The 66,849-nt window shown below is 51.7% G+C and overlaps 28 protein-coding genes across 28 annotated transcripts in view; 12 read left to right on the forward strand and 16 right to left on the reverse strand. All coding sequences in view use genetic code 12, as the record gives it.

The window, feature by feature from the left end:
* Window positions 1-1,678: 1,678 nt before the first annotated feature.
* On the reverse strand, window positions 1,679-2,062 carry DIURU_002573 (uncharacterized protein; the record flags this gene model as incomplete). The annotated part of the gene is made up of 1 exon (XM_034155239.1): window positions 1,679-2,062. One exon carries the CDS (start codon window positions 2,060-2,062, stop codon window positions 1,679-1,681), a length of 384 nt encoding a protein of 127 aa, XP_034012588.1.
* Window positions 2,063-4,273: 2,211 nt separating this feature from the next.
* Window positions 4,274-5,722, reverse strand: DIURU_002574 (metallodipeptidase; the record flags this gene model as incomplete). The annotated part of the gene is made up of 1 exon (XM_034155240.1): window positions 4,274-5,722. The coding sequence occupies one exon, from the start codon at window positions 5,720-5,722 to the stop codon at window positions 4,274-4,276; it is 1,449 nt and encodes a 482-aa protein (XP_034012589.1).
* A 186-nt stretch (window positions 5,723-5,908) lies between these two features.
* DIURU_002575 (uncharacterized protein) lies at window positions 5,909-6,904 on the reverse strand (the record flags this gene model as incomplete). The annotated part of the gene is made up of 1 exon (XM_034155241.1): window positions 5,909-6,904. The coding sequence occupies one exon, from the start codon at window positions 6,902-6,904 to the stop codon at window positions 5,909-5,911; it is 996 nt and encodes a 331-aa protein (XP_034012590.1).
* A 387-nt stretch (window positions 6,905-7,291) lies between these two features.
* DIURU_002576 (uncharacterized protein) lies at window positions 7,292-8,299 on the reverse strand (the record flags this gene model as incomplete). The annotated part of the gene is made up of 1 exon (XM_034155242.1): window positions 7,292-8,299. One exon carries the CDS (start codon window positions 8,297-8,299, stop codon window positions 7,292-7,294), a length of 1,008 nt encoding a protein of 335 aa, XP_034012591.1.
* Window positions 8,300-9,533: 1,234 nt separating this feature from the next.
* Window positions 9,534-11,849, reverse strand: FAR1 (cyclin-dependent protein serine/threonine kinase inhibiting protein; the record flags this gene model as incomplete). The annotated part of the gene is made up of 1 exon (XM_034155243.1): window positions 9,534-11,849. One exon carries the CDS (start codon window positions 11,847-11,849, stop codon window positions 9,534-9,536), a length of 2,316 nt encoding a protein of 771 aa, XP_034012592.1.
* Window positions 11,850-15,122: 3,273 nt separating this feature from the next.
* On the forward strand, window positions 15,123-15,752 carry DIURU_002578 (uncharacterized protein; the record flags this gene model as incomplete). The annotated part of the gene is made up of 1 exon (XM_034155244.1): window positions 15,123-15,752. The coding sequence occupies one exon, from the start codon at window positions 15,123-15,125 to the stop codon at window positions 15,750-15,752; it is 630 nt and encodes a 209-aa protein (XP_034012593.1).
* A 172-nt stretch (window positions 15,753-15,924) lies between these two features.
* Window positions 15,925-16,551, forward strand: DIURU_002579 (uncharacterized protein; the record flags this gene model as incomplete). The annotated part of the gene is made up of 1 exon (XM_034155245.1): window positions 15,925-16,551. The coding sequence occupies one exon, from the start codon at window positions 15,925-15,927 to the stop codon at window positions 16,549-16,551; it is 627 nt and encodes a 208-aa protein (XP_034012594.1).
* A 169-nt stretch (window positions 16,552-16,720) lies between these two features.
* SUP35 (translation termination factor GTPase eRF3) lies at window positions 16,721-18,736 on the reverse strand (the record flags this gene model as incomplete). The annotated part of the gene is made up of 1 exon (XM_034155247.1): window positions 16,721-18,736. One exon carries the CDS (start codon window positions 18,734-18,736, stop codon window positions 16,721-16,723), a length of 2,016 nt encoding a protein of 671 aa, XP_034012595.1.
* A 362-nt stretch (window positions 18,737-19,098) lies between these two features.
* DIURU_002581 (alpha/beta fold hydrolase) lies at window positions 19,099-20,229 on the reverse strand (the record flags this gene model as incomplete). The annotated part of the gene is made up of 1 exon (XM_034155248.1): window positions 19,099-20,229. The coding sequence occupies one exon, from the start codon at window positions 20,227-20,229 to the stop codon at window positions 19,099-19,101; it is 1,131 nt and encodes a 376-aa protein (XP_034012596.1).
* Window positions 20,230-21,118: 889 nt separating this feature from the next.
* Window positions 21,119-22,009, forward strand: SSO2 (syntaxin; the record flags this gene model as incomplete). The annotated part of the gene is made up of 1 exon (XM_034155249.1): window positions 21,119-22,009. The coding sequence occupies one exon, from the start codon at window positions 21,119-21,121 to the stop codon at window positions 22,007-22,009; it is 891 nt and encodes a 296-aa protein (XP_034012597.1).
* A 1,082-nt stretch (window positions 22,010-23,091) lies between these two features.
* LEU42 (Leu42p) lies at window positions 23,092-24,789 on the forward strand (the record flags this gene model as incomplete). The annotated part of the gene is made up of 1 exon (XM_034155250.1): window positions 23,092-24,789. The coding sequence occupies one exon, from the start codon at window positions 23,092-23,094 to the stop codon at window positions 24,787-24,789; it is 1,698 nt and encodes a 565-aa protein (XP_034012598.1).
* Window positions 24,790-24,975: 186 nt separating this feature from the next.
* DIURU_002584 (uncharacterized protein) lies at window positions 24,976-26,106 on the reverse strand (the record flags this gene model as incomplete). Its single annotated transcript, XM_034155251.1, has 1 exon — window positions 24,976-26,106. One exon carries the CDS (start codon window positions 26,104-26,106, stop codon window positions 24,976-24,978), a length of 1,131 nt encoding a protein of 376 aa, XP_034012599.1.
* A 1,530-nt stretch (window positions 26,107-27,636) lies between these two features.
* Window positions 27,637-27,882, reverse strand: DIURU_002585 (uncharacterized protein; the record flags this gene model as incomplete). Its single annotated transcript, XM_034155252.1, has 1 exon — window positions 27,637-27,882. One exon carries the CDS (start codon window positions 27,880-27,882, stop codon window positions 27,637-27,639), a length of 246 nt encoding a protein of 81 aa, XP_034012600.1.
* Window positions 27,883-32,112: 4,230 nt separating this feature from the next.
* Window positions 32,113-33,153, forward strand: DIURU_002586 (uncharacterized protein; the record flags this gene model as incomplete). The annotated part of the gene is made up of 1 exon (XM_034155253.1): window positions 32,113-33,153. One exon carries the CDS (start codon window positions 32,113-32,115, stop codon window positions 33,151-33,153), a length of 1,041 nt encoding a protein of 346 aa, XP_034012601.1.
* A 754-nt stretch (window positions 33,154-33,907) lies between these two features.
* DIURU_002587 (uncharacterized protein) lies at window positions 33,908-34,150 on the forward strand (the record flags this gene model as incomplete). Its single annotated transcript, XM_034155254.1, has 1 exon — window positions 33,908-34,150. The coding sequence occupies one exon, from the start codon at window positions 33,908-33,910 to the stop codon at window positions 34,148-34,150; it is 243 nt and encodes an 80-aa protein (XP_034012602.1).
* Window positions 34,151-35,077: 927 nt separating this feature from the next.
* MSK1 (lysine--tRNA ligase) lies at window positions 35,078-36,646 on the reverse strand (the record flags this gene model as incomplete). Its single annotated transcript, XM_034155255.1, has 1 exon — window positions 35,078-36,646. The coding sequence occupies one exon, from the start codon at window positions 36,644-36,646 to the stop codon at window positions 35,078-35,080; it is 1,569 nt and encodes a 522-aa protein (XP_034012603.1).
* Window positions 36,647-37,253: 607 nt separating this feature from the next.
* DIURU_002589 (membrane insertase) lies at window positions 37,254-38,411 on the forward strand (the record flags this gene model as incomplete). The annotated part of the gene is made up of 1 exon (XM_034155256.1): window positions 37,254-38,411. One exon carries the CDS (start codon window positions 37,254-37,256, stop codon window positions 38,409-38,411), a length of 1,158 nt encoding a protein of 385 aa, XP_034012604.1.
* Window positions 38,412-38,919: 508 nt separating this feature from the next.
* IPK2 (inositol polyphosphate multikinase) lies at window positions 38,920-39,963 on the reverse strand (the record flags this gene model as incomplete). Its single annotated transcript, XM_034155258.1, has 1 exon — window positions 38,920-39,963. The coding sequence occupies one exon, from the start codon at window positions 39,961-39,963 to the stop codon at window positions 38,920-38,922; it is 1,044 nt and encodes a 347-aa protein (XP_034012605.1).
* A 981-nt stretch (window positions 39,964-40,944) lies between these two features.
* Window positions 40,945-42,231, forward strand: DIURU_002591 (uncharacterized protein; the record flags this gene model as incomplete). Its single annotated transcript, XM_034155259.1, has 1 exon — window positions 40,945-42,231. One exon carries the CDS (start codon window positions 40,945-40,947, stop codon window positions 42,229-42,231), a length of 1,287 nt encoding a protein of 428 aa, XP_034012606.1.
* Window positions 42,232-42,726: 495 nt separating this feature from the next.
* DIURU_002592 (uncharacterized protein) lies at window positions 42,727-44,631 on the forward strand (the record flags this gene model as incomplete). Its single annotated transcript, XM_034155260.1, has 1 exon — window positions 42,727-44,631. One exon carries the CDS (start codon window positions 42,727-42,729, stop codon window positions 44,629-44,631), a length of 1,905 nt encoding a protein of 634 aa, XP_034012607.1.
* Window positions 44,632-44,792: 161 nt separating this feature from the next.
* DIURU_002593 (uncharacterized protein) lies at window positions 44,793-45,227 on the reverse strand (the record flags this gene model as incomplete). Its single annotated transcript, XM_034155261.1, has 1 exon — window positions 44,793-45,227. One exon carries the CDS (start codon window positions 45,225-45,227, stop codon window positions 44,793-44,795), a length of 435 nt encoding a protein of 144 aa, XP_034012608.1.
* Window positions 45,228-46,108: 881 nt separating this feature from the next.
* DIURU_002594 (uncharacterized protein) lies at window positions 46,109-48,070 on the forward strand (the record flags this gene model as incomplete). Its single annotated transcript, XM_034155262.1, has 1 exon — window positions 46,109-48,070. One exon carries the CDS (start codon window positions 46,109-46,111, stop codon window positions 48,068-48,070), a length of 1,962 nt encoding a protein of 653 aa, XP_034012609.1.
* Window positions 48,071-48,620: 550 nt separating this feature from the next.
* On the reverse strand, window positions 48,621-53,144 carry DIURU_002595 (uncharacterized protein; the record flags this gene model as incomplete). The annotated part of the gene is made up of 1 exon (XM_034155263.1): window positions 48,621-53,144. The coding sequence occupies one exon, from the start codon at window positions 53,142-53,144 to the stop codon at window positions 48,621-48,623; it is 4,524 nt and encodes a 1,507-aa protein (XP_034012610.1).
* Window positions 53,145-53,586: 442 nt separating this feature from the next.
* Window positions 53,587-54,114, forward strand: DIURU_002596 (uncharacterized protein; the record flags this gene model as incomplete). The annotated part of the gene is made up of 1 exon (XM_034155264.1): window positions 53,587-54,114. The coding sequence occupies one exon, from the start codon at window positions 53,587-53,589 to the stop codon at window positions 54,112-54,114; it is 528 nt and encodes a 175-aa protein (XP_034012611.1).
* Window positions 54,115-55,784: 1,670 nt separating this feature from the next.
* Window positions 55,785-60,311, forward strand: DIURU_002597 (uncharacterized protein; the record flags this gene model as incomplete). The annotated part of the gene is made up of 1 exon (XM_034155265.1): window positions 55,785-60,311. One exon carries the CDS (start codon window positions 55,785-55,787, stop codon window positions 60,309-60,311), a length of 4,527 nt encoding a protein of 1,508 aa, XP_034012612.1.
* An 834-nt stretch (window positions 60,312-61,145) lies between these two features.
* On the reverse strand, window positions 61,146-63,086 carry DIURU_002598 (uncharacterized protein; the record flags this gene model as incomplete). Its single annotated transcript, XM_034155266.1, has 1 exon — window positions 61,146-63,086. The coding sequence occupies one exon, from the start codon at window positions 63,084-63,086 to the stop codon at window positions 61,146-61,148; it is 1,941 nt and encodes a 646-aa protein (XP_034012613.1).
* A 534-nt stretch (window positions 63,087-63,620) lies between these two features.
* On the reverse strand, window positions 63,621-63,935 carry DIURU_002599 (uncharacterized protein; the record flags this gene model as incomplete). The annotated part of the gene is made up of 1 exon (XM_034155267.1): window positions 63,621-63,935. One exon carries the CDS (start codon window positions 63,933-63,935, stop codon window positions 63,621-63,623), a length of 315 nt encoding a protein of 104 aa, XP_034012614.1.
* A 2,546-nt stretch (window positions 63,936-66,481) lies between these two features.
* Window positions 66,482-66,849, reverse strand: part of DIURU_002600 (cleavage polyadenylation factor subunit) — a gene marked incomplete at both ends in the record, with an annotated part of 2,745 nt that continues 2,377 nt past the window's right edge. The window contains one exon of the mRNA XM_034155270.1: window positions 66,482-66,849. This exon is cut by the window's right edge and continues 2,377 nt beyond it. Coding sequence (XP_034012615.1) covers window positions 66,482-66,849 — 368 coding nt within the window.

Below are 66,849 nucleotides of genomic sequence, written 5' to 3' on the forward strand. Positions count from 1 at the left end.
GGGGGTTTGTTTGCGGGGGTGTTTTGCGGCACGAGTGCTTGTTTCGGACGGCGCCGGTGAGGGGGAAGGGTGGCGCTGCTTTTTACTAATGAGAAAAACAGTTGCTGGCGGCGGGGCGCTCGCCTCCTATATACTCTATGCGCGCGCGGCGTCATTTCCTCCCTTAATGATCGTAGTGAGCGAGCGCCGCCGCCGCCGCCGCCAGCGCCCCCCCGTGCGCTGCCTCCGCGCGCTCCTCATTTCGGGGTTTCCTTATCAGTGACCGGATCACGGAGATCACACCACTGATTGGCTTTTTTTCGCCCCGCGATTTTTTTTTTTTTCCCTCGCACTTAAGCACGCACTTAGAATTCGGGACAATTCTAGGAGAGATTAACTACCATCGGCCCGGCCCTGCAGCGCTACCATGCACACACCCCAGTACATATACCTGTACAAGACTCTACCAAGAAAACTATAGATGACCCGTACAGTGCACCGCACCAAACAGTATCACATAAGCGCCCATTCCCAAATGGCAGCCTTCGCTTAGTAATCGAACCCCCAGCTGACTCATATCAGACGATAACTCACACTAACTTAAATTTCAGTCCTTTGGGGACGTAGTTGGTTACCCCTTTATCCGAAGTGAAACTCAATCATATCTCAGTCTGGAGATATCGGTAGTGTACCCCCGTGGCCTCCCCTCCCCTACTGTTCCCATTACCAATTCCGCTGTTTTTTTTTTGGGGAGCGTGCGGCGCCGCAACCCTGAGTAAAGATCAACAGAAATTTTAAAGACCAAAAAATGTAACCGCTACCTGCATATAGTCATGGGCCATAAGGCACTATCGATCGGGGACCGGTAACCACCGCCGAGCCCCTATCTTTTGACATATAAATGCCCTAGCGCCCGCAGCTGTCTCCACCTCAAATAACAAGATTCAAGGACTACTCTCCGCTCCATCTGGACCCCCTATGGTCGCACCATGACTGACTCTAGTGACCCCGCCTTCCACGCCCCGCAACGACTGCCCGTGTACCAGCAGGCGATTGGCAACGTCATCGACTTGATCTTTACGCTGGAGTACGACCGCATCGAGATGGTGAGCTGCCAGGAGGTGCAGCTGAACCACAAGAAGCGGCGGGACAAGCTCCGCCAGCTTGCGCAACGCCGTTCGTGTCTCTCTAATCGGTGATCGCGGTAAAAGGGAATTGGTAGAGACACGACCCTTACCACGACCACCTACCAGTCGACCTCCCCCCCCAGCCCATTACAATGGCAGGATTAGCATCGCTTACGTGTAAGCCACCCCCCTCGCATAGTGTATTATATCTCTCAATACAAGTCTAATTAGCCTACTCGTAAAGCCGATAACCCCGCGACCGCCAGGCACTCGTAGAACCGCTTAATGATCACCACACTTACCGGAATTGCCACAATCATGTGATGCTACTGTGGCTAACGGTTTACTTGATATCACAGGCAATTCCCCGGCTTGTTTACTCCACTGATAAGCCCCACCGCGACCCCATAAACAAGAAGATAACCACTAACTCTAATCCATAACCACCACAACTACTATCACCTGATACCTAACACTAAACAATAACCACGTCTATCTAATATCTACCACCACTTGTATGCTTTGTTTGATTATGGTGTATATAATAAGTTAGTATGGGATTTAAAATGATGTTACAGCTTTCTCATTTGTTTGTTGAGCTTCTTCCGCTGGAGCGACTCAAACTGCTTATGCTTAAAGTGCTGGTTGCGTTGCCAGTAGTCCTCTTTGGTCAGGAAGTCGCCGTCGTCGCCGCCGGGGTCGCCGCCAGCCACACGGGCCCGCCGGCGCAGTGGCGTCCGCTTCGCCACCAGCATCGGCGGCGGCTGCTTGTGGGCCCCAAGCTGGGCCGCCTCCGCGTACAGCAACTGCCGGTAGGTGATGTCGACGACGTCGTCCTCCGTCGTCGCCATGTCGAACTGGATCAACCGGTCGGCGTCCTCCTGGATGAACTGGGAGGGCACGGGGCCCGCGTCCTGGGGCACAGCTTGCTTTCTCCGTCTTAAAAACCACAACATGGCTTACACCAGCGAATCCACGCTCGGCGAGGGCCCCCCGGTTTATATACGTGGGTCTCTATCTCGCCTGCCACTTATGGCTGAGTCATGCGTGGTTATCACTCATAACACCCGCGCCCAAACCAAAGGCCAAATGACACCGGTGACCGCCGTCACCGCAAACCCGAAATAGCAACAATGTGACACCCACGGACCCATTGCTCAATTGGATAGGGCTTGTAGCAGTCGCCAATGGCATTGTGTTGATATTAATGTCTAGTTCTGGCCCCCTCGAGTCGTGTTTACTGGGTATATGTGCTTCCACGTTGTTGTTCCCCACACCTTTTTTTTTCTCTGGCGTGCCACGAGGTACCGCTATCGCACGGTTGCCTAGGCAAAACCAATCGGGTGCCCGGGACAACGGAGAGGTTCTCGCGGCGGGGGCACAACGCTGCCTAACCGGCGACCGTGGGTGCCCACACCGCCCTCGAGCCAGTGTCGCCCGGCGTGATTTTAGCCGAAGGAACCCGCGGGACCCCTCGTGGGCCCCGTTGTTTTGATTTTTATATCGCTAAAAAACGTGGGGGTGGGGGTGGTCATAGCACACCCCCCAGTGGCAGGTGACTGCCCTCGCAGGGCGCGGGTGACAGCCCTCGCAGAGCGCGCCTGTGATAGCTACCACCCCGGAGAACCACCGCCCATTCCGACTAAATTATGGTGTAATCCAATTAACCAATCACATCAATGGCTGACGAAAACCAGTTACACAATAATTATGGCGTTTATGGGACGATGGCACCATTCTTGACCCCTGTTTGGGCCGAGTGTAACGCCTCGGGATGGCTGCGTCTGATCTGGGTGGGGTAGCAGCAGTTGCGTGGGTGGCTCTCGGCATAGCACTGTCTCGGCTGGAGTTAGTAAACGGGCAACGATTGCTCACGTCACGATTTGTGGGCCTCGTCTTACCAGAAGGCACCATTATTGCTATAAAATTGTAGCGAGGTTTTGTACGTGATTCCCCGAGATATCCTGATCAGGCAATTGCTCTGGCTTAGTGCAAAAGTTTCTAGAATGCCCTTGTTCTGTCAATTGCCGAAGGTAATCGGGTGTTCGTAAACCTCGGAGGTACCCTACGTCATCGTGCGGAACTCCTCGGGAATATCAGACTTTCGAGGTATGGAACTGTCTCCACACTACCACGAGTAGCATTCCTCTGTCCGCTCATTGTAGGAGTAAATATAGCCAATTGACGATTACTAGTACAGATAATCAGAGGTAGCAATTGCAACTGATTCCATCTTATTAAAAGGTTATGACAGATAACCCCTCCATTTAACGCTTCGTTTTAGTATTTTATCCTTCTCTCTTAGTTTGCTAATGATCGGCGACGGGCGGGTATCTGAGTACCTGCAGAAGTGACGTAGACTCTACTTTAACTGCCATCCACCAAATTGACAGAAATTGAAACAAATCCAAATTAAATGAATTTTATTTCTCTAACCACTATTCTACCACTCAATCACTGATTTCAGCCGCCTGGTTGTCACCACTTGTAGCGTAAACAGTGGTTTGGTGGCACTTGAGGCTGCCAAAGGGGGTAGTAGGCACTAGACGGTGTGTGGTGGTGGGGGCCGTTGCTGCTAGAACTGATGACCATTTGGGGCAGAAGGAACGCAAAGTATAAACTAATCACTGCCGCCAAACCAGGGCGTTCTGTCCTGCAACCTCAGATGGGGGTTAGTGACGACACTATTCAGTCATGGAAGGCAGTTGTGCTTGACACTGAGAAGAGACGGAAAGATTAAGTGGCGGTTATGACTGAAAAGCCAGGACACCCCGCGAGTATGATATTTTGGGTAAGAGCTATTAAGAGTTAGTTAGGAATATGTCTGAGAGACAATATGATATGATTTTGTGCCAAATAAGTAGACGACTTCACTACTCCCTTGGTTGGTAAGTCTCTTCTCGGAGCGAGTGAGTTGGCAAGTCAAGGGATCGATAGCAGCAATTATATCTGGCTTCATCGTGCCGTCGCCAAACACCAATGAACATTGATCAGCCGATACCCTACTGAACATTGAGGTGATAAACTAGATAAACAATGCTGGTTACTAACTGGGCGTAGCTCTGGACGATTCTGAGCTGACACCAGTCAGATGAGGGGCACTAGTTGCCGTAGTGGTGCTCCATGTCTACATGTTTTGCCGAAAAGATTGATATCGTTGATTAAAGCTATTCGCCACGGCCGTAGTAGTGCAAGAAGCCACCGAGAGTCTTGCACCCGTTGATGTAGTTGGGCACGTCCAACTTCTCGTTGATGGAGTGGGCACCGTCGTCACCCCGGCCCATGGGCAACAACAACACGTCGACGCCCAAGGCCTTTTCGAAGGTCAAGGTGATGGGGATGGACCCGCCCTCTCTGGTCATGTCGGGGACGACGTTCCACACGTCCTGGGTGGCGTGGGAGGCGGCGGTGAACGCCTTGTTGAACGGGTTCAGCACCCAGTAGTTGCCGTCGTGGATCAACTCGACCTTGAACTTGTTCTTCAGCCCCAACTCCTGCCACTTCTTGGTGACGTGTTCAAACACCAACTGGTCCAACTTGCCCAGGTCGATGTCGGGGACGGTACGGATGGAGAACTTGCCCACCACCTTGGCGGGGATGACCGTCTTGGCCCCGGCGCCGGAGAAGGCGCCCTCGATCCCGTGGAGCGACAACGACGGGTATCTCCACCGGTGCTTGAGGATGTCCTTCTTGTTTTCGTGCAACGCCGTTTCCAGCCCCAGCGCCGCGTTCAACTCGTCGACGCTGAAGTCGATGTTGTCGTACAACGCGTCCTCCTTGTCGGTCAACGGCGCCACCATGTCGTAAACGCCAGGGATGAGGATCTTGCCCTTGTTGTCGACCAATTCGCCCATCAAGTGGACCAAGTCGGTCATCGGCTCGGCGATGATGCCGCCGAAAATGCCCGAGTGCAAGTCGGCGCCGGGACCCTCGACGATGATCTGGTAGTAGTTGCACCCGCGCAACCCGTAGGTGAGCACTGGCTTCTTCGTCCCCAACCAGTAGTTGTCGGAGATCGTGACCTGGTCGACGCCCTTGAAGTACTGGTTGGCCTCGTCCTCGACCAACTTGTCGAGCCCAAGCGAGCCCAGTTCTTCCATACCTTCAAAGCACACCACGAGGTTCACGGGAAGCTCCCACCCGAGCTTGTTGTGGGCCTCGATCACGTTGAGCCAGCCGATGACGGGACCCTTGTCGTCAGTGGTACCACGGCCGTACATGATGTCTTGCGCCTCGTTCAACGTCATCTCAAACGGCTCGGTGGCCCAGCCGTCGTCTTTGAGCGCGGGCTGGACGTCGTAGTGGCCGTAGACCAACACCGTCTTCTTGTCGGGGTTGCTCCCGAAACGGGCGAGGACAATCGGGGGCAATTGCAACTTGGGGTCGGCGACGGGGGGAGGCTGGGTGCCCAAGTCCTTGAGCTGGATGTCGTGGAAGCCCAACAGCTTCAATTCGTCGACCAAGAAGTGGGCCATCTTCACCACCTGGGGGCGCAAGGTTTCGTCGGCCGACACCGAGGGGATGGCGATCGCCTTGCGCAACCGCTCGATGAATTGGGGCTTGAGCTCGTCGACGGTGTCGAAGAACGGCTGTAAGTCCAATTTCTCGTACGACATCTTGTCTTTGTTTGATTACGGTGGTGGGCGCATTAAGGGGATCATATAAAGGGAGGGGAGACTATATGCAGTACTTAAGGTTCCACAATTTTTTTTTTCAGTAAGAGCCGCACGGGGAGGTGGCTACTATTTTCGATGTAGGTATTGCCGTATACAGCCGCCGATAGCCGCGGGTAGTACTCACAACTAATGGAAGCCATCGATCACCCGCAGGGCGTATTCGGCAAAGTTTTCCTTCAGGTTCACCGGCTCGTTCAAGTTGGGCTGGCAGAACACCGCCAACGTGTTTCTCGCCACCCCCGGGACGGCGGCCCCGCGCACCTTATGGTACACCGCCTGGAACTGGCCGTGCGACACTTCCTGGAGAGTCAGCCCCGTCTGGAACGCGAGACTGTGGGGCGGGATCGACACTTTGACGGGGTTACCGTGGCGGTCGCGGATGTAGAGCCCGGCGTCAGGATCGGGACACTTGGCGAGCTCGGCGTCGTTGTCGTTTTCGTCGATAAACATCGCCAGCGTCAACCCCGTGAGGCACGAGTGGTCCAAGTGCTCGGTGCACCAGTCGTCCGGGTTGGCGTTAGCCTCCATCGGGAAGTAGTGGAGCAACCGGGCTTTGGAGCAGCTCAGTTCCCGCACCACTCGCTCCAAGTACCCTTGGGGATAGTCGGTTAATTCCTGTTGACAGTAGCGGTCGCAGTTGCGCGCGACTAACTCCGCGGTGTCGATGATGATGTTGACGAGCGCTTTCAAGTCGGGCTCGAACGAGGCCATCCCGGGGAGGCCCGGGTGGGGCCACACGTTGGCGGTGGTGTAGGTGGGGTACTTATCATCGAACTCGGGCCCCAAGTTGGGCGCTTCCTGGCTAGGGTCGTGGTGGAAGGCGGTGTTCACGTACCACAGCCCCTTGTGTGTGTCGGGCTTCCCCGGCGCCAACATCTCTTTGCCACACAGCCAGCCCACAAGCCAGGTGCTCTTTTCCACTTCGAGCTTGGCCAATTCATCCTGAGGCAAGTGGGCAAGCGCCAGCGCCAGCCGGAGCACCCGCTGGCGGAGGCGCACGAACTCGGGGGGCAAGTCGTTGATGATGATGATCCCGAGCGAGTCCGGGCCAAACGCGTCGGCGAGTGTTTGTTGGGGTACTCCCTGTTGTAGGTCGTGGTAGGATACAGTGACAGCCGTCATTGGTGGTTGGTAAAAGGGAATAAGATGGTGGTGGTGGGGGGAGGTTGGCTGGAGCTTATAAGCTGGGGTAATCGATGTTCTTCGGAATTCATTCTCCGGTGCGAACCGCGGGGAGCGCCATCGGACCCCGACGGTGGCCCCGGCGACAACGGTAAACGACTACCATATATCGATGTCAATTGTTTTTTTTTGCATACTCAAGTCTACTCTTTTCTGATTATAGTTACCCAACTGGGTATTGCGGGAGTAGACCCCTTCAAAAATTTCATTTACCCATGACTTCAATCTGGAGATCATTCTCCGTCCACACAAACCCGTCACCATCACCCCAGACAATCACATTCTTTTATACTCTTGTATCCATTACTATATCCAATTAAGCCAATTTCACAATGCCATGACTGCCACCACCGCCGATGCCGCCGCCACTGCCCAAGTCCAGCTTAAGGCCCGCAACATCTCTACCGGCGCCGTGAGCGCGGCCGCCCCGTTCGCGGTGACGCTCGCGGCGCTATACGTGAACGGCGCCGGGCTCGAATAGTAGGTGGTATCGATCCACACCAGCTGGTCCCACTTGGTGCCCCAGTTATTCAGCGGCGTCACCGTGGTTTTCTTGGTAACGACAATGACATTGCCGCCCAGGGTCATCGTTATCGGGAGCAAAGTTTCGTAAGGGTGCGCCGTGACCACGCCCGTGCGCGTCGAGTATCGAGTGCTGACGATATTTGAGGTGTGGCCGCTGACCACCGTCTGGTACAGCGTCACGACGCCGCCGCCGGTTTTGCCACCGGTTTTGCCAGCGGCGGCGGCCAGCGAGTCGACGGTGACGTCAATAAGAGTGATGGTGCGCCCGTTGATGGTGGTGACGGGGTACGTCGTCGGGATCGTGGTGACGATCGCGCTCACGGTGTCGTAAGTGCTTTCGATCGCGGCGCCGGGAGTGACGATGAGCGAGGGCGATTGCGTCGACGATGACGAGGAAGAAGTGGTGGACGACGAGGTGGTGGTGTCGGGGTTGGACGCGTACACCGTCACCACCAGGGGCGCTGGCGCCAGCAGCAGCGGGTATAACGTGGTGGTGCGGGGCCCCATCGGAGACGTGTCGGAAGTTGTGTCGGAAGTTGTGTCGGAAGTTGTGTCGGCGCCGGAAGGAGTGTCGGCAGCACTGTCGGCAGCATTTCCGACACTGGTGGTAGACGTCGTCAGCGTCGGTTTCTCGGTCAGTTTGGTTGTGGTCGGCGTCAGCGTTGGCTCAGTGGTAGGCGGCGCCGCCGTCTCCGTCTCCATCACCGTCAGCGTGGTATCGGGGAGCGTGGTGGTGTCGACAGTGACGACGCCATCCAAGCCGCCGTTGACGGCTAGCGCTAGGGCGGCGTAGAGGAGGACAAACTTCATGACGGCCAAGGTAGTTTTGGGGGAACCCTCGAAGAGGGAAAACGGTCAGGCCATATATTCATGGCTCGTGTCCAGGGCGGGCGTGGTAGCCATTACAACCTTGGTCAATCAACCAGCTCCGTGCCTTGGGTTGTGTGCAGGAATTTCATTTTTTTGACCCCCCAAAAAATTAAAAATTGTCCCCGCCACGAGGCAAACTAAGGTGTAGCCGCAAACAGGTTAAGCCGTAGTGTTAGCCGTACGGAGGCTCGAGTGAAATTTGGAGTTGGAAGAGATATATCCGTATCCCATTAAGTTTAGTAGATAATGTCGGGCTGGAATCTATGGCGTTTATGGTAATATACTACTGGGGGCTGCTGGTTACCATGACAGTTAGTGTCTGGCGGCATCATCGTCAAGACAATAGCTAGGCTTTTTAGACGATGCGGCCTCAGGTGACATGCCCGTCGAGGCAGTAGGTTGTCTTCGGAAGTTTTCGTCACTATAGCCAGCCACCTTTCCTCGGTGTAAAGTGGCGTGTCTATAGGCATGTGTTATGGCATGGGATTTTTTTTTGTGGGGCGAGTCAGCTAGGTTTTCGCACGGGACGCGTGTGGCCCTGTGCGAATTTTCGGGATACAACGCGACATGGCTGGCGCTCACTCCCAAATCAATATACAATGAATACACCGTAACCGCCAAATGCTGTGGCCACCGGATTCGGCAAAAGCAACCAATTGCCGATTGCCGAAAGCTGTACGCAGGGGTAAACACCACTGCTAATTTCCCCTGGCAACGGGTGACGCCATCGGGCGGGTATACGAGTTCTCCCCCGCGTGGAACTGCAATTGCTATGGGCGCCCCCTTACTACCAATTGCTCTCACCGGAAAGCAATGAGCGTAAAGAGAAGCTGAAGGTGATGACTAAAACTGAACTAAGAGATCCATAAAGTCAATTGACACACTACCCAAGTATATGACGACTGGAGTTGGCATTCAAACGTAAAATCAAAGCGTAGTCATTTATCATAAACCAAACAGACTGTTATCGAGATCATCATATTCACGGTGTCTCAATGCTATAGTTGGCTACAGGTGATTCAACACTTGTTGATTTTCTATCCCAAAACCTATTAATCCATACGTAAACGTCATTACAATTTTGTTTGACTCTTCATTTTTAGAGTCGGAAGCGAAAGGAAGCCTTTGAAAGGCGGAAATATTAGAAAACATTGAGACCCATCTCAGTTGTGGTTTACATCAACGAGTAGGCAATGTCACACCCTTTAGCGTCGGCACGGGCGTCGTCGCCGTGGCTATAGCTGGCAGCGACGAAATTGAGCTCGCGCAAGAGACCGGAAAAGTACTCGTCTAACGGCGTTGTCGCCAGCTGGGCCAGTTGGGTCAACGTCAGAAGCGACAGCCCCGCCAGAGGGATATAGTCGTCTCCTTCGAAACTGGCATCAGGGAAAGAAACCGCTGCTGCTTCCCATTGATCCATCAGCTGGATCGCCAGCTTCACCCCATCTAAACGTTGTCCCTGACGAAGCCATTCTGAAACTTGCATTTCCGCTACCCGTTTTACCACTGCCCGTGAGCTTAATTGAGTGTTGCGCGGGGTAAACATGTGGGTGGCGTGTTTGCGGTCCCATTCCACCGTGTAGGCAAATCTCGGCACCACAGAGCCACTGGTCAGTCCTACCGATAAGAGGACATTACGTTGACCGCCAGGGATCACGTCTTTAACCACAAGCACAAATTTTGTGGTACCTTCAGCGGCGGAGCGCATTTGACCAGCAACTTCCACCTGGCCGATTTCGGTGAGGGCGCTGGGCTCCACCGTGATCTTCACTACCGGCACCACTACCCGCTGGTAGTGGTCAATAAGCTGGCGCAATTCATAGTCAAGGGCGTCGTAGTCGTCGAAGCGAAGGAGGTGGGTGGCGTAGGTCACTTTTACGGTGTCCAAATACTCGATGGGCTGAGCAAACGCTTCGGCGAGGGAGGCGACGGCGGCGGTGTGGCCACCGACACGCACCACGGTGAGGGAAAGGCGCTCTAACGCGGCCAATTTGCGGCGCACGCCATCGGGAACCACAGCGTTGGCGTCATTTTCGTAGTGGTTACTCAGCACCACCAATACCTTATTGGTACGGTTGAGCTTATCGGGGATAAACGGGTATAACGAGTGGAGCTTTTCGAATACCATAGTGAACTCCTCCATCAGCAGCGAGAGCACGGGAGTCTCGGGGACTTCAATATCATCAATAATCTGGTCCCACCCGTCCCACAGCGGGGGCGCCAGGCCGATAAACGACCCTGAAGCACCAGGAGCGCCAACAAACACGAGCGCCAACGTATCGCAGTCGCGGAGCTTCAGCAACAGCTGGCGGATGAGGCGGGCGAGGGTGGCGCCGTATTGTTCCCTCAGCATGTCACTGTGGTTATCGACACAGACACAGAGGATCAAGTTCAACGGCACTGCCCCTGGCGCCGGCACCGCTTCCACTAAAACTTCAGGGTCCATCAGTTGCAGCAGCACTACTTGTTCAGCGAACTCCACGAGTTCCGGCAGCTCCCACTGGTCAAACACCTCTGGGTGGTAGTCCCAGGCGTTCGTCGTAAGCTGTTTAAGCGGTAACGGTTCCACTTCGACCACTTTGGCGTCGTGACCTTGAACTAAGCTAGCGTGGCTGTTAGCGGCTACCGAGTCGGCAAGGCGCTTAAGCAAAATCTCCCACTTAACGATGGCCACCGGGTGGCTTTCAAAGATCAACTCGGGCAAGTGGTCGGTGGTGAGCAGCACCACCAACTGGGAGCCGATGGCGGCGACCTTGGCGACGTCACTGATCTGCACCTGGCCAATCACCGAGTGGTGATGGACAAACACCATGCAGTTGGCGTACAAGTAGGCGACGATGGGGTCGAAAAGCGCCCCCAGTGTGGTGGAGATGTCGACGTAGTCATAGCAAAGAAGGGTATCGGGCGCGAGGGCGAGTTCGGCGTAGTGGTCGAACGCCGCCACTTGGCGCTCGACGAGCGCCGCTGGAGTGCGGGGCGCGCTGGGGGCGCCCGCAGCGGTGTTAGTGGCGGCGCTGTCGTCTTCGCGAATGCCCAACCCAAGTTCAATCAGCAGCGCCATCAGAAGACTATCAGTGGCGACGGCACCTTCAGTGTAATCATTCAGCGGCGTTCTCTGAGCAACATTTTGAAGTGACTGGGTAAACGCAAGCGTCAGCGACTGCGTCTGTTGCACTAACAGCTCGTACACCAACGGCGCCTCAACCGAGAGCACCACCTGGGTCGCGCCCTCAGTAGAGTGTTCTAGCGCCGCCACCCGGGGCTGGTACACCTGGCCAATGTGGCCTTCGAGCATCAGCTCGTCCACCGTGTCATCGACGTAGAGCAGCAGCTGGCGCTGGGGCAAGTCCAAGTACAGCGAGTGGCGGTTGAGCTGTTTGGCGGGCGGCGTCGTCGGCGCCAGCGGCGCCAGACTCACGCTCAGCGCCAGCAGCGCCACCAGCAGCGGCAGCGTTATCAGCAGGGGCAGAGCGAGGCTGTAGCCACACATACACTCGGGGTGGTCCGCCTGGAATAACTCCAAAAGGCACTCCTGGTGGTAGGCGCAGCCGCAGTCGACGTAGTGGCAAGAATCGCCCAAAAATTTGAGCAGGAAGGGGACCCGGCAGAGCTTACACTTTTCTGGTTTCAGGGTTGGTTTCAGAGTTGGTTGTTTCAGGGTTTGTCTCGGTTTGGGTGAGAACACTTGCAGGACCTGACTCTGCGGCAGCAGCAGCAGCAGCAGCAGCGGTGACGGGTGACCCCGGATTCGGGTGAGGGTAGTCTTGGGGGTCTTAGGCGACGCCAGCGACGCCACCATTGGCTTTACCGGGGGCGGGGTCGATATCAAACTGCGGGCGAGACGGAGGGAGCGGCTGCGGGTGGGCAGCTGGGGGGCTCCCGGCAGTTTCGGCGCCGGCAGTTTCACCAGTGGTTTCCGCTGCGGTTTCAGCGGCGGTTTCAGCGGCAGCTGCGACACGTCCCGGATTCCGAGTAATTGTTTCAAAATCATTTGATCACGGGGGTGCCGAGTCCGAAAGCAAGTTCTACGGAGGGGGGGCGGTCGGTAATCTTTTATAAAAGCTGACGCCCGCTGATCGATGCCTGCGGCACCCACACCTAGGCAGGTGGGAAAAAATAATTGCTGCCACCAACCCCCCGTCTGCGCTGGTTACGCAGCCCTGGGCGAATCTAACGAAGCAGGACAAGGTTTACACACACACACCCCGTTCGAAACTCCAAGGATGTGGTCACCCACCTCGGGCGCCAGTGGCCCCCTCCTATCCCGAGAGCCATCAACCGGCGCTACCTTCGGACATAAGCCCCAACCCAGCAATCGATCTAACCCCGAAGCAACCAACAAATCACGAATAACTAATAGGCCTTTAGTGAAGGCATTAGTCACTAGGCCATCGGTGGCAGTGGTCGCATGGGTTAAATTGGCTACAGCGGCCGCGGGTAAGGGCCGATATGCGACTTTTGGTGTTGTCTACGCGCTATGGGATGGGGTCCAGACCCATCACGTGATATAGATCGGTCACGTGACCTTGATGAGGTTACATCGCCACCAAGGATTTAGGGAAGGGAGATGCTTGGCCGAGGCGGAGCTTACGTACTAGTGTGGTTACAGGTCTAAACCAGGCAATTCAATATTCGAGATTCGATATTCCTTGCTTGTTTTATTGCTCAGATTGCTTGTGCTTGTTCGCCTTAGCAATGGTGAATGTGTGGTAGATGCACGACCTTTACCTCATCTCTGCTCGGTGGCAAGCAGCAGCAGGCCCCCGACATTCGGAATGCCTCTTATTGTACCGGTAGATTATCGCGCACGACACTTAAATTGAGAGCGTCACGCAAAAGAAATTCGAAGAGAGAGAAATTAAAAAAAAAAAAAAAAAAANCAATGCGGCGACTCCCTATTGTTAGGCAAGAAAAAAAAAAAGGTAGAGTGGTGTGAGGATGAAACGATGTAAATGTACGTGTTGAGTAGACGACTATGGCATAGTATAAAGCTATACGACGAAGGGGTTATTCTCGGCAGTGACTATCTAGCCGACCTCAGGGGCTATCGCTGGAGGAGACTGCTTGCATCCCCCCAGCCGCAGTCGCTCGCCCTTGAACCTAGACACCAAAGGGCCAAGCTGCACCAGGGCTCGTAGTCCTTGGAGGCGGTGAATAGTAGATTAGCTCTAGAGAGCCGCTCGTAAAACTTGCTTGCTTCGTCCCAGCGCTAGTTTGCAACTAGTTGCGGTTGCCATGGGCAATAATCTCGACCCCTTACGCGAAACCGTAATGGAACTGTGCCACCACGTTGGCGATTTAAACGTTGGCTTTTAGAGATAAATTCAAGACACAGCTCAAGATAAAGCTTATTAGGACATTGAGTCAGACATTAAGGATGGTTCATTTCCTTTGTCATAGGCTTAGCTGGCACAATATCTGGGCGATTGGCTAGGAGGGAAAATTATCGGCAACAGCGCTTGTGTGGGCCACAAAACCAACGCCGTACTTTAGAAAGCAATGGCCCCTAACTGAGTGGTGTTTCCCGAGAGAAAATATTCGCTTACCCCCGACAGCTGAGTGAGCCAATCACCCCTGCCATATAAGACCAAATAAGATTAAGGTTCGAATTATCAATACAAACAAACCCGTTTGTGAAAACCTCGTATCCACATCGTTCCACAAACCGCCGGTGTTTGTGATTGTGGGCAAAAGGGTAAATGGAATGCGGCCGCTGCCCGACGGAAAATTAGGCACCCCCTCCCCCCGTGCGCTTGCTGCCTGAGCAGTTTACGGGGTACAGCTAGGGAATCGTCGGAGGTGAAACTACGCTCTAAATATAGCACAAACCGCTCGGGTTACGATGGCAGTGGATCACAATGGTGTGGCAATAGTGAAATTCTCGTCGCCGCCACTTATCGAGATAAGCCAAGAACGTGGGATTATTTGATTATGAAACATCGCAAATATATGGCCATGCCGGTGGCGACTACCCCGTGCTGTCGGTGTAATTAATTGCGTCGTTTCCATAAGGCTTGGGTGGGTTTAGCCCCATTAAGGACTAATGTACACGATGCAGGTGGTAAGCTCACGCGTACAGAAAGCATCAAGCATCATCAGCTGATCCCACTGCCACCACACCCACCTTTGATGAAAGAATCCCCACAGGTGAAGTCTCGGACACTTCTTGATCCACCTGATTCATGAAACTGCCAAGCACTCAACTTCATTTGCTCAAGCACCAAAGCCCATACCCGAATTGACGCTAATACTGGCTGTTTCCTGAAAGCAGATTAGGGCATTGTCAATACCCAGAGATCATTACAGGACCGATGAATATGGGCTTTTTCTCAATCAATCGCTTGCAGTGGCTGTCAAGGATTTTTAAATTGCCAGGCTATGTTCTGCTGATTTATCGGCGGTAAGATTTGACGCTAAACCATTGTGATACCTAATTAATTTGAGCTGATTGGTGTTGGACAATTGGCTGAAAAAATCTAGCTTAACTACTATTTGAAAACGTCACATTATTGAATCATCTCAGGCTCAGTCAGTGTTCACCATTTACATTACCCTACGAATCATTTGTCCCTAGTATTACCACCCACTTCGCTCCAAAACAGCAATCAGCTCGCCGATTTTATCGAGACTTTCTCGATTTATCATAAAGGTTGTTGAGATTTTCTGGTGGTAATAGTTGGTACCTGTTCTTCCCCCATTTGCTGTTTGTATAGGAAGTTATAAAGAGCATACGTGTAGGGGCTGGTAATTGCTACACTGATTTATGTCACAGGCCAACGCCGCTATCTATGTCTCAGTCACCCAATCGGCTCAATTCCAGGCTCTCTTGGAAAAGCTTACTACCGATGACGACCGCCAAGCCGTGGTCGAGTACATGGAACAAACCGAAGCACAAATGTTGGAAGTAATCGAGGGGTGGAAAACTAAAGTGGCTTCTCCCTTCAGCAACATCGTCAACTCCGAAGAAAACTGTCAGCTTCTCCACGTATTTAACGATGACGTCGTTGCCAAAGCGGACCACGACCTCACTTTATGGCGGCTCGAGTACGAGCGGTTGTCGACCATCCTGGCAATGGGTCCTTTCCCGAGAACCATTACCGAACCCCAAGAAGGAGATAATGACTTTGTCAGCCATCTTCAGAAGCTAAATGGTATTCTTTGGAACATTCCGGGGATGACCCACCAGGCTCATTCGGTGATTGAAGCTAAAATCGTTACTTCGATGAGGGAAGAGACCCCGCTTGATGAAGAAGTAGATCCAGTGTGGCTAGCGAACCTCGAAAGACTCCGAAATGTCACCGACCTCACGTCGTATACCATGAGTATCGCCGAGTTAACCCAAGATGCGAAAGCAGGGATATTGCTGTACTTGGCGGCGACAATGGATGATTGAGTCTAACAAATATTTGCATTCTTAGTTTAGCTAAGAAATATTGGTTTCAAATGGACTGATTTCGAGTGTCCGTTTAGGGAAGTCTCTACCACCAATATTAAGAAATAATAGTGCAAATCATTACAGACTCCAAAATGGGACAATAAACTGAGTTTGCTTTACCAACATAGTCATGTCTGAACCGTCCACCGCCACCGCTTACCCGTCGATCCTTGGTTCGCCTGACTTCCAAGCGCTTTCAGCAAGCCTTGCCAATGACGACGACCGCCAGTTTTTCACCAGCTTGATTGACGACTCGGAAAAATTATTATGGGTCTGGAAAGCGACCCTGTCCACTCCCATTGACTTGATTCTCAAATCTAGAGGAGTCACGGGACCGATTCGGGGCCTTACTACCGCCACCATTGCCCATTTAAACCAACAAGTCACGAAAATGGAGGGCGAACACGAACAGGAAACCGAAAGAATTAAAGCTAAACTTGACCCGGCCTTGGCTTTCTGTGACCCAGGTAGATTCGCTAGCAATTACATGGAAAATAAGCAAGAACTCGACGTCGAAAGGGCAGCTCACTTGTGTCGTGTGAACGCCCTTGTTGATGCCATCCCCGATATTAGTGCTGACACTCGTCAAGTGCTTCGGGAAGGCGTGGCTACATTGAAACGGATAATGGACCCGCTCTACGTTGAATGGGAGGCTCGGGCATCTCAGATTGTTGGCGACAGATTACAAGACCCGAGAATCCCTCGTCCCATTTTGGGCGCCGCCCTCCTGATGATTTACGAAAAGGTATTAGCTTGATTTTGTATGAAATTGAATAGTCAAGAGGTGTACCAATTTTGTATTATATCCTTGCATGTGAGTAAGCCCTAAAAGCATGAGATCTGAACGTCAACTATCACAAAACTGGCGTTTGCCCCTCAAAAGTCCTTAAATTCAGAGAATCTTCAGATTATGTTGTCATATTACATTACAAGAGCTTGGTGATCTTGCCGATGGCGATGGTCTGGCCCTGGTCTCTCAAGGTGAATCTCCCCAATTGCGGGTACTCCTTGTAGGTCTCGGCACACACTGCCTGAGTCGTTTCCAACACCGCGATCACCCGCATCCCCTTCTTGGCGAACGCCGGCGCCTTCTTCAGCTTTCGGTTGGTGCCCTTCTCAAGCTTGTGCTTCAATTCAACCAACTTCACTTCCTCGATGGCAGTGTGCAAATGCATCACACACGAGAACCCGTTGGAGATAATCGATTTAAGCTCGACAATGGCCACTTGCGCTTCGAAACGGGTGACGGTCTTCACCGGGTTCTTGGGCGACGTCAACACGTACCCGGGGGACAAGTCTTCTTCCTCGACCCCCTTCAATTTGAGTCTCACCTGTTCGCCGCAGTAGGCCGAGTCCGCTTCTTGTTCGGTTTCGTTGTAGATGGTGATCACTTCCACCGACGTCTTGTTGGGCATCATCACGAGCGTCTGGTTCTTCTTGATGTGGCCCAGCTCGATCTTACCTTCGACGACGGTCCCCATGTCCTTCATCTTCCCCGAGATCGGCATCATGAACGGGGCGTTGATCTGTCTGTGTTCGGTGGGCATGTTGTCCAAGAACTCGAGCAACAGGGGCCCGGTGTACCAAGGGCAGGCGCTGCCGACTCTGTCCTTAAGCCCGGCACCAGTGTACCCGGACACCGGCATGCACACAATGTCTTCGGCACGGTAGCCGATCCCCTTGAGGTACTGCACCAACTTGGTGGTGCACTCGTTGTACCGGTCCTGGGACCAGTTGACGGTGGGATCGTCCATCTTGTTGACCACCACCACGATCTTGTTGATCCCCTGGGTCTTGGCCAAAAGCGCGTGTTCTCTGGTTTGACCGCCCTTTTCGAACCCAGTTTCGTATTCCCCCTTTCTCGCCGAGATCACCAAGATCCCGACGTCGGCTTGCGACGCACCGCCAATCATCTCCGACACGTACATCTTGTGCCCCGGGGCGTCGAGGATGGTGTAACGACGCTTGTCGGTTTCAAAGTAAGCCTTACCCACTTCGATGGTCTTACCGTCGGATCTCTCTTCCTTGTTGGTGTCCATGATCCACGACAAGTACCACCCGGTTCTCCCCGCGTCCTTGGCCTCCTTCTCGTACTTCTCGACCGTTCTCTTGTCGACGGCGCCGCACAAGTTCAAAATGTTGCCCCCCATCGTCGACTTCCCGGCGTCGACGTGGCCCATGAACATGATCGACAAGTGGTCCTTCCCGCCGAACATTTCCTTGACAATTTCCTCGTCAACGACGTCTTCAGGCTCAGCAGCCTTGGGCTTAGCCGCAGGAGCAGGGGTCAGCTCCTTGGGCGTGGCAGCAGCGGAAGTAGCCGCCGCCTTAGGAGTGGCCGCGGGAGTCAGCTCCTTCTTCGCCTCTTCCTTCACTTCAGGTTCAGCCTTAACGGGTTCAGCCTTGGTTTCAGCCTTGGTTTCAGCCTTAGCTTCGTCCTTAGCTTCAGCCTTAGCCTCTTCCTTCTTCGGCTCGGGCTTCTTAGCATTGGCCAATTTGATCCCCGACAGCGACGACAACGTCAACTTCTTTTTGGGAGCCGCGGGCTTGTTCAAGCTCTTGGCACTGTCGGCTTGTTGCTTTTGGAAATCGGCAAGCGACATCCCCTGGGGCTGTTGCTGCTGGGCGTAGTAGTCCTGGTAGCCGCCGTAGCCGCCCTGCTGGTATTGGTTGTAGCCACCCTGGTAGCCACCTTGGTAACCGCCTTGCTGGTAGCCGCCCTGGTAGCCGCCTTGCTGGTAGCCGCCTTGCTGGTAGCCGCCCTGGTAGCCGCCCTGTTGGTACTGGTTGTAGTCGCCGTAGCCGCCTTGCTGGTAGCCGTCGTAGCCCTGGTAACCACCTTGGGGGACAAACAGCAGCGCCTGCGGGTTGTACCCCTGGCCGTACTCGTCGTTCAACGACGCCTTGTTGAAGTCCTGGGACAATTTATCTTGGTCAGACATGAGGCAAGCGAAACCGTGTCGTGAGAAATTTTCGGTGCGATGATGGTGGCAAGGCGGGACAGGAGAGTGGTGAGGAAGGAGATGAAATTTCGATTAATTGAGGCTCCAATTAGACTCAGCGGGGATAGGTTATACGTATGTAGTGTTTTTTTTAGTAGTTGAGTCGGTGGTGGTGGCGTGGTGGCACCTTATAAGCTCTCGCACGGCTAGCTAGCAGTAGCCACAAGATGATCCATCAAATTAGTATTTGATTGGTTTGATCTGATATGAAACGTGGAAGCTACAGTGATAAATTACTGTTTGTTACTATTTTAGACACGACATGTTATGAATATATTGATTCGATTGTGAGGTGAGTACAATTAAAGCTTACCGTTGATAAATCCCTCGGTACGGTACTCGTAGTACTTTTCCCGGTAGTGGTCACCAAATTGAGCCTGGGTAGCTTTATCAGTGATTGGCCGTTCCCCGGGATTAGCCAATATCTTACGAATATAGCCACTGACATACTCATAGGTGATACCCGGCTGTTCGCCGTGCATCAAGTGGAAACACCCCGGGACGTCAACATACTCCACTACGGGTACTCGGCGACGTAACAGCTCCACAAGCCCCCGGCGTACCGTATCTTGACGCCCACAAATGTGGTATATGGGAACGGTAATTGACCCGTACACCGTCATTGCTTCAAGCGCATTCAGCGGCGAGCTGGCGTAGCCTTCTTCCTGAGCTCTGGTGGTAGTTTTAAACTTGATTTCGCTATAGGAGCGGTCATCTTCGTATACTCCCAGCACTTCGTCGTGGACCAAATTGTTAAGCACTTGCGGGTCAAACCGGTGATAAAACAGCTTAGTTTTGAACCACTGGAGCACCTGGTCCACCCACGGACCCGGCGACGACGACGTATCGATGGTATCCTGGAGATAGCCCCGCTTTCTCAACATCGGCAAGTACCACTCCATCCGTTTCACCCACGCCTCGTCGGCGACCGCCACCGGATTGATGACAATGGCTCCCTGGAACAATCTCGGCTCGTACTCCACCACCATCAACAGTATACACCCGCCCATCAGGTGGCCGATAATCACATTAATGGCGTTAGGGTCGAGAAATGCTGGTTCTGCCACCGTGGCTTGGGCGATATCTTTTGCTCCGTCCCGCCAGCGGAACCCGGGGCCTAAACGAGTACGATTGGCTAAGGCCAGGTCGCCGTAGGGGGCGTGGTCGAACGCTAGTACCGTATTAAGCTGGGGGTAATTGCCGTATAACTGGTCGATAAGCACGTGCCAGATCCCCTTGTTCATGCCATTGCCATGGCAAAACACCAAGTTGAGCTTCTGGCCACTGATTGGGCGTTTGGTGGTGTATTTTCGGTAACAAATGTCAAGATGGTCGTGAGGGTTCGTGGTCGCCCCTGGAGCTCTCGGGGTGTGCCCCCGAGCGTATTTGAGGCAGTACGAGTAGTTTGGCGACGTCTCCGGCAGAAGTTTCATCAGTTAATCGCTAGAGAGGGGTGGCGGGGTGGAGATCTACGGGGGGCTGCCATGTGAGTGTGTCGATTTCTCTACACACCCCCCTCATTCGGCTCGGCGCGTACCACTAACGAAAAAACGGTTTTGCCGCTGACGTCACTAGCTCGCGGTTTTCCTCTCTCCGTGCGAACTTTCGTGCGGTGCCACTAGGTGCGAGGTGCGAGATAGTGCGAGTGCCAGGGGAAAAGAAACGAGCCCCGCGGGAATTGCTTTGTGCTGGGGAGCCGTGCTCGCGATGCCGCTGTCAAACGATAACGGTAGCCGAGTAAATTGAAATAATTGATGAAGTCTAGCAGTATGGTATATATGCCGTAGACTTAGTCAGTGGCACACGCTCTTCCTAGTTTGGCGAGGGGGGAGTTCCAGGCTGTGTAGCGTCCACCCTTAGTGTAAATGACCTCGTACCGATGAGGCAAAAATCCGGGGCAAAAAAAGCCCTCGTCACGCTACGCCGGCAGCCGCGGTTCGGGAGATCGTCGTCGGCCAGTGACTACGGCATGGGCAGATCGGCGCTAGCGACGCCTAACCCGGTCACCAGGCGCCATCGCGGGGTTAATCTGCTAGCCGATCGTCACCATCCCATATATCGCTCGTGTAGTGAGGGATATGCGACGACCATAAACAAACACCCTCATTGGGCCAACACCCACCACAGCACCACCAACTGAGTAGCATGAGGCGTAGCGACGATGCACGGCTATATTTAACACCAAACTACGAAACACCATCACTTGTCAGTATCGTCACGGTGGGGGGGCTAATGGCTCCGCCTATGTTTGAGTGTTCCTGCACCGAGGCGCGGTGACGAGTCCAAATTTAAATCTCGCCAAATTTCTCCACCGTGACAACAATGAGCTACCAGCAGCACAACAGCTACGAGATGGGCCAGTTCTCGCTGAATCCCTACGGGAACGGCGGGTACGCCCAGGCTCCGCAGCACGCCGCCCCTGGCGAGCTGGAGTTTGTCGCCTACATGGAGGAGATCCAGGACATCAACTCCCAGCTCGACCAGTACCTGAACCTCATCAATTTGATCGCCAACAAGCAGAGAAACTTCTTGCAGGACTTGGACTTGAACGAGGAGGACACCGAGTACAACCTGAAGCAGATTGACTCGTTGGTGGCCGAGGCGCAGTCGCTCCAGGCGAAATTGAAACAACGCATCCGCAACGCCCAGGAAACCGCCGTCCACCAGCGCGACCAGCAGAAGTTGGACCAGGCCGACACCTGCCGCAAGCGGTTCTTGGACTTGATCCAGGACTACCGACAAGTGGAGCTGAACAACCGCGAACAGACGAAGACTCAGGCGGAAAGACAGTACCTCATCGTCAAACCTGATGCTACCGACGAAGAGGTGCGCCAAGTGGTGGAGAACGGCGACAACCAATACTTTCAACAGGCGCTTTTGCAGCTGAACCGCCGGGGTGAGGCCCGCACAGTGTTGAACGAGGTGCAAGTGCGCCACCGCGAGTTGCTCAAGCTTGAGAAGACGATGGCGGAGTTGACTCAGTTGTTCAACGACATGGAGGAGTTGGTGATCGAGCAGGAGAAGCCCATCCAGCAGATCGAGGCCCAGGTGCAACAGGCGCAGCATGACATCGAGCAGGGGGCCGGCCACACCAACAAGGCGGTGAAGCTGGCGCGGGCGTGGAGAAAGAAGAAGATCTGGTGTTTGATCATTTTGCTCATCATCGCCATCATCTTGGCCGCGGTGTTGGGTGGCTACTTTGGTTCCAAGTAACAGCTTAATTATGATGTAATATAATAATGGATAGATTCCGGTATGAAAAAAAAAAATTCGAATCTGAGTACATTCTTGAGATTGAACAGCGAACAATCATCCATTACATCTTCAAATGGTTTCGTCATTGTGATCCCTTGTGATCCACGGTGATCTCATTAAGGAGCTGAGATGAAAAATTAAATACCTAAGACTCGACATATCTCTGAGCCGACGGAAATAACTTTGATGTACAAGTATGCATTGCCTATCCGAATTTTCCAAAAAATCATCAACAAACATTAATTTTCATTTTGTAAAAGTAGTCAAAAGAATAAGTATGAGGCAATTGAAACCATCAACGGAAATAACAGTTTATTGGTGATTTCACCATTCTCAAACAGGGTCAAGTTTCCATTTTATAGATTGTATTTCAAACGCATACCCCCAGATCAGTCACTACCGATCGTGGTAACCACTCTGACTAAACCAGCGATTTGCACCCCACAACCGCACCGAAAAATTAATCCAGTTAAGATCAGTTTACCAATTTACAACTGATTCAAAGGCACTACTCCTTAACCAGTATTGTCCCACTTTTCAACAGCGTTTATGACTCACGTTTCCCCACGTTTTCCATCGTCTTCCATGCTCTGACCCCCCCCCACCTCATTAATGCTCAGATGTCACCTGTATATGACTCACTTGAAAAAAGAAAAACCCACGCCCCTCTCAGCCGTGAGTGTGGGATGATTTCTTTCAAAGAACCCCCCCACTTCCCGCACCATTAGCCTCGGTGCAATAAATGTAAGCTGTCCGGTACCGGCATCGCCCAACACCGTCTGAGTCACTCTCCATAGCCCGCTATAAGCATTCTACGCACCCTGTGCCACCGATAGCCGCCGGCAACCGCAATTTTTCATCACGCCTGCCGCATGCACGCTAGCTCCGGTTCCGCACCTGTTAGTCATACTCCGTCACCGGGCGCTCGCCCCACACTATATAAGTTGCCGCAAACTCGTGTCCGTCGACCAGGAGAAAAAAAAAAAAGGAAATCCAAATTTCCGCCACCCCCTGAAGTCGACGACTGAGCCTATCCAAAGATGCCGATGCTCAAAGACCCTTCGACCAAGTACGCTCCGTTCCCCCCCGTGGACTTACCCAACCGCCAGTGGCCCAGTCGCCAGCTCACTAAGGCGCCGCGATGGCTCTCGACCGACTTGAGAGACGGCAACCAGTCGTTGCCCGATCCCATGTCTGTGGAAGAGAAAAAGGTTTATTTCAATAAGCTTGTCGAGGTCGGGTTTAAGGAGATCGAAGTGGCGTTCCCGCTGGCGTCGCAGCCCGATTTTGACTTCACTCGGTGGGCGGTGCAAAACGCCCCCGCCGACGTGTCCATCCAAGTTTTAACTGCCTGTCGTGAGGAATTGATCCGCCGGACGGTGGAGTCGTTAAAGGGAGCTAAAAGAGCCACCGTGCACTGCTACCTCGCCACTCTGGAGTTGTTTAGAGACGTCGTGTTTGGCATGCTGAAACAGGAATCGCTTAAATTGGCTGTCGAATGCACTAAGCTTGTGCGCTCTTTGACTAAAGACGACCCTACTCAGCAAGCGACCCATTGGGACTACGAGTTCTCCCCGGAAACGTTCTCCGATACCGACTTGGACTTCGCCGTCGAGATCTGTACCGCGGTGATGGAAGCCTGGGAACCTCTGCCTGACCACAAAATCATCTTCAACTTGCCTGCCACCGTGGAAATGGCCACTCCCAACGTCTACGCCGACCAGATCGAGTACTTCTGCACCCACATCCCCAACCGCGACTCGGTGTGCGTGTCGCTCCACGTGCACAACGACCGTGGCTGCGGTGTGGCTGCCTCGGAACTTGGCCAATTGGCCGGGGGTGACCGTGTCGAAGGCTGTGTCTTCGGTAACGGTGAGCGTACCGGTAACGTCGATATCGTCACTTTGGCGCTTAACCTTTATACTCAAGGGATCTCGCCCAACTTGGACTTCAGCGACATGAAGCTGGTGGTCGACGTGGTGGAAAAGTGTAACAAGATCCCCGTCCCCGCCCGCGCTCCCTATGGTGGTTCGCTTGTGGTGTGTGCGTTCTCGGGTTCGCACCAGGACGCCATCAAGAAGGGGTTCAACGCCATCACCAAGCGCACCGACGGGTTGTGGAAGATCCCCTACTTGCCCTTGGACCCCGAAGACATTGGCCGTACCTACGAAGCGATTATCCGTATCAATTCGCAACTGGGTAAAGGTGGTTCCGCCTGGGTCATCCTCAGAAACTTGGAACTCGACTTGCCCCGCGGTTTGCAGGTGGCGTTCTCGAAGGTGGTGCAAAAGGCCGCCGAGGCCAAGGGCCAGGAGCTCACCAACAACGAGTTGATCGAGTTGTTCAAGCAGGAATACTTTGTCGAGGACAACGGCGACAACGAGTACTTCAAGCTTGTCGACTACCTGATTTCCACCCCCGAAAAGGGTCTCAAGCAGATCGACGCCGAGCTCACCGTTGACGGCAAGATCGTCAAGGTCAGCGGTAAGGGTAACGGGCAATTGTCGGCGTTCAACGACGCGTTGGCCAAGCAGTTCGCCATCGACATCGACGTCAAGAACTACCACGAACACTCGCTCGGTAAGGACGCCAACGCCAAGGCCGCCACCTATATCGAGGTCGCCCTCAACCAGAAGGTGGCGCGCTGGGGTGTGGGGATCCACGAGGACGTGTCGCAGGCGTCGTTCCTCTCCCTCATCTCCATCCTCAACGGTTTGCATCGCCAGGGCGATATCTAAACCTATGCATATAGTGAATCCTATTTATCCGTGGTAATAAACTCCGAAAAGACATTAGTAGATTTGATACGAGTACACACTACCTTATGATAATGGAAAACAAAAAAAATATTACCTTTGGATAATGGTACAATTGCATTGAATTTTAGGCTACGATAGTCTCTCATTATTACTATTTAAGATCAATCAAATGGCGACGATATTTTCCTCGTCGGTATACTCAACGGCGGAGATCAACACCTGGTTGGTGTCGTGGTTGGTAGTAATGTAAGCACTGCGCAAAAACGTATCTCCAAACACATAAGGAGGACCAGCTTGAAGGCCATACACACACCTCCCAGTGAGCTTACCCAGGTCGTCAGTTTCAGGGAGCGCTAAGTCCTTATACGACACCTTAATTTCCGCGTCGTCAAACCAGTACGAGACGTATTTATCTTCCGGTTGATCACAAGCGATGTAATACAGGTGCTGGTCAACGTAGACGCCGGTGACGTTCAAACTGGTGATGACTTCCTCGGGGAGAAATGTCAATGTGGTCCCAGTATCCAAAAACCCTTCAAACCCTTTAACCGAGACGCCATCACTGGTGGTCAATTTCAGGACCGTAACTGAATCGTAGCCAATTTTAGGGTTGGAGTTGATTGTGGCCACGGGACCTTTCACTTTGGCAAGATCACGCCCGCCAAAGATGATATTACCAGTGGCAGCCCCAAGCTTATTGAGGTAGTACGAGTACGAATTGGACGTAGTCAAGCCGTTATCCTTCAATTTTTGCGGGAAGTTAGGGTAGTGGGATCTCGTGGCTTCATTAAGCACTCTGCCTACCCCAAGAATCCCCGGGTAAATGGTACCGTTTAACTGAACGTCAGAGGCCAATACCCACCGGAGGTCTTTGACTTCAAGGCCGTTCTCAAGCCACACTGACGAGGTTCCATAATCGCCCCGTACGCTCGACAGGTAGCCGTAGCCAATGGCAAATGGTATGCCGACTTTCGTAAACCCATTGGTATCATTTAATTTAGTAGCGTCAACCCACAAGTCGGCGGACCCGGTATCCAAAAGCACCAGCAACTGTTGGTCTTCATCAATGATCCCCAAATTGATGGTGTAGCCTTCCCCGTCTGAGAAGAGCCGTGCATTAGCATTAACACTCGCAACTTCGATCTGAACATCGGAAACAGAGCCACCACGAAGAGGTCGTACCACCAGCGTTTTCGGGTGCTTGTTCAAAGTGAATGAAAGCGGTTTTGGCGCTTGATCTGTGGCTATCAATGCGGCGGCCAAGGACACCAAAAACGGGACAATAAAGGACACCATGATTGAGAGAGAATTGCAGTAAGGAAATTTTGGGTTTTTATCAATTTATGAGCTCCGTGATCAGCCCGCAGTTTTACCGCTAAAGCGACATTGTGGCGGCCTGTGGCGGACGCTCTAAATTTCAGGCGCTATTGTTAAAGGACTCGTGGTCAACGTCCGCACACTCATGTGGCACCAATCGTGGACAACCGATTTGATCGAGTCGTAAATGGTGACGAATAAATCAACCAATAAACGATCTTTTGTGCTGCTGCTAACGAGAATGCTGGTGTCAGATTTGATTAGTGTCTGCGCCGGAGTAAGGGGCACAATGCCGTAAGCGATATCTTTTAGTTTGGTTTAGACCGGATTTTTCGCACCCTAGCATGGAATGCAAAGGCAGGGCTTCTCTGCAGAGAACCAAACAGACGTTTGGGAACTACCCCAATTGTTCTCAAACTGTGGATTCTTGTTGTGCCCCATGAATTCTGATGAAGTCGTAGACTCTGAGAGTGATTAATTACTTTTTGGTCATCATTTCTCGAATATATAACTGCTTCTTCTCCTTCGTCGCCCATAGCTTTCAAGTACCTCAAAATTAGGCAGACGAGAAGATCGGTTGAGGTTACTAGATGATAGTAGTGGGTAGATTCATTGGCAAAACATAAAGATAGATCGAAATAGTAATGTATACCCATTCGCTTGGCTTCATTTTCTACTTGGGACCGCTTGTGCTTATGGGTGCGAAAACTCGAAAATCTTGAATTTTAGACGTATATTGAAAAACAACTCAATTACCCATCGGTAGTAGTTGTGACCGCCACCTCTGGTGTTGAATTGAATGATTCGATATTTAAAGGACACTCATTCGTTAATACATGACCACAACAATGTCCCCACACCCACACTCTCCTTTGTGGAGTGATGGCGTTTGTCGGCGACATCACTAGTGTGAGCTGTATTGCACTAAGCGATCAATTCCACACCCATTTCAACGTTTCATCGGCATTCTGATTCCGGGAGACTTTAGGCAATCAGGGGAAGTAATAAATCAGGCAGATCAAGTGGCTCAAGCTGGTCCGCATACGCTGCTTACAGTTGCACTGGCACGAACCATCAGATACTACCACGAACTCATCGAATCGGTTCAACCTAGGCTTCTTATGGCCTAATGATGTACCCTGGGCTCTACCAGTTACGAGTACTGATGCTGATCAGTGGCGAAAGTGGTCGTCTGGGAGAGATGTTAGGCGAGCTTCGGTAGGTTTACGATTTGGGGGCAACGCCGACGTTTCCTCGGGGGTTGCTCATTCGAGAAATAGTGCGAATGGCCTCCTCTTTCTTTTTGCACCCGTTCTAGACGCGCCCCACACTTTCGGAACGGCTGACAAATGTTCGCGGCGCTCGGTGTTATTGTGCTCCGAGGCCCACAGGCTAGACTCTACCGATTATCCAGAAATTTTGCATGCAATTATATCTCCATATGGGAGAGCTTATGTACCAGTAGTGTTTGTCATTAATATCATCATCATCAGATTTATCATCCGCAATTCAGAGCGACCAGTTGTCGCAATCGTCGTCCTCGGAGAAGTCTGGCAATTCGTAGTCTTCGTCAGCGCACGGCAAGTCGGGGCTATTGGGAGGGCACGCCACCAGCTTGAATTCGGGGTAGGAAAACTCCGAGTCGCCATCAGAGTCGGAATACCCTCGAGATTCGTTGGTAGCAGTCTTAACGTTAATTGCCAGCGTCGAGCGGTAGAGGCAGGGCACGTAGGTTTTGATTGAGTACATCATCATATGGAATTGATGGATTTGTGGTTGGCAGCCGTGTGATATTTATAGTGGTCGCAGCCGATGGTCTAGATCGCCTCCCTCGAACTCCGACCCCGACCGAGGCCCATCGGATGCGAACAAATTCCGTATGTAGGGCTCGCCACTATTGATAATCAAGGGGTCACCGTCCGATGAGTAAAGCATGTGAATTAGAAAGAATAGTGGAGTCATGGCCGTGTCTTTCTTTTGGTGAATAATTAGTGTCTGTGGTAGCGTTGATCCATGGTGGCGATAGATCTTAACTTCGAGTGCTCTCGGAGAAATCCAATAGTCATAGACGTTTACGACTAAATATGAGGACAATCAATGCTAGGGTGGGTTTTTGAGTGTTAAACAACCAAAGGAGGCGGGTGTGCTCGCTGCCGCTAACCGAGACCGATGCCTCTGGTTTCGCCCCCATAAAAGCCAAAGCCCCACCAAGAGCGAAATCCATTGGCGGGAGTCATATAAATCAATACCGAAGTATACAGCTTATATTGACCTAAGGTAGATCAACGTGCAATCGATGGCATGATCAATTCTTGACCCATGACTTGACTCGTGTGTTACCATACCGCGGAGCGTAGACTGGCTTGTTTCCGATCACAGGTAATTGCATAGGAATGGGAATGGGTATCAGCCTAACAGTAACAGTAGAAGGGATACCGTAAAATACTCACCGGTAGTACAGATTTTGAGATGGTTCGTGATTTTAGCTCATGGCGGTATCGACGCATTTAGTAAATACGCGTACGGTGAGCACGCCCCTCAAATGAACTCGGTCGTTTCGAGGTGCGACGAAAATTTCCTCTAGCACTTGCTACTGCACACATTTAAACCATTCGTCGACTTTACTACGGTGACAAGTAGATAAAACAGTAGAAGAACAGCTGCGACAGTGCAAACATAACTTATAATCAATCGTCATTTCTCTCGTTGTATACGAGTAACGTAGGAACGTATAGATACTACGATGACGTCATTGATCGCTCTAGACTGTCTACGCTTAATCTTATGCAAGCCCCCCACACTTTGACACATCAGTGCATCAGGGGAGCTCTGGGCACCAACAGCAATGCAAGCACGCCTTGACGTCACACCTTCAATCCCAGGTCTCTGTTGGGCACAAACCGCTGGTTATTTGGACCAATTAATCGAGCACAGCTTCCGCCCTCGTCGCATTGACGACGCCGCCTCCCCACTATACGAAAATTACGTGAGCCGCACTTCCCCAAATAGGCTACAGCCAGCCATCTTCCGTACTCCTCGCAGTGAGCATCGATCAAGGCTCGCATTGTGGTCGATCCAAAATACGATACAACAACGATAAAAAACTCTGGGGAAAAGATGTGTCGTTAAACCAGGTCCGCTGATTATTTTGATACCCATAATAACTCAAAGTTCCGTTGACCCTCCTGTCACATGGTCATGTATTTACGGAAATTTCGTATAGCTCATAGGCGTATTGCAAAAAACGGTGACCACCGTCGTATAGCCGTCAGCGACTATAAATACTGCCATTGCCGCTCTCTACTCTTCATCCTTTTCCACCACTTGGCTTTCTACCAGCATTGTCTGAAGGGGGGTAATGGTCTACCGGGACGCCGGTGGATGCAGCACTTCCCCGGATGGCTCTGTTGGTAGCCCCAGTCAGCTGTATGTCTTTCCCGAGACAAAAGATCCCCCCACGAGCGGTAGGGAGATTCACAAAGCAGAGCTTGAGGCGCGGTGCTTCTCGTCATCCCGCAGTCTCCTGAGGCCACCCTTGGACCGGTTATTGCCATGTGGTTCTGGCCAACGACGGACACACTCAGGCGAAGTGGAGGTGGTCTGCTACGTCAGCTCACGCTATAAGCAGGGACATGGACTACCGAGGGTCAAAGACACCTGCTGGGCGATTCCTATTACTTAGTTGTTTGCTGACGCTACAAAATGATGGTTCTATTTCCAATCCCAGAGCCGCCATTGACTCCCTGGTTTCAGTGTGACGACGCCTTAACTGGTAATGAGGGTAATCGAGGATTACTGCCTGATGAACCGGCTATTTCGTTGGTCTCGGGGGTATGAGATGACCCGCTTGAGCCCGTGTCGGGTTATGGGTTCCGCGTCGCTACGCTGTGGTTCCGCTTCGCTTTGGGGGTGACGGCCCCCAGGTGTCGTGGCTGTGGTGTGGTGACGAGATATTCTCACAGGAGTCAGTGACTGATAACTCCTAAACGTGATCTCCTGGGACGACGCTCACGAAGTTCCCGTCATCATCCTCGTTGTTGATTTGGTTGATTTGGTTGCTGCTTTTCTTGTTGATTTCCTTGATGATTTCCTTGATGATTTCCTTGTTGGTTTCCTTGTTAATACTAGTGGGAGATTCAAATAATGTTGCCATCTGATCTGTTGCAGTTCAGTGGTGACTTCGCCGAGCGCTAAGATAGTTGCGAGCAACTGCTCTTTGGTGAAGCTATTTCCCCCACTATCAGGGTTGGCCACCCTGGGGATCTAGTAGTAGCCAGGACGTTGCTGGAGAGGGTGGTGCCGGCTTCCATTTGCAAATGTAGGGTTTGTGAGTGGAGGTGGGTGGGACGCTGGTCCGGGGCACCAGTATATCTTAGATTTTGACAATCGTCACATAGGCTCTTTATCTCTTGGTGTATACGCCATGGTTGGATTATACATCAAGTGATAAACAGCTCAAGACAAATAGTATTGCAATTAACATGAGTTCATCAGTAACCGACGATGAAGTCATACTCACATTCCATAAGTGGTGGTGGGTAATGGGGTCAGATTGCTTTACCTGGTGCTGCACTACCATCCATCCCATTGCCTCTTCGCTGACCCTGGGCTGTCTTTGTAAACCAACTGATGTTAAGATGAAACGGACCAGTCATCTGGCAAGAAAGCGCGAATGCTAGCATCAATTTTGTATCGCCTCTGGAATTCTCCAACGTGGCATTGATTTGCCGCTTGCTCAATGATATAATCAGCAATTTCGAAAATCAACAAACGCCAAGTTAATCTGGATCAGTACCAGCTCCAAACCAATTTAAGTCTCGTAATATCACTGGAGCCAACGGTGGTAGGAGAAGCCAAGCGTCGCCATGAAACTAACCATATTGCGTCTAAATGTCAACGACCCCATGGCGCATTAACTCGATAGTGAAGGAGATTTCCCCCCGCAAACCAATCGGCAAACAACGCAAAAATAAGGCACCCAGGCAAGTAGACGACGTTTAACATGTTCTCCTCGGACGGAAAGATATTTTTGATGATTGCTGACGAATAGATCGCGAACGTATATAATGGATAACTGTAAATCAGCCTCAAGATGGAGATTATACACGACCAATACCAGTAGAACTTGCCACCCAACCACACTAGGTAAATTTTGTAGTCCACATTATTCTTTCAAATCGACTTCAAAACGACTATTTTACAAACGGAGAAAGGAAAAGTCTTTGTCACGGGGACTCCATTACATGGTTGTGGAGTGATGAAATAATCCAGAAACAGCATATCAGCTAAAAGACCCAGCACCAACTTATATTCCACCGACTAACCATAGCTTTGGTGACACATCATCAACTCATTTCAAAGGCGATATATACTTAGTACACTTCCCCTCGCGTCTCAGCCTCGCGTTTCGCGGGGATCGCAGTTTTTCGGCGACGAATTCGCGCCACCCTTAACTAACAACCTCCTGCTACCACCACACAGATGGACATGGAGATCGACGGATACACAAGAGTAAGTCGCCTTTGGGGGGCGGCATTGGACGCCGGCGCCCCTTGCTGAAGTTGCTGGTGTATGCACCTAAAGCTGGAAGTCTTGGAACGGCGAGCAATGCCCCCCATACTATACAATTTGTTGAGATGCTAACAATATTAGGACCGCGAGCGGTCTCCGCAAAGAACACGTTCACCGCAACGAGACCGGTCGCCGCGGCGCGACCTGGGCCGCGGCGGTCGCGGTGGCTACCGGGGAGACCGTCGTGGCGGCTACAGGGGCGACCGTGGCGGGTATCGCGGCGACCGTGGTGACCGCGGCGACCGGGGCAGCGGGCGTTTCCAAACCCGTGACTACAACTCACGCCACCACTCGTCCGGGGCGTTCTCCACCGTCACCGACGACGACTCCCGCAACAAGAGTGTTCGCAATTACGACAACCTGATCTTCGTCGGCAACATCCCCTACACCCAGCTGGCGTTTGACGTCAAGCGGATGTTTGAGGAGGCCGAGGGGGGGCTGTTTGACGTGATTCGTGCCGACGTGGTGACGTCGCGCGGGCGTTCAAAGGGGATGGCCACGGTGGAGTTTGCCACTAAAGACGACGTCGACCGCGCCATCAGATTATTTGACCGCAAGGTGATGAACGGGCGGGAAATCTTTGTGCGCCAGGACTACCCGCCTCCCGGTGGCGATGGCGACGACGGCGACGACCGGGGCGACCGCCGTGATCGTCGTGGTGACCGCTACGACCGTGATAGCCGTCGTGGCGACCGCTACGAGCGCGACGAACGCCGGGATGACCGTCGCGACGACCGCCGTGAGCGCCGCAATGATCGCCCTACTTACGATGGCCCCATCACTCCCGAAGTGTTCATTGGCAACATCCCGTTCCAAGTGACCCGCGACGAGCTCGGCGACCTCTTCCTGGAAGCAGGTAAGGTGGAGCTGGTGGAAATCCGTACCGATGGCAACGGCCGTCTGCGCGGGTTCGGCACGGTGGTGTTCTCCAACGAAGAAGAGGCGCAACGGGCCATTGAACGGTTCGCTGGCTACCAGATCGGCGGCCGTCGTCTCGACACTCGTCCTGGCCATGGTGGCCGCATTCAAACCCGCGAGCGCCCACCTAAAGAACGGGGGATTAGAGGTTCTAATACTGAGTTCACCGAGGGCGTTGTTGGCCAGGGTGACCCCAGCGACATCATCTTTGTCGGTAACTTGCCGTTTGAAACGTCGCAAGACGACTTGTTCGACTTGTTCGAAACCGTCGGGCGTGTGGTGAAAGCTGAACTCCAATTCAACCAACGGGGCCAACTGCTGGGCACCGCCGTGGTGCAATTTGACCTGGAAGAGCTTGCTCTGCTGGCGATCCAGCTGTTGGACGGCTACAACTACGGTGGCAGGCCGTTGGCGATTAGCTACGCCACTCGCCGAATCGGTGGCGGTGGTGACGATGCGGATTTGGCTGGTGGTGCTGCCGAGGCAGTGGAAGTGGCTGAAGGTGAGCCGGTGTATGACGACGCCGAAATGGTATAATTGTTGCTGGTCGCTGACACAAATAAATAGTGATGATATTTATTAAAAACCGAACGTTTTGTTGATTGAGTAAGCCGTGGCGATGGTTGGTGATGTTAGATACGGGGGAGAATGGCGTTGTTAATTCAGTTGTTGGAATTACAGGACCGCGGTGTTGCTTTTTTTTTTTTTTCTCTGCCCTCTTGGAGTTTCTTACAGTGAACGAGGTTAGGGGGCTAGAATTGAGTCATTGCGACGATTGTTAGAACCAAACGCGGAAGGCAGGTTGTGGAACCAGTGGTCTTGAATTTCGGTCATGATGAGTTTGGAAGTGGTGGGAATAAGGCGAAGGGAAGGTCAGGTACTGGAGTGGCATGGTCAGGACTGGAAGGATGCCACAATTGGTGGGCACCGGATTAGTCCTGAGATGGCTGTGCCTATGGTTTCCCCCAAGCGGTTGTCAATTGGTGTCGAGGGGGCGTGTAGTCGTGATCACAGCGACTACAGTTGTGTCGGTCTAATTCCACCCTGATACGTTGAGTGCGACGATGTATCCCCATAAGCGTGGTTAAATTTATGATCTATTGAGGTGGGGCTGTTCAGAACGAGGTAATTCTTCGTAAACCACTTTTTTCAGGCTAATGGATGTGATTTAGTGGTGTTTTTCGCTCCATTCTCGCCTTACTCTAACCGACGGCGGTACTATGAATTTAGTTTTCTGCTGCTTGCTAGAATTTTTCCTACCAATTATGAACTTTCCGGACACCATTACCCAATGGAATCCCGAACTCGCCTTGATGTCGCCGGTTCCAGTGAGAGACGTCAGGACCAGGTACCAGTTGCTGCCAATACTGCTGAAACGGCATCCAGAGGTCACGGCATCAGTGCTCACGGCATCAGTGCTCACGGCTCAGATGTCACGGCACTCTTCCAAGAGATCGCGCTGCTCAAACAGGAAATATTGAGAGGTTTTCAAGGAGGAGAGCCACCAGTTGAAGCAGGCGATCGCTCGACTTGAACAACAAGTCGTTTACGGCACTGTTGCAACTACTGCGTCCACGTCGGAACCGCGCCGTGCCCAAATTGACTATTACCATCACTTGGACCAAATCGACAGCTGGAGCGGGGTAAAATTTGTCGAGTGCGTAAAGTACATTATTCATGAATTGCATCACTGTCATGACCCTGAAATATACATCGAGGACATTCGAAAGATTGGATTTTTTTGGTGGGTGATGTGCGGGTTTTGTGATTTGCTTAACGATAAGTACTTCCTGCTGAAGGGGAGATCCTCCCAGGACGACAAACGCACATTTTTGTACATCTTTCGAGATTTCGAGACAGCGTTTAACTTTCAGATCCGGGCAAAGAATCCCGATCGGAAGTAGTACGAATCGTAATCCATGAAGCTTTCACATTTGTATTGTTAGTTAGATGTGGAGTTATGAGGAATGCAATTTACCCGAATTGTTATCCATCGAAGAGATCTCATCATGAACCCATCTTGTATCTGTCTTTTTGGGGAACTACTTTTTAACGGTTTGGATGTTAGTGGCAGTAATTAATGAAGAGCTACTACACCACGACGAGATACTACTGAGAAAGATTGGGAGACGATTGTACTAGACAAAAGTGAGTCGAATCATATTCCACTGCTTTCTAGAAGTTGCAACAGGCGGTTTAATCGTACCTAATTTTAAAACGAAGATCTTTAATACACTACAAATACGCAGCAGCATCTATAGCAGCTCAATTAGCACCACCCTGATGAATCACATCTGCTATGGTATGTTTAGCAAGGGCCTCAGTATTTTGAAGAGATCATATGTTGAAAAATGATATCGGATGGAAACGAGAACATATGCATAGTAGAAGAATAATCAGTTACACATTATAGTACCATAGGGTTTCAATACCAATTATGTGTATAATGCTATGTACAAGATCACTGCTTGATCACATCATCAACAGTGCCAAACGTTTGCACTTGTTCGATACGATCACATCCAGCGAAGAGCATGGCTAGGCGGTCGATGCCACACCCCCAGCCACCCGTAGGGGGAAGCCCATATTCCATTTGTTCGAGGTAACGCCAATCGGGCACAAGGGACTCGTCGTCGCCAAACTGGTCATTGAACGAGAGTTGTTCCCGGAACTTTCTCTCCTGGGCACTGGGGTCATTCTCTTCCTCGTAGGCATTGACGTACTCCTTACCGTTGATGAACAATTCGAAGCGGAGGGAAATATTGTAGGTGCGGTCGCCATATACCTTCGTGGTGCCCTTAGCTAGCGGACTCATCGCCTCAGGCTGATGGTAGATAAACACTGGATGGTTTAAGTTTTCGGGACGGAGAGATATGGGTTCTAAGAACGTCAGCGAAAGCGCATCCAACATCTGGGCCGGCAGCTCTGTGGGATTCACGTCGACGCCCACTAACCGGCAGTAGTCGTGGAGATTCGGCTGGGTGAGTTCGGCCGGTAATGGGTGGCCGGTTTCCGCCTCGATCCCGGGGATAAACTCCACTCGTTTATAGGAGCGGGTAAGTGGATCGAGCGCCGGCAGCTGTAGCGATTGCTGGCACTGGGCGAAAAGCTGTTCCGTCATCAGCATGAGCTCATCAAGCAGCGTGTACGACTGGTAAAACTCGCACAGGGTGAACTCAGGGTTGTGGGTGGCGTCGATGCCCTCATTTCTAAAGTTACACCCAATCTCAAACACTTTATCAAAGCCACCGATAACAAGCTTTTTCAACCAGAGCTCGGGAGCCACCCGCAACAGGAGCTGGGTGCCGTGGATATCGGTAGTGTGGAATCCTCTAGCGTTGGCGCCGGTGGCGGGACCACTGAGGATCGGCGTTTGCACCTCCAAAAACCCATGGCGGTCGAAGAACTGGCGAAACTCGCGACACAACTGGGACTTGACGACGATAGGCTGTTTCAGTTGGGGTTCCACTCGGTAGTAGAGGGCACGGTTAGCGTTGATCAATCCCTTATCACTGAGCTTATTGGGTAACCGCAGCGCCGGGGCCAACATGGCGACGGGTGCCCGGGCTTTAAGTGAAAGTTCGCCGGTGTTAGTGCGCCCGGCCTGGCCCTCAACGCCAATGCAATCGCCCGTCTTCAATATACCGTGGGTCTCCTCAAACTCGTCCCGCGATAAGCCCATCAACTTGTTGGTAGCCACGATTTGCACCTTGGCGTCATCCTGGTACAAGTCGATGAAGTACATCCCCTTGCCGGACTTTCTGATGGCGCCGACCCTGCCTTCGACGCGGAAGAAGTCCGGGGACCGTTGCTGGGGCCATTGAGCGAAATCGGTGGTGGAGAAATGGGCGTTGAATTGAGGCACCCGGAGAAGCGCCACTTGCGGGGAACGCGTGTTGGCGATGGGGGGGAACCAGCTCAGGTTGATGTCGTTTTTGCGGGTATCATAGTCGGCTTCAGGCGAGTGTTTGGTGTGGAGTAACCGGGGGAGACGCCATCGTCCATAGCGGCTGAGACCTCGACTCGCCATGCCGCGCACCGATGGCCCCGTCGAGTTTAACTGGAGACCCCGGAATACATTTGGAAGCTCTACAATCAAAAAAGTTTTCAATGTTAGTATATTTACTGATTATAGCAGAGTTTACGGAGAATCGTCTATAAGCGGATGGTTTGCTCATGGCGTCCCACCTCCCTGATAAACTACTATGGCAGAAAATCAAAATCGTCCTACCTTGTTGAACCAGGCTCCCAACCGACGACTGCTTTTTTGCAACAACAACTTTACCAAACCAAATAGCCGATTATTGTTTCTAACTAAGTCTAACTCTTCAATCGGTCGCTGAAACAAGGATTCATTTTTGCTGAGCACAATGATATCATTTCCTACGAGTTAATCAATTGTTTAGAGAATTGAAATTATCATGGCTACCAGCTTAACTTGAGGAGCTGTAGGCGAAATCTGGATACAAATCAACACTACTTTCTCTAAATCATCTCTTGAGCCATAATCGAGACTGCAGTCAATCCTAGTAATTCATTTAAAGACGTGATAGTTTACTCAGTTTGGTCTCCCCTCGCACCGGTGAAATTTTTCACTAGTGCACTGATTGTCCCAGCGCACTAACACGAACTCCACGATGTTACGCTTGGTTGGATACGGCAGCCGAGCGGCGATACGGCCGGCAGCGGCGGCGCTCGCTCCCCTCCGAGGGGCACGGGCACCCCAGCTCCGGTTCAACCTGACCCAGCTGGCCCTGGCTCTGGCCCTGGCCCTGGCGCAAGCGTCGTCACCGGTGGCGGAGAAACTCCACCACTTAGAGGACGAGATCCTGGACAAGTTGCTTGGCTTTGACCACCACCCCACCGCTATCCCTGAGACCACCTTGCACAGCGACCAGATCGGCTACTTGGAGCTGATTGGCCTCGCCCAAGGGTGGGGTCCCACGGCGATGGTGGAACGGCTTTTGGAGGCGGCCCACGTGTACACGGGTTTGCCGTGGTGGGCGACGATTGTCGTCGCCACCGTGGCCGTGAGAACGGTGATGTTCCCGTTGTACGCCAAGGCGCTGGCCAACGCCGCCAAGATGATGCCGGTGAAGCCCGAGCTTGACGCGGCGATGCAGGCGATGAGAGAGGCGCTGCTGCCCCAAGAACAGTACCAGGCGATGAACCAGCGTAAGCAGATCCTCAAAAAGCATGACATCCACATGCTGCACCAGATGTTGCCCGTGCTCCAGTTGCCGGTGGCCTACGGGTTCTTCCAGGCGTTGAGAAAGATGGGTAACGCCAACGTCGAAGGGTTTGAGACCCAGGGGACGGCGTGGTTCACCGACTTGACCCAGGTCGACCCCTACTTGGGGTTGCAGGCGATCACTGCCGCGGTGGTGATGTTGATGATCAGAAAGGGGGGTGAGACCGGGGGCTCGACCATGCTGGAGCCGGTGAAGAAGCTCATGATGGCGTTGCCGATCGCGTCGATCTTCATCACCAAGTCGTTTTCGGCGGCGGTGGTGCTCTACTTCTGCACCAACTCGGTATTGTCGTTGGTGCAGACGACGCTCTTGCGTCTGGCTGGCTTCCGCAAGTTGTTGAAGTTGCCGCCGATGGTGGCGCCGCCCGTTGTCGAGGGCGCTCCCAAGCTGCCCCAGACCATCAGCGAGTGGTACCAAGGGTTCGTGAAGCGGCTGAAGGACTCGGCGATCAAGCTGGCCCGCGACACCAACAACAAGTTGGAGGCGTTGCACAAGAAGCGCGAGATGTCGACGGGGGGTTTTGTCAAACGCCACAAGAAGTAGCTTGTACATAGTAGAATGACCGACACTGGCTTCCGTCAGTTTCAATAAACAATCAGTGACTAGGTTGCAGTATTATCTTTTCTCACAATAATCATGACTAATTCTAATTAGCTTATCAAGCTTAAAAATATAAAACGTATCGCTTACATATTAAATTTCTGTGTAGACTTCAGCTGTCATTATGGTTCATTAGTCGATGATTCTTAATATATCAAGGTCCACAATCATGCCAGTCACTAAGCGCCAGTCGGCATTGGGGTTGAGTTGTTCCAAGATGCGCAAGTACAGCGGCGTTGTAATCACTGAGCGGTAACCAGCGGCAATGCGGCGCTGGGTAGTCGACATGGTAAATGGAGATGGAAGATTGAACGGGGTATTCCTATTATGTACCGTTTAACTTTGTCTCTTCCTGCAAGTCAACCCCCACATTGGGAGGAATGCGATGACTAAGGTTGCAAGGGTAGTCGAGCATACGACGCTATGCGGATAGAAAGTATAACCATGATCCTTAAATCGAGGCGTCAATAGCGGTAAACACGTCAATAAGCTTTGCCACGCCCTCAATTACGTTGTCGTCGTGACCCTCACCCTTGGTCACTCTCGAATGAGCGAAATCAATCAAATTAAGTTGGGACAACCGTGCTGTCGGAGTCGTGTCCTCGGTGTCATCCTCGTCGTCGTCGTCATCGGCAATTCGGCGGTCAGCAAGTAGTGGGTCCGCGGAGTCGTAGGCGTCGTCGTCCACCAAAAGATGGGCATCGTCAACCGGGTCGTCTAGGTGCCATCGACTTAAATCACCCTCGTACATGAATAATAGCAGCGCCGAAAACATCCTGACTTCGTAGTCAAGCAACGTATTGTATAATAGCTGCAATCGCTTCAAAAATGTTTGCACTAAGCGTTTGACAACAAGCTTGGCGTGGGGCGACGGCCCGTGAGCGAGAATGGGACCGAAAAATTGTCTGATCCCATCCACCACCGTATCCAGAGTCAATTGACGTCCATAGAACTTATTAAACTCGAGATAGGCGTCGTCGGCCTTATCTTTGACCACGGTCACGGTATCGTCAAGACCACCGACAATGGAGGGCTTTTCCTCCGAATTCTGGTTGTAAAGCTTCATACCACAGACGCGGAAGTGATGACTACCACTGGTGGTGGCATCGCTAACTTTCTGGAGCCGCTCGATCTTCTCGGGGGCGGTGACGGTGTCGTCGGTGAGCTTGGCCCCTAGCTTGATATCCATGATGCAGGGGCGCTTGAAACCAGCGTAGAGGTTTTCCAACACCACGTAGACCTGGTCGGGTTTGGCGGCCGGCTGGTTGGTGACGTCTCCCGGCATCAACAGCCCCATACACTGGGGCATCCACGCCAGGAGCGGCACGTCGTCGCTGTCGTCCCGCTCCAGGTCCTGGGCCATGATTGCCGTGTAAAACTCCACCTCCTGGGGCGAGGTCAACTTGATGAATAGCGTCTCGTCAGCATCGGTGAGACACCCGTCGTGTCCGGCGGCTTGGTGCTCGGATGGCTTATACATTGTGGCGCGCTCCATAGGGGCCACAAAATCACTTGGTGGAGAGAATTAAGCAGAGACGGAAACCGATGAAATGGTGAAGAATATTGACAATTGAGTCTCAGTTCTTTGACTAAACTTAATGAATAAGGGGTAGACGCTAGCATGATGTCCAAAAATGATTTATTTGTTTGATTCGGTTCAAAATTAGACTATCTCAGTGGTTCTGTTGATTTCACTTCCAGATGTCTACATATTGACGGGAGCGAAAGATTTATCTGTTCATGTCAATTTTGAATAATTGGATGGTACTGGTACCATAATTCTCCAGTTCTCATATTGGTTTAAATGGGTTGAATCATTGATGGTTTATTCTATATCACTTGCCATATGTCTATAACTTAGCATTCGATACCCTCACAAATACGGGTGAACTGGCGTATTTACGAAAGCGTCAAGCTGGAAAATCGTCGGAGACAAGGCATACATGAGGTTGCCATACACTTAGGAGATATCCGCATAACCGCTCTTTCCGTATTCTTAAACACGAATGGGGTGTGAAAGGGTGAAATGTGGGTAAACAAACACAACTTATTACTCGAAATGCCACCACACTTCTAAATATACCTTATCGTGTGGTCGCGGCGTCTTAATTATTTTCTTTCTTTTTTGTTCGGTGCTGGTTGCTCGTAGCTATGTCGGTAACAATTTTGTGCGACAGTAGCACGGAATTGGCAACCATCCATAACCAACACCAGCACCCGTAACCAGCCCACATATAACACAACCAGGGGCTGTCATCAATAAAAATGATAATACATTAAGTAAGAGTTCCTATCAATGATATTATTGAAATAAATACCTATTAAAACCATCAATTATTGAACTTCAGTTTCCAGCTGCCCCTTTAATCTCGGGTTTCGCGCTCGTGGTTGGTTAGCCGTGTGCCCCCCCACGGTTGCGCGAAATCTCGCCGGTGCGGCTTACCTGTCCCCGATTAGCTATCTCCCTCCCAATCCCATGCCATTCTTCGGGAGTCGTCCCGAAACCAGCATCACCGTCAAGGTGAACCAGATCTGCCAGCCCCATTTCAACGATGAGCTTGAGGACGACTCCGTCGAGCTTCAATTGGCGGACTTGCTCCCGTTGATCAAGATCCAGCCCACCACCGGCGCCACCGAGGTGGCGCGGGCAATACGCAAAAATATCAAGTATGGCGACCAAGTGCCCGTCCAGGTGAGGGCTATCCGCCTTCTTGAGGTGTTGGTGCTCAACGGGGGGCTGTCAATTGGCTCCACCGTCGTCCATGACGATAAGTTGAATGAGGTGCTTAAAGGGGTGATCACGGGTCGGGGCACCGCTGGTGATGGCGGTACCTACAGTTCTCGTGTCCAGCGGGCGGCGAGAGAGCTTGCTCTTGGCTGGCAGCACGAATTGCTGGGTATTCCCGAGTTCCGGCTGATGCCCAAATTGTGGAACTACGTCCCTGGAAATAAGCCATCGCTGAGTCGGTCGCGGGGCCACAACGACGGATTCGAGTCTCAGGAGAACGTATTTGACAGTGGCGACGACGACTTGGAGCCGGCACTGATGCTGCCGCTGCCGCTGCCGCCACCTGCTGCTCCGCCGCTGCGTCCCCGGCTGAAGAAGCCTAGCGTCGACCCGCCCAAGCCGAAGAAGAAGAAGCGGAAGAGAGGGTTGTTCCGCTCTTCTCGCTACGCTGACGACGAGTACAAGATCCCCCAGATCAACTACAAGGTGGAGGCGCCCAAGATCCGCAACACGCTTCTGGACTGCCACACCGCCGTCACCAACCTCACCAATACCCTCAAAGCATTACCTCCCGGCGAGCTCCCGACGGAAAACGCCCAGGCGACGGCGGAGTTCAACAAGTGCAAGCGGATCCGCCGAAAGGTGTTGCGCTACATCCAGTTTGTGGGCGCTGGCGACCCCGAGACGAAGCTGAGAGAGAACCAGCGCATGGACGACGAGTTCCTAGGGGCGTTGATCTCGGCCAACGAGCTGTTGGTCGACGCGTTCAAGCGCTACGACCGCATGAGCGGCATCGTCGACACTCATCAATACGACAACATGGACGCCTCCAGCAGCGACGAAAGCTACTACACTGAAAGCGACAGCGACGACGACGCCGACGAGGCGGCCGAGCTGACGCTGAAGGCGATGGAATCGATGACGTTGCGGGCGCCGCCGCCCCGGCCGCCAAAACCAGTGGCCCGCCAGCTCACCAGCGATACCGTCAGCAGCGACCCCTTTGGCGACACCCACGTTGTCAACGACCGCTATTAGTTCTGCTACTACTATTTTTTAGTCATTTTACTTCGAAAATTATACGCATCAGAGAGTTTCTATATCTTTTTTTGCAGCACGAGGGTTTAGAACTTTTTGCAGCACGGATGTTCTTCGCTGGCAATAGCATGTGCATATTGCGCATGAATCCACCATCCCCAGCTGCCTGTCTATGACGCAAACCCAGCAAGGACCACTATAGTTTACTAATGATACATACCTGCTTTTTGTGGCCAAATTCCACAACTATTTTTTATTTTAGTTTCGGTGGCTTGTCATTTTCGTGGGTCGACATTGGTTTCCTTCGACGACGGTTTTACTCCACAAAAACAGTGTTCCTTTTCCGTTTACTTCCTGCACATAACCACGTCCCCTGGGGAGTTTTCAGTGTCCCCCCAGTCTAGGCCCTGACAGCAGAGACGCAGACGTTTCCCCGCCCCCCACCGCCCTGAACACAGGGGCTTCCACCACCACTATACTCCACCACCACACTCCATGTCCACCTACAAGTTTAGCGTCGACACCCCGCCCATCCCCGCCGCCGACCAGTTCCGCTTGGACCTGGTGCTCGCCTCGCTCGCCCCGGAAACCCAGGACGTCGTCGATCTGATGGTGGGCGTGAGCCGCAACTACCAGAAGGATGTCCGGGACGAATTCAAGCGCAGTTTGACGAGGGAACAGCAGATCCAGATGAGGAACATCAAGGTGGCCAAGATGACGAAGCTGGTGACGAAGCGTATGGCGCAGGCGCTGCCGCTGCCGGCGTCGATCGGAGCTGTGGGCACCGAAGTGAATGAGTTGTTGATGGTTACTACTACGACTAATACCAGACTAAAAGCGGTGCTTAACCGATTGGAGTCAGTGGAGTTTGACCCGGCTCGGTTCCCCAAACTCGCCCAGCTTATGAAGCGGAAACCCACTACTACTGAGACTGAGTCTCCGTTTACTTATGAACCCTACTCTAATGGAGGAGACTCGGGCAATTATGCCAATGGCATCCATCCCCTGGTGTCACCGGAATACACCCTCGAACCGGTGGACCACCCTCAATTACAGACGACTACTAATACTGACCAGTCTCCCGACCAGTCACCGCTAAGTTCTGCGAGAACATCGGTAAGAGAACTCACACCTCAACCACCGTCATTTACCCTCGAACCAGAACGGCTGCGATCGCCTATTACCAATACTTCTCCTGAACCTATACTATCGCCAACCAAGGCGTCGGAGTCGTCGCTGTCGCCAGAACCGTCACTGCCATCACTATCACCTTCGCAAACGCCCCTCCCGCGACAAAACTCTCTGATTGACCCGTTGGAACCGATCACACTGACGTCATCGTCCCTCAGTGGCATCCAGTCTCCCTTGCTCAATGCTACTAAACGTACGCCCCGAAAACCGTTTGTTAAAGTGGAAAGCCAGGAACCAATGTCGCCCCAACAATTCGAAGAGTTCATGGCTCAGTCCATTAATCAATACCGGCGGAAAAAGACGCTGCGAAGCTTTAGTTCCTCCCGCAATAACAGCGCTGCCAGTCATAACCCTATCAACTTGTTATATTCGTCACTCATGTCTCATCCCAAATACGTGGACCCGATCCCCAAACTCCTGAACCCCAACCCGTTCTCCAGCGTTATCTCGATAAAACTGCTGCCCACGGCGATACAGACATTCCAGACGTCTCACTTCAAAAAGCTCCGTATCAATGGTGACCCCATTACCAGTGCCACTTTCGTCAAGGCTCAAGCCCGCAAAAATGACCTCCAGCAACACCACCAGCAGAACCCGCCGTGTGAGTGTGCTCAGGCCACCCCCGCCATCAAAGCTCTCGAAATGCTCAGTGACAACATTGCTGATATTGAGAATGTTCCCGGAACGCCTCCGTGTCACTCACCAGTGAATCTGTCGCCGCCGCAAACCCTGCCCTTGAAACGAGGCAGTGACGACGACATCTGGACGACCGTCGACTCCGAAGGGCTAGACCTTCTGCCGCCTCGCCAATCGACATCGTCGTCGGCGGCCACCCCTCGTACCCCCTTATTGTCGGATGCCGATGTCCTGTTTGAGAAAGACAACTCGCCCACGCCGAAGCACCGTCCTTCCCACCACACGTTGAAACCAAAACGACTGATCCTTAAAACATCATTAAGTGGTCAGGCAGTGCCGATAAAGAAGAACAAGCTTGATGCGGCGAAGTACCTGGCCCCGCTGGCTTTATCCGAAATCAATCTGGCCTACGATGGCCGGAATAACCTCCTGGTGACGTCGTTCTCGGCCAACGGGATCTTACTCCCCGTGGCCACGGGCGACTACTATAAACGCGGCTCGCCCCCCGATAACGACGATAACCGCAGCATCCTCTCCATCTCCAACCTCAAACAACACCTCGAGGATTACTAAACAATATATACCATCACCATATCAGATACGACACTCACAACAATACTTGTAAGATCGCCTACTTATCGTGTTTCATTATGTATTCACCAACGTCTAACGGTTAAATATGGTCATGTGTAGTCGTTTGTCAAGATTAAGGTTCATGATGATAGGGGGCGGGTTTACTTGATCCACACGTAGAGGAAGAAGAACACCACGATGGCAAACACCGTGGCCCACATCCGCCAAGTAATGCCGGCCCGCTGACTCATAATTACCATCTTGTTGTAGGTGTTCTTCAACGTCACCTTCCCCTGCTCGAACGAGTTGGTGATCTCGTCGTTGAGCTTGATCAGCTTGTTGATCTCGGTGCCCATGCGCAACCCCAAGTTCTTGAGCATGTTGACTTTCTCGCCCATGACGTCCATCTCGTCGTTGTTGCCGGCTTCAAGCAGCGCCAAGTACAGTTCGTGGTGCTTGGCCAGCTCCTGGGGCACCGCCTCGTAGGGGCTCAGCGTCCTCAGCGGCGTCTTGGACAGGGTGGCCCCGGGAGCGAAAAGCTGTGTCCGCATGTCTCGTTGGTGGGCGGCGCCCGCAGCAGAGTAGCGGGACAGCATTCAGTGGAGAAGACGTGGGGTACGGAGTGGTTCCGGACACGTTAGCGCGCGCACGAAGCGAAAGTACCGACTGGAACTACCGAGAGAAGGCTCGCGTCTAGGGGAGATGCAGGGGTCTTTTATGGGGTAAATTTCGAGCAGTAGAGGTGGTGGTTGCCCATGGATATTGAAAATTACTTCTATATTTTGAAGTGGCATCGATGACTAGCTAAGATGAGGTGTCAGGTGTAGACGCGCGCTGTATACGGAGGGTCCCTGATGCGAGCAACAACAATGGGTCAGTGGAGGGCCGATGAGTGAGAGCTACTGGAGCTGAAAATATCGAACTTAAGATAGACTGACGGAGATTACCATGTTTTATTTGGCACTAAGAGGGGCTACCGACGGGTATGCTGCCTGAAAACTTGAGGTTACGACAAGTACCGCTTCATGGAGTGCTGACCGTTCCTAGTCTGTATCCAGGGAGAGTTGATATTCTATTGGCAATGGTTGTGCCTTTCCGACTACATTGAGCTGATTGTCAATAGGTCTTTTAAGTTGTTACGAGACTTGACTCACAGCTGCAAATGACCATCTCGTATCGCACCACTACCGTCGATTAACCTCCAAATCTGACCAAAAATTGTAAATTATTTGGTCTATGGTGCTTTAGGACGCGATGAGGATTATGGCTATGAGTTTAAATCTTCAAAATTCCAACTTTTAGTGGTATTTTTCGTTGATACCGTCTTCGTATAGGTCATGGCTACGGCGTGAATGCGACGCAAGAGAACCTGCACATTCCAACAAGAATCCCGGCTAACAATGATGACTCTTACTTCCCCGCTATGATATTTATACTGGCTCCCTTCCTCAAAGCTTGAGTTTTGTTAGTTCCCGTTATGGCGAAATTCTGCTTATTGGAGGGTCTACCCTTCGACGTTGGCCAGCTCGTGTTTTCTCTATTGGATGTTCCATCGGTGTGTCGACTTTGCATTGCGTTTCAATCCCGAGCTTACGTTGGTGAAATAAGATATTGGCTTGCCACCACTAAGGTGGAAGTCACTCCCGAAATCGTTGTCAAGGGCGACATTACCAAAATCGACTTCAACACTTTGGCGAGGCTTCCTGCACTAGATATTGTGGTCAATACCACGGATGTTTATTTGGACTTGACACTTTGGTACCTTCGGAGAATTGAATTCAATCTGATATCGTTGACGGTGGACAATAAACACCACTATCTCACGAATTTACGTTCGGCCGACTTGAGATTCATGGGTTCTAAGCTTACTGACCTAAGTCTTATTGGGACCTTGATAAACTCTGATAAGATACCGAAGACACTTAAAACACTTCGACTCGAACATTTTCGGTACATCCCCGGGTTCGATCTTAGTCACTTCACCAATCTCACCCACTTCGAGGATCGTCACTGTGAGTACATTGATTTTTACAACCCCCAATTACCAGAGCTGATTGTCTCCGTCAATCATGATTCTAACCTGAGCCGTCCCATTGATGGGTCGAAACTTCCCAATCTCAGACATGTGCGCGGCCGTGTTCGAAACTTGCTATGGGCTCAACTTGAATCAGCCCACGATATCATCCCCTCATTAGATCGAGCTGCTATCAATTTGCACACCGTACACTTGGAAAAAAGATCCTCCTCGTTCAAAGGTCTTAAGTACCCCAACCTCAGAATCGTCAAAATGACAACCCCAGCGCCAGGTTCCACTTTACCTGACATCACGGAGTATTTCACCAAAGACCAACTCGCTCAACTTGAGTCAGTTACTGGGTGCCTGTGGGAAGTGGCGCGGATGAGTCTACTAGAAAACGTGACGGTTTTACATTGCCACGTCCACAAGGAAGTCACCCAGGATTTCCCATTGCCACCACACTTGGTGGACTGGAAGATTTGGACCTCTGAAAGTGTGAAAGGAATCCCGATGCAAATCAAACACTTCACTTGTATTTGCTCCCGTAGAGAAAGTTTGCTGGTGAGCATTGATTCATCCACTCTTCGATCGCTTAATGTCGAGAACTGCAGAAATCTTTCTTTGGATTGTGCCAAGCTTACTAAGCTTACAATGAAAAGCGTGATTTCATTAACCTGTTGGGCTCCAAGCGTAACAAATTTAATTGTCATACTGGTTGGGTTCGATCCCACGTGGTTGGTTAAATCGTTTTCTCGACTTGCGCATATTGAACTAGATCGGTCTGATTGTTGTAATTTGGTGATCCTGCGGCGCTTGAAGAGCGTTACGGTGATGAATCTGGCACTACCGCAATTGTCCGTTTCAGCTGATGATGTTTCGATCTTTTGTAGTGCACTTCCACTGCTGACCAAAATAGAGGCTGACTCGTTGTGTTTCGGATACGTACGGCTGATCCCATGTGACGTTGAACTAACCGCTACCACTTTCAAGTGCCAAGGATCCTTGCGCGGGGTTCGAAAGATTGTTTGTCGCGAGTTGGAATGTGACGAAATTGACCATATCCCTCTCATGGTGGAAAAGTTGACTTGCAGTTATGTTATGCCCCGGAATATATATTATTCGAGGGAAGATCCGGCGCTGAAGCTTCTTCAATGTCACAAGCTCCGGTACTTAAACCTCACCTCCGGGGCGGTATATCAATTTATAAGTGCCGATAATTGTTTGGTCTTGCCACCATCAGTAAGGCAACTTCGGATTGATTATTTCCCGGAGCTGGTTTTGACAATCAAAACCGTGAATCCACTCGAGTACTTCGAGTGTTCGGCTCGTAGGAATAAGAGCCGGTTTCATTTCAATCAGACCCCCGTATCAATACGAATTGGTAGAAACTACTCCAATTTCCAACCTGATTTGATGTACTAATCAATGGGTGATGATGCTATTATTGGTAAAAAAGCTAGTAGTGGTGAGACTTTGTCTTTTGTTACCATGCCAAATATGCATCTGTGAGAAGAATTAACGCGAATTTCAATATGTTTGAGGATTTTATTCTATAGGAGAAATGAAAAGATTAACAAGATAAGTAGTGTGGTTCAATTACGAATTCGAGCCTCGAGTTCTTGTGGTTGCGGGTAATCAAAAGCCACCAACTAACTTCCACCTCCACCAGTAACTCACAATTAAGTCGACGACTTGTCAGTTATCTTTGAGGAAGTCTACGACTTTTAGCGTTTTCAATTAATTGTTGAGGCAACCCCTTTCTTTCTGAATGATGTTGGTGTAGCTATTCGATCGATGCGTCGTGATTAATTAGAGCTCTAAGGATATATGAGCATTCGTGAGCAGTTCCTTAGATAACCGTCATGTATAGGATGATAGAAGTGAGTCGTCTTCGATTCGCCTACAATACTCTAGTAGAGGGTATAAATGTCTCATTTCTCGTTAGCGTAATTAGGTATAGTAGACAAGTCGTCTACTCGTGCACTGTCAACTGGACAGCGCTGGGGTCGTCAAACACGTTGGGCTCATCGTCGTAATAACTCAGAGCCGGGTTGCGCAACCCCGTGATCGGGTGGTCGCGGGCAACCACGTCGATCTCCTTGACAAGCTGGATCATCAGGTTTTCCCCGTAATTGACGCCAAACAGCGCCAGGATGGGGATCTCACCCGACACCCACGCATCGACCAATCTCGCCCGTTGCTTGGTGCCTAAGCGAGATATGGGGAAATTGTCTTTCTTGACGAACGCGACAATGTCGACGATCAAGTGGTGCTTTGAGAGCACGGTGTTGACGATCAAGGGCACCAACAGGGCAAAGTACCGCAGCCGCTTCAGCTCGCACACCACCACGGTGAAGTCAGCGCACTTGAACACACACAGCCCGTTGGTGAAGATGTCGGGGTGGCACAGTTCGATGGTGTTTTCGATATCGATGGGGAAGTGGTGTAACCCCATCACTTCGAACGTGTCGGCGATCTTGCCCAACACAAATAACGGTTGAAACAGAGCAGTTTCAGGCACCGCCGACGTGCTGGGTGACTTTGACGTCTTGGTGATGGAAATGTTGTGTAGGAAGCCCAAATCGCCCGTGCGCAAGTATTGGATGTTAGGGTCACCACCATCAATGACGCCGTGAAATTGCAGCTCGGTAAAGTTATCCTTGGGCCCCACAGGACCGTTGGTGAAGTTGGATAAGTTAGCTTCTGAGCACACCCAGATCTCACCAAACTCGCCCTCGCGACACACTTTGCGGGTTTCAGGGTTGACAATAGCCACCTCAGTACATACGGGAACCATACCCAGATCCTGAATCAAAAGCGCATTGGGGTAGTCAGCCTGGTTGACGATACTAACATACCCTTGGCGTAAGGCCACGGGGTCCAAGTAAAGCTCGACGGGGGCCACAGTGGCGTACAGTCTCAGCGCCACCATCGGGTTATAGAAGTGGTTGTAGACAGTCAGCATCGTCAGGGGAGTCAATTTCGCGGGGTGGAACACCTTGGCGATTTTCCGTAAGAATTCGTAGTCGACACGGTCTTCCATAGAAATCATCATGTTCTTCAAGTGGTTCAAGTTGAAACCTTTAGGGGTGAATTTGATGGCAGCATACTTAAGCATTTGCTCGGTGACATATACGTCCTTAATTTTGTAGCGAGCAAGCGCTAAGTAGAATGCCAACGGGTTTTCGGCGTAGTTCACTGGCAGCAGTAAATAGGTGGTGGTACCCAAATACACCCCCAAAAGACACGCCTGGACGAAACCAATGCCGACAGCATGACGTACACAACCGACGATGGGCAGTTTCAGCAGAAGATTACAAGTCTCCTTAAACACTTTGCAGATCCCCATGATCAGTTTGTGGGATAACGTGGCGCCAAACCGGTAATGATCACTGGAGAAGTTGAGCCAGACAAGCGCCACCGTCAGGGGGTCTCTGAAGTTGATTTGCGCCTGGAATTTCAGGATACGCAGGTTCAACAGGGCCAAGGAGTGGGGCATTTTGGTGAGTTTACCCGTGTTCTTGATTTTGAGCACCTTACGCCGCTTCAGATTGAGCTTCTTGATGGAGTCAGCCACAATACCATTTTTAAGGAACTTTTCCACGTCTTCGTTGACCAAAATCTCATCAATTTGGAAGTCTTTGAGTACACCAGCGAAAGCAGGGAAATCCTCACGGATTCGATTTGAATCGAATGGTAATATGGGGACAGGAATAATGCCACATAAAAAGCAGGCAAACACGGCAATGACAAACTCTTCCAGTAAACTGTACATGAGCATCACGTATTTGTTAGGGCGAACCATATTTTTCTCCAAGAAGTAGTTGCACACAGCATATACCCGCTGTTCAAACTTCTTCCACGTTAACGGTTTCAGCAGCGACTTGCCACTATTGTCGATATTTTGGAAGGCAATCTGATCACCTCCTGAAGCCACCCGAAACTTGAGGACATCAATGATACTTTTGAAGTCGGTAAGCGGAGCCCCAGTTTTATCATCAATCAGTTTTTCTCGGTAGTCTATCGTCGAGATCTGGTTGGCAAAGGGGGCTAGCAGTTGCAGACGAAGCGCCAGCACGTAGGGCGACCAGATACCACCGATGACGTCCTCTCCGTGGGGGATCATCAGAATCAGTTTACGGACAAAGAACTTGACAAATTCGGCCCGCAACAGACCGTCGAGGAATCGCTTTTTACACAACATGTTAGCGATTTCCTTACCTCCCAGTCTCATGATTTTGGGAAGAGTATCACAATCAACCACTACCACACAATATAATCTCAAAAAGTGACGCTTGTATAACGTATCAAAGCACTGTTGGGCAATCAGATTGAGTACTGGTTCGTTTAAGGGGACGGCCAGATACTGGTCGGTTTTCGGTTGTTTTGGGTTGCCGTTGGCTGCTTTATCAGTTTCATTTTCATCGGCCAATTTACGCACCACTTCGGCCTCAACGATGGCGACGGGTAAATATTCGTGGCCAATGAACACGTCGAAAATGGTACAGTCGTACACTTGACTCACTTCCAGGGCCAACGTGGCTAATAAATGCGACGAGTAGTGGTATCTGAACCCGTTGCCGATGACCAAATCCTTTTTGAGCTTGCGGTATAATTGTTGGTCCATCCACGAGATTCTTTGACGGATGCGATCTTCGTAAAGCCCCAACACGTAGATCTTCTGGTTAAAGGTGAAACCAAGGAGACCGGTACGTAAGAAGTCCATGTCGTTGATGCCACCAACACCTCGACACTTGGCGTGGAAGAACTGTTTCAGTTCCTTTTTAAGACCAAAGAAGCCTCCGGAGAGACATGGCGAGTCAATCCAAATCTCCCCAAGTTCGCCCTTATTGACTAATGTCAATGTTTCGGGGTTCACCACCGCCACGGTGGCATCAGGCAAGGGAAACCCAAACGCGTCCACCCGTAAGAGATCGGGTGAGATATCATCAAACCCCAGGGGATTGGTATCAACGATATTCACCAAGTTGCGCAGCAATGCTTCCTTATCAATGAGTACCAGCAGCAACTCGCTATCGCCATCCAGCCCCCCAAGCCAGTCACGTAATGAGATGACCATCCCCCCGTATTCCAGAAGCGTCAACATGGGGATGATGGCGTTCTCGGGGTGCTGACACCCTAACGGTCGTAAATAACGATGACTCAAAATTTCCATAAACTCGCCGTCAATCGTCAATGCGTTGACTAACACCCATTGCACCAGAGAGAAATCGACTCTCACCGTCTTGGAGAACTGTCTGGTGGCGTTGGGCAGTTGCTGGTAGTCGTAGGTGACCCGTTTCAAGTTGAAGTAATCGGCTAATAAAAGCGACGCCCGCACTCGGGAGATGATGTTGGCGTATAAACCCGGGACTTCCATCACTCGCGAGGGGGCCCACGTCAACACGTTACCAGAATATACCGTAAACAACATCCCCATGATGAGACCAATCAGGAACCGGATGTCGAGAGTGGCAAGCACCACTTTCACTGAGCGGGGGTATTCGTTAAACGGTCGTTTAAGCTCGGTGCCGGCATCAGGAAGACTCAGCAACGTCTGGTTCAATGAATTCATTTGGTGTAAAATGGTACGATGACTGAGGGCGATTCCTCTAAGTTCACCGACAGGCAGTCTCGAGAACTCGACGTAGGCCAAGTTGGTGCTGTTGGCGTCGGCCTGGATGCGTTTGTTCCACACGGCGAGCTCCAGCTTCTTGGCACTGCCGAAATCGGTCGAGCGCCATCTCACCAATTTCTGGGGCCACTGGAGGCGGCTGTTTGGCGTCTGGATCTTCTCTAGCCGTTTGGCAACGCTTTCCGAGTACAAGAGGAGCTTGGTGTTGGTGAGTTTGATGACATTGATCACCTCCATGATGCTGATGTCGTGGTGGATGGGGATGGCGGTAACGCCAGCGATGAAGCAGCCAAACAAGGCAATGGCAAACTCGACGACCTCGCCGTCTTCGTAGAGCAACACCACCGTATCCAGGTTCTTAAGCGTCATCTTATTGTGGATTTCATTGGCCACTTTCACCGCTTTGGCAAAAAGCTTATCCCACGTGATCTGGTTCACCTTGTTGCCCTTGCCGTCCAATACAATCAATGCCGGCTCCCCCTTGGACACCGTCGCCCGCAGCTTAAAGATCTGTGTAAGTGGCACCTGTTGCAGCTTCTCCAAGTCCCCCAGCATCCGAGGGTATAGCGGCGGTTCCAATAATTTCGGGTCCAACTCCTGGTGCTTCATTTGCATGTGCTGCTGCTGCTCGTGGATCTTCAGCACCAGTTGCATGATGGCCTCGCGTCGGTTGATATACGTCCACTGGTCGATTTCGTGGTTGGCGAAGTCCTGTTCGAGCTGCTGGAGAAGCACCACCATGTCCGGGGGGATGTCTTGCTGGACGTTGCCTGCAAGCAGCATTGCCGGATTCACTTCGGAGGAAGTCAGGGCCGTCCGGTGGGGCGTGCTGCCGCCGGGATCGGTCGACGTCAGCGTCATACTCGAGAGGTCTGAGGGGAGGTCTGGCGGTGACTTTTTCGTGCGACCGGGTCCGCTAGTGGTGACGTCACTAACCAGAGAAGACGAAAGAATCGGGGGAATTTATTGGTTTTGCAGTATCATAAGGTTACCGTTACGTTAAGTAATTATTTAGAGCTAAGCAAACATTTTTTTTTGATTGATTTACCTTGCTGGTTGTGGAAATAAGTGTCGGGTAAGGTTTGTTCTACGTGATAACTCCGATGAGCCCCCACTGCGAAATCAATAGTGACATATATTTATCGATTTGATCAAAATGAGGTGGCAAAATTAAGTGGCAAAACTTGATACGTAAATGTGATCAATGCTGAAAAATTTGCTCAGCAACTTGTTTCATGAGGTTGGTTTCTTTTGCTTTAAATCTTCAAGACTACTTGTCAATCGCGGTCGCATTAGGCTTTACATGTGGTGGGGACGATGGCTACTGGCTCCACCGCTACCACCACCCGCCACCCGTCTACTCTTCAACCGCTGGCTCCATATCACTCCCACGTGCTGTCTTAAGAAGACAAAGTACCCCCCACGTCCCAAATGGCTCATTGTTGAGGACGAGCTCGACGAGAAGTTTCTCAAAGGCGGACGCGGTCCAGGGGGTCAGAAGATCAATAAAACCAATAGCAAAGTGCAGCTAACCCATTTGCCGACGGGTATAGTGGTTACGTGTCAGTACTCTCGGTCACAGGAGCTGAACCGCAAGCGGGCCCGCGAGATCCTTGCCCTTAAGCTTGAAGAGCTCCAGAACCCAGAGGGGTGTCGAACTGCAGTGATTGGGGCAGCTAAGCTGGCCGCCAAGCAAGCTAAAGCCCGTAAGTCGCGAAAGAAATACCAGGAACTCGCCGAGACCAAGCCACCAAAGGATGAAGCGGCAGAGGCTAAAGTTGATCCTGAGGCCGAGTTTAATCAATTCCTCCAGCAAATCCACAACCGGTGAGAAAATGACAAATCCTGTGGCATTGTGACAATAGTCACTGATGGTTACATCACGTTTTGTGGATGTCGTTTGCGTTGTTTAGGAATCGTTGACTATCACCTGTGACGAGTCTTTGGTGGCGATGGTAGTTACCATCTAGCTAACGAAGCACTGTACTAAGTTAGCTGAGGAGTACACAATACGACTGGTGGCTGATTTGTTGGTGGTCTCGTCCTGGGGGTCTTACGCTACTTATTACCGTTATGTGCACGTTAACTGAGTATATTTTCCCATTCAGAACCTTAGCTCGACGGTCGGTTTTGGTAATGCATTGTGTTTCCAACTATGTCATATCTTAAACTCTATAGAAATTGAGCTAGATTCAGGTTGAGCCACCGAATAATGACACAGTCTGCTGCATCGTGGCTCGTGCTATGGTACTACGGTCGATTGTTAATTAAAGCTTTGCCTTTTCGCGTAGACTGCCGTTTTGAATTTAATACGACTGATGGACATAGTCGTACGTCGAGGCATGGTTTCGACACTGATCTTCGCTGCTTCGACTGTAAACTTGACAATACCAATTGCCTCAGTAATTACAAGGTGCAATATGGCAAGCGTCTGCTCGGAACTGTTCAATGGTTCAGAAAATGAGCACCACTTGGAGAAACTGGGATCGTGAAAGGCTTCATTGATTTGCCTGTCAAGCTAGAACCAATACTTCTTGCAAAGCTCTTTTCGGCAGTCTATAAACTCGATTATTCGAACTACTTCTTCGAAATTAGCTCTGGGATCTTACTACAGATTAGAAGTAATAGATAGTACCTTTCAAGTCTCATCTGATTTCAACTCGAACTTTATTTGGTGTCTCAGGTAATGTCTTAGATTACGAACTGAATTCCTCTTCACTTTTGGCATACAGGATAAACTTATGTAGAGATTCCAGTTTTCTCTTCGAAACTAAGGTACTACATTTTAGAGGTGGAGGCAAGGTGGATATAAGGTGGATCCCGGTGGCACCGATGACACTAGATCATCGCGCCGCTCGGCACCCAAAGTCTAGATCTCATCCCCCCTATACTTGGCACTTCCTAAAAAAACGTCAAAAAAAAACGTCAAAAAAACGTCAAAAAAGCTAGACGGAAAACCGTCAGGAAATAATCTCCTCACCCTAAACTCAGGGGTTGAGTCGGGGGTCGCCGAGCCGATGGTCAGCTAGCGCAACCGTAGGGTGTCTAGCTGTGGGGGGAGGGTCTGTGCCTCGGTGCGGCGGGTGTGTGGCGACCGCCGGATGCGGCGGAGAGAGGTTTGCGGTCATGAGTAAGGCGCCTGCTCCCCAGTGCAAGCCCGGCACGGCTTTATTGGCCGGGTGCGGAGCCATCGCAGCGCCAGTTCCGGAGACACTATGGTAGGTAACGTGGCAATGACAACTCGATTTGCGTTCGTAAATCACCCCAGAGAGCTCGCCTTGGCCCGTGGAACGATACTAGCTACTCCAACTGAAACATATACCACTGGTGATTACCCACTTTAGATCTATCTGTGGTTGTGTTAGTAACGGACGTCCTGCATATAGCCTCCCCAGCATGTGCGCACCTCATGCGGGATTTTCGGCCCCGGCTTCTAAGGCGCACCATCTCCATAACAGCAAACCCACCACCCGCCAACAACCCCCCATTCCCTGGCTCAGCATGCGGTTTGGCAAGGCCCACGGCGACACCAGCACGCCTCCCGAGGCTGAAGAGGGCCCCCACTACACGACGCGCCTGGAGTTCGACGCGAAGCCGCCGTCGTTGGGGGCGAGGATACGCCGCCACTGGTTCCTCAAAGGGTACTCGGAGAGGCCCCGCTACATGCAACAGATCTACAACAAGACCCCGCGGCGGGTGTTTGTCAACATGGACGTCCCCGACGACATGCGGGACCCCGAGGGAGAGCCGTTGACCCACTACCCGCCCAACAAGATCCGCACCACCAAGTATACCCCGGTGACGTTTTTGCCGAAAAACATCCTTTTCCAGTTCACCAACGTCGCCAACGTCTACTTCCTCATTTTGATCATCCTCGGGGCGTTTTCGATCTTTGGCGTCGACTCCCCCGGGTTGGCGGCGGTGCCCCTTATCGTCATCGTCTGTATTACCGCCGCCAAGGACGCGTTCGAGGACTACCGCCGGGCGGTGCTGGACTCCGAGCTCAACAACCTGCCGGTGCATTTGCTTCTAGGCCTCCCCAACCCCAACACCGACGAGTATAAGGAGACCCGCTGGGAGCGGTTCCTGAACCGGGTGCTGCGGGCGACGGCGCGGTTCTGGAACAAGTGCCAGAAGCTATTTATCCGCATCTTCTTCTCGGAGAAGGCAAAGCAAAAGCACGCCGACAAAGAGCAGAAACAAGAAGATTTGGCCCTCCAGACAATGGCCACCGTCGACCTGGAGGTGACCCCGAGACCGCTGGGGGTGTTCCGCCGCCTGCGCGACTTCCCCCGCCACCTGCGCGATAAGCGCCACCTGCAATTGCTGCCGTTGCGGACGCTTTCCCCGTCCAACCGTGCTTCCAGCGACCGCCGCCGCTCCGGCGACCCCCGACCGCTGATGATGCTGTCACGGCTGCGCATCCACCCCACCAAAGTGGTGCCCCACTCCATCGTGTCCCCCGAGCTTGTAGAGGCCAACGGCGACCACTCCAACGTCACCAAATTCAAAAACCGCAAGTGGAAAGACATCACTGTGGGGCTGTTTGTCCGTATCCGCAACGACGAGGAAGTGCCCGCCGATATCATTGTCATCTCCACCTCCGACATCGACGGTAAGTGCCTTGTGGAAACCAAGAACTTAGACGGGGAAACCAACTTAAAGACGAAGACGTGCTTGCCCTGCGGCGGGCTGAAGGTGATCAAGCACCTGACCGATTTCGGCAACGTCCGCTTCTGGGTCGAGCTCGACGCCCCCAACCCCAACTTATACAACTTTAGAGGCACCATCCACTACGAGAACTGGGACCACGGCACCCTCGTCAACCCCGACCAGAGAGACCCCATCACCAACGACAACGTGTTGTTGAGAGGGTCGGCCCTTCGCAACACCGACTGGGTGATCGGGCTCGTGGTGTACACGGGGTCGGAGACGAAGATCATGCTTAATTCGGGTATTACTCCTTCGAAAAAGCTGCGCATCCAGCAGGAACTCAACTTGCTGGTGGTGATCAACTTCCTCCTTTTGTTTGTCCTTTGCTTTGTCTCTGGTTTAGTCAACGGGCTTTACTATAATAACAAGAGGGGGCTGCGCCATTGGTACGAAGGTGAACCCTACCTGCCGACGTCGGCGGGTAACGGGGTGGTGGCGTTCTTCGTGGCGTTGATCATGTACCAGTCATTAGTGCCAATCTCCCTTTACATCTCGGTGGAAATCATCAAAACGTGTCAGGCGTACTTTATTCATGTTGACAACAAGATGTACTACCAGCCGCTTGACTTTGCCTGTGTCCCTAAGCTGTGGTCCATCTCCGACGATTTGGGCCAGATCGAGTACATTTTCTCCGATAAAACGGGGACATTGACCCAAAACGTCATGGAGTTCAAAAAGTGTACCATTGCTGGCAAGCTGTACGGTTTAGCATACACTGAGGCCAAGCAGGGGATGGACCGCCGCGCCGGGGTAGACATCGTCACCGAAGCCGACCGCTGGCGCCGTCTTATCGCCAAGGATAAGGAAGTGATGGAAGAGCGGCTCCAGGATTTGGGCCCCAACCCGCAGTACGACGAAGCCACCGCCACGTTCGTGTCGCTGGAGTATGTCGACGACGTGCTTGCCCAGGGGCCCCAGTGCTCCAACAACGAGCACTTTATGCTTGCGTTGGCGTTGTGCAACACCATTATTGCCACCCGTGACGACGACGGCCACTTGCACTACGAGGCCGAGTCTCCCGACGAAGCGGCGTTGGTGGCGGCCGCCCGCGACGTGGGGATCGTGTTCACTCAACGGCGCCGCGACCGCGTCATTTTGACCATATACGGCAACACCGTCGAGTACACCGTGCTCGATATCATCCCGTTCACGTCGCTGAGAAAGCGGATGTCGGTTATCGTCAAAACTCCTGATAACCGCATCCTTTTGATCTGTAAAGGGGCGGATAACGTCATCTACGAACGGCTCAGCGGCGGCCAGGCCAATCCGGAAAAACTCTTGCAAAAGACGGCTCTCCACTTGGAAGAGTACGCCACCGAAGGGTTGAGAACGTTGTGTATCGCCCAGCGCGAGATCGACCCCAAGTTCTTCGCTGACTGGACGCGCCGTAACCGCGAGGCCAACGCCCTGATCGAAGATAACCGCGACATTCTCATCGAGCAGATTGCTGATGAAGTCGAACAAAACTTCATCCTTTTGGGCGGTACCGCCATCGAAGATCGCTTGCAACAAGGGGTTCCCGACTCGATTGCCATCTTGGGTAACGCGGGGATCAAGATGTGGGTGCTTACTGGCGACAGAGTGGAGACGGCCATCAACATCGGGTTCCTGTGTAACTTATTGGAGAACGATATGAAGCTCCTTGTGGTAAGACCGACAGAGTCGCAGCTGCTCTATGACATCGAGACCCTCATTGACCAGTACTTGGTGGAGAACTTTGGCATCCAGGCCAACTCTGACGACGAGATCACTCGTCTCATCAAGGAGGCGAAGAAGGACCACCTGATTCCCTCCAACCAGTTTGGCCTCGTCATCGACGGTGCCGCGCTCACCCTCATCTTTGCTAAAGGCGACGGCAAGAAGCCCGACCCTCACGCCGTCGCCGTTCAGCGGAAGTTCTTGCTTTTGGGCAAGCAGTGTAAGTCTGTACTCTGCTGTCGGGTGTCTCCGGCCCAGAAAGCCGCTGTCGTCCAGACGGTTAAGGACACGTTGGAGGTGATGACCCTCGCCATTGGTGATGGCGCTAATGACGTGGCGATGATCCAGGCGGCTAACGTCGGTGTCGGTATTGCCGGTGAGGAAGGGCGCCAGGCGGTGATGTCGCTGGACTACGCCATCGGCCAGTTCCGGTTCTTGACGAGATTGTTGCTTGTGCACGGGCGGTGGTCGTATAAACGGTTGGCGGAAATGGTCCCTTGTTTCTTCTACAAAAACGTTGTGTTTACCATGACGCTTTTCTGGTACCAGATCTACACCGACTTTGACGGGCTGTACTTGTACGAGTACACCTACCTTATGTTCTACAACTTGGCGTTCACGTCATTGCCGGTGATCTTCTTGGCGATCTTCGACCAGGACGTCTCCGACACGGTGCTGTTGCTTGTCCCCGAGTTGTTCCGCTCGGGGATCCTCCAGAAGGACTGGCTGCAGTACAAGTTCATCTGGTATATGATCGACGGTGTCTACCAGTCGGTGATCTCGTTCTACTGGCCGTACTTGATCTTCTACAAGGCGTTCACTAACATGGACGGGTTCTTCATGGGCCACCGGTTCTGGATGGGTGTCGTCTGTGCTTTGATCACGGTGACGGTGTGTAACGTCTACGTGCTCCTCCAGCAGAAGCGCTGGGACTGGTTGTCGGTGCTTATCAACGCCATCTCCATTCTCATCGTCTTTTTCTGGTCCGGGGTGTGGTCGTGCCGGGTGGTCATCGGCGAGTTCTACGGCGCCGCTTCCAACGTGTTGGGCAACTTGTCGTGCTGGTGTGCCTACTTCATCTCCATCGTGTGCTGTCTCTTGCCCCGGTTCACCTGGGACTTCCTCCGGGCCAACTTCGACCCCAGCGACGTCGAGATTGTGCGTGAACAAATGAAACAGGGCAAGTTCGACGACTACCCCACCGGGTATGACCCCACCGACTTGGAGGACATCGAACGGCGTAACTTGATCACCAACATCTACGAAAACAACCCGCACTTGTTGGACGACTTGGAAAAGGAAATCGAGCAAAAGTACCCGCCGAGAGAACACCACCACAAGGTGACGCGGGCGATGAGCACCCTCAAGCGGAAGACGACGCTGAACTTGAAACGCCACAAGGACCCTTCGCAAGGGTCGTTGAAGAAGAACTTGAACACCCAGTTCCACCACCCGTTGAGCATCGACGAGTTGCGCACGCAAATGATTAGAGAGGGCGAGTTGACTCCCAACGCCTCGGTGCTGCGCGTGAGCACCACCCACGACATCCCCGGGTTCCCGCAAGCGGAACTGCTCATGAAGTACCACCTGGGTACCCTGCAGCGGGACATCGTTTAATAGACAAATGTGCATTTTGGCACCTAATAGATATGATAATGACATATAAAACCCGAAAATGTATTCGCCGATGGGATGTAAGTTTTTTCATACAAGTTAGTGAAGTACTACCCAAGAACTACTGTAACAACCTTGGTTAAATTCTTCATAAAGAGATTTAGAATGTAAGGATCATTAGAGGTGGCGGTCGAAATTAGTGAGTACGGTGGGTGTGCTTGTGTAACCCATTGTACGACTCTAACAGAGTAGAGTAAGTAAAACTAGGTGGCCCCTTGTAGAAATGAATTGTTACCGCCTGCTCCCTACAGCGAAACTTTCAGTTCTGAAAGAAAAAGTAATTACTCCGTGGAGAAGCGCACTTCGTAATAACCTGGCTCTCTGTTGGAGATCGTAACATGTCTTATCGTGCATAACACCAGGGCTGCTGAAGAACATCAACTAAACGAAGCGAACCTTATGGGGATGCTAGCAAAAAATGATGGTTGGCCATCAGAAAAACGCTTGCTTTTGCCATTGATTGACTAACCTTGAAAAACAGAAAAAGATATGAAGGGTGCGAGGTTCGAACTCGCGCGGACAACCGTCCAACTGATCTTAAGTCAGTCGCCTTAGACCACTCGGCCAACCCTCCTGTTGTTGCAAAACAGATATTTACGCTTTGTGATATGAGGCAAAATAATAATAAAAGCGTTCGGCCAAAATCGCTTTTGTTTCACCATTTGAAGCCATAGTTTTGTTGAATACTACTTGGTATTTGTGTAAAGTATCGTATTTGACTCGCAAAACTCTTGGCTTACTCGAAATCTATGCATTTATTGACCAGCAATAATTATTCTATTCAGCCTCCTCTTTCTTCTGCCACGCCTTAGCGCTAGCCAAGAATTTGGCAAGATTAGGTTTAGCCACCACTTCCGCCACTTCAGGGAACTCATAGGTGCCGTCGTCCAACTTAATCGGTTGCATTTCTTGTAAACGGCGCTGGTTGGCTTCGTCACCGTTGACGTCCTCATACTCCTTCCAGGTTTTCAAAATCGCAATATGAGCCTTAGCGTTATCGCCAATGGCTTCGATGGCGCGAGTGAACACCTTTCGTGTCGCCTTGCGGTGAGTATCGGTAATTTCCAATTCGAGTTCGGTGTCGTCAGAGGCGTTGAACGCATCCAATTGTTCATCGGTGGGGATCTGAGACTCAAAAAGGGCATAGGCGATCCACGTGGTCACCAGGGCAGGGTTAGATGTCACGGCATCTTCGTACAATTGTCTCAGCTCATCATAAAGAAGCTCATCGTTATACCAATTAATGGCATATTCTCGAGCATGGACGTCGCCACTCTCTCCGGCTAAACTCACCAAAGCCTTAACTCGTTCGTCCTCGCCAATTGAGCTTTCAAAATCGACGTACTGACGCAACACGTCCACCCACCGACCACTGCCACCGCCATGGGCCACCAGGGCCTCCATCCACTTCTCGTAGAGTTTGCGGACCCGCAGCCACTCGCCCACTTTGCGTTCCACATCGATATAGTAGCGGAAAAGTTTTGCCTTAGGAGGTATCTTTGAGGTTTTGCCGATGGCTTTGCCGAGCACTTTCCTTCCCTCAGCGAGCCCGCCCGCTCTCGTTTCAAACCGACTATACTCAATCCACATTTTGGCAAACAGGAACTTTGCATGAGGAATCGCTTGCACGCACCGTTGCCATACTGAGCGGGCTCTCTCAATGTCTTCCACAGCGTATTCAAGCCACAATGCGTAGCGGATCCAGATGAACACGTACCGGTTCCAGCTCGCCAGCTTGCGGTCCAGATTCAATGGTGGCTGAGCGACAGCGGCTTCGAATGTCGCCTCATCAGGTGCCAACGTCAATAGCTGCCACCACAGGTCGTAGTCACGGGGGTCGGCCTCCACCAGTTGGCGATAGCTCAGAATCCGCCACGAGGCAACGTTTTCGTCGAGAAGCTGCGTATCCTGGCCGTATAATCGATCAAACTGAGCCTTGACAGTGACTATCTGGTGCCGCACTGACGCTGGTAGCGACACCTCCTTTCCCGCCAAGATAGTGTCGAATATCGCCCGGGCCCGGTGGTATTCCTGAACTGAGGTTTCCCATTGTGTCCAGCTATCGATGAACTCGGCCACTTTGGCGTCCTGAGCCCGCAAAAGCCGTTCGGCCCCCGTTTCGTACACTAGGCGAGTATTGCCGATATTGGCCGGCTCATCGCGCTCAAACGCTGCCCACTTGAGCCACGTATCGGTAGTTGGGTGCTGGTCAACGTAGCGAAGGTAGATTTGGCGGGCAAGCTCGGGGTCGCCGTGGCGAGTGGCGAAACTGACGTAGGCGTCCCATGCCACCGGTTCTGGGCGCCATTCTAGCCACCGTTCAAATGTGAGTTTCACCTTAGCATAGTTCTTCAACGCCTCCTCCGTCTGGACGGCTAGAAACCACAATTTCGCCACGTAAGGCAACACCGATGTCGCTCGGTCCAAGAGGTTTCTGGCGTGGCTGACGGCTTTGTGGGCCAACTCAAAGCGGATATACTGGACCCAGAACGGCACGTAGGCGACATCAACATCCAACGCTCGTTCGTACACGGAGCGGGCGCGGGCAAGGTCGTGGCACTCGTTGGCTTCCCAGCGGGCGTAGCGGAGCCACTGGCCGAAATTGAGGCGGTTCTTGTTGAGCTGCTGTTCGAACTCTCGTCGTTTGACAAGCTGCCACGAGCGGAACTCTTCGAGGTCCTGGGCATCCCTCACTGAGAGGGTTTGGGTCGGAGCCATCGAGGTTAGGTTTAGTAGGTATAGCGCGATGGACCCCAGATGGTGCGACCTCAGCTATGAATTGAACATAATCAGTGAATACCAAAATAATAAAGATATTTCAAGTGATCTTATCTAAATTGATTTTCGATTATGTTTACTATTGAGAATAACTGGGATACAAATAATACCAGACCTGAACTGCATTGGGCATCTGACGATATAAGATAAGAAATAGTTAAAGATTGAAGATATGTGAGGTCACACACAATTTTGACAATTCTGGAAATAAAACACACAAGAGAAACGGAAAGCTTTTCGATTTGGAGTAACCAGATGTGGTAGCCAATTACTCAATTCAATTGAAAGATTTAGGAATAGGAAAGCTAACGTTATGATTGGTGTTTATCACCCCCTCCACTAACGTCTCAGAAGTTAATGATAATACATCGTCACTCATTGTGACTAGATGTATTTGGTCTCAATTGTGACGATCCAGTCAATCATCATACAAGTCGAATCTTTTCTGTTTCTATGCGTTTATTTGAGTCGTAACTAGTTCTTTTGGATGAGGTCGAGGTTTTCGTACACCCGGCCGGACTTCTTGTACAACTCGTCGGCGGTGACGGCGTGGGTGTGGTCCTTGTGGTCCTTGTGGTCGTGGTTGTGGGCTTTGTTTTCGTCCAACTGCTTCAACATCAGTCTCACCTGGGCCCGTTCCTTGTACCCGTGCAAGCATTCGAAGTAGTCGTCGAACTGGGGCTGGCACTGCAGCTTGGACAGCGTCTCCGCCGACGTGTAGCACGCGGCAAGCGTCTGGAACTCGTAGAAGCACTTTCTGGTACCGCCGGATCTGCTCAAGGGTTCCATGTCTGGCACTTAACGTGAAAATTTATTGGCCAATAACTCGGTGCGAAATGCGCGCACCACTCCAGCGAGCACCGTGAGTGAGCACCCCCCACGAAAACAAACTATTAGTAGAATGTAGAACTAACAATAAAATTAAGTCACAGATATATGACTGTTGACGATTTTTTGTAAGATACGAAATTAATTGTTTTAGAGTGTGGCTGTGAATGACAATCATTCTTCTCTATCTGATTTAATTTGGAGGCACAGAGTGTGGCAGCCTGGAGGCTTCCATAGGCCTCAATTGTTATTTCGGGTATTGTTAGATTCAATGGATCAAACTTCTTGGAAAGCTGCTTTCCCAAAGAATTGATACAGCTTGATCAAATTGTGGGGCCTGATGATGCCGATGTTTAAATTGTTGGTTTTGTTGATACGGGCCGTTTCGGCGCATACTTGGATGACGTTGATGACGATGAAAGCCGGCGTCTAGTGCTGGGAGCCTCAAAATCGGAAGAGACAACTGATGCGGCAGTCAACGTTACCGGTCGCTGCTCTAAATTGTATGAATTAGGGTATTGTGATAGACTGGCGAGTGACGTCTGGTCGTTACTCGGCACTTGATCGTCAACAAGACTGGAGACACGATTGGTGTCAGCTTGTGTACATTTCTCGGGCTCCACTAATTGAGTTATTGCTGATAGCACCGAAATTTTTGGCGTTTCGTCGGTCAAATCAATCAATAGTTGATCACTCGACGGAGGGGGCGACTCAAGCCATACCATTGTGGTCTAAGCTTGAGCAATTATACTCGCCATAGTCAGGATCACGATACAGCATGAGCGGAAATAATTGGGCTTACTGCTGTTTCTCTATTACTCGTCTTACTCTGAGGCTAACGCTTACCTTACACTGCAACAATATAGGGAAAAAATTCAAACGGTCCCCAATAGCACCGAGACTACAACGCTTGAGTAAGGAGTTCGCCAGCTCCAACCAAGGGCATACAAATTGATTTCCACCTAATGAGCTGTACCTAACACAAAGCTCCAAAGCTCTGTCCATGCGATACTATAGAGACACGAAGAGTTAATATTCTCACAGCCAGTCGCTCCAACACCGTCGAGACCTAGCCTTGGGCTCCGTTATCGATGATGATGATGCCCGTGATTAGAATTCATTTGGAAGAACATCAGTGTTAATCGTAGCCGCGACTGCTCTTCTATTAGCGTAAAATGGACCCAGCTGTCTCCTCCATGGCTGTCCTGAACTGATTGCCGAGTACAACATTGCAAAGTGCGCCATGAGGACTGGGGTCACACACCTGCTCCCAGAGAGACCACGAGGATCCCCGGCAGGGTGCACGCCGACTTCAGAGGGACGCAACAAAATGAAAGCACTGTCGGAATTGTGTCAGCAACAGCCATGTCAGAGGCAACCAAGCCACCATACTCTAGTAGAAAAGTAGCCATGACCAAGCTTGAAATTGTGAGGAGAGGATGGAAGAAAAGGCTCGCTATTTATGCTGTTCGGCAAGACTTTCGGGGAAAAATGTTAAGGTTGACGACAAAGACTCTAGGGGTAAAGGCGGGCTCAACATTCCGCTGTCGTCTCATTGTCGTGTTGTCAATGGCCCAGCCCAGATTACGTGCAATGCCCAGCGTTCCCTAACCGCGCGATTCTTCGTCGTGAAGCGGTGGCAACGGCGATAATAGGGAGATCTAATCGAGATCCATGGCGCACGAATACGGTCGGTGGGTAACAAGAAACAGATGTCCCAATTTCCATCCTCTCTTTCAATCCTCAGGAGATTGACAATAATGGCTCATTCAACAGAGGCGGTCACGGTTCACTGCAGTGGTCATTGTTCGCATTGTCGTCTGGTCACCGGTTCTACTTCCAAATTGGGATCATCGTCTAACACTCCCTTATCACGCATATGGTGGCAATGGAGATGAAAACGGGGTTCAATCGAGATCCTTAGGGAATAAATACATTCGGTAGCAATGATGGACGTCTCCCCTAGCCTTTCAAATTGTGGTAGGCTCATTTAATGTGAACTTCAAATTCAGCATATTGACAACGCCGGAGGATGCCATTGTTGGATGCAATGGCATTGTTGGATGGCTTAGCAACAGAATTATTGGTTGACGAGGCAACCGAGTCATAATATCCTCTATATGGGGGAGGGCTAGAATCGAGACTTGGGTAATGGCGCTCTCCCCACTGTGTTACCGTTTTCACCGGACTAATGCGGCGATCACGTGATTTTAATATACGGGACATTGAAGAAGACAATCAAGAGTAGTGTCAGAGATAGTCTTTTAATTATGGATCAGTAACATCTTTTGAATACTATATTCGATTACTATATGGACATAAGGCTATTTTGCCAATTACCTGGCTTTACTACTAAATGAGCCACTAATAGTTCTCATCGTGGATATTCGACAACAGTGTTTTCTTGGACATTCTTCGAGGTTTCATCCGGGTTACTCGACGAGCCAAAGCCATGCCGTCCTCGTAACTAATTGTGTATTAGTTGTAAATGCTATTATTGATGCCAATTAGACGTAGGCAAGAGAGTCGCGAATACACTCCTTCACCTCATAGTAGAGCGGGCCCATAGAGCCGTCGATGACGATGTCGCCGGTATTGTCGCTGTCACTGTTAGAGTACGCCACTTTGCGCACGGCGATGGTGTCGTTGACCACCAATGTCCCTTCCAGCTTGAACTCGGCCTTTAAGTTGCGATTAATCAACTTCTTCTTAAGCTCCGGCAACAGCACGTTACCGATGGCAAGACGAGGCCCGCCCAATTGCGCGGGACGCAGCAGTACTTTAGCAGCGGCGTCGTCTGCTTTCAACCGTTTGAGGGTAAACTGGGTCTGGGCGTTGACCACATCGCCGATTTGGGCTGGCCGCTTATTAGTGG

The sequence above is a fragment of the Diutina rugosa genome, assembly GCF_008704595.1.
Source record: "Diutina rugosa strain CBS 613 chromosome Unknown scaffold46_size112117, whole genome shotgun sequence".
Classification (NCBI taxonomy): domain Eukaryota; kingdom Fungi; phylum Ascomycota; class Pichiomycetes; order Serinales; family Debaryomycetaceae; genus Diutina; species Diutina rugosa.